Source organism: Diadema setosum, chromosome 21 (assembly GCF_964275005.1).
Source record: "Diadema setosum chromosome 21, eeDiaSeto1, whole genome shotgun sequence".
NCBI lineage: Eukaryota > Metazoa > Echinodermata > Echinoidea > Diadematoida > Diadematidae > Diadema > Diadema setosum.
In genome coordinates this window covers 14,437,659-14,509,747 of record NC_092705.1, presented here as the reverse complement: position 1 = coordinate 14,509,747, position 72,089 = coordinate 14,437,659, and the positions used below count along the sequence as shown (strand labels likewise).

Genomic DNA, 72,089 nt, shown 5'->3' with positions numbered 1-72,089 from the left:
AATTACATGCTCTTTCATATTTCATAAGAGGCTTTTCATTATCTCACTTTTATAGGAATTTCTTCAATGTTCAAAACATGAATCCCCACCTCAACCAGTACTGTACAGTCCCTTTGAGGCTATCAATATCTTTTTCCTTCCTTTTTTTTTTTTTTTTTTTTAAAGATGAGTCATTATTTGACTTTGTTTTGAACAAACATTTAAAAGCTGTTATGGATCTGACCTGACAGATGTCTGGATTTTTTCCCAATTTTCCAGGTACGAATCAACCAGCCATCTTGGTGTGACCGCGTGCTCTGGAAGTCCTATCCGGAAACACATGTGGTCAATACGACCTACGGTAAAGAGAGAAAGAGCAAAAATGTCTCTTGTTTGATAATTCACTCTTTGTTCCACCACTTGCATCTAATCTGACCACTTCCTGGCAGTCTCTGTGATTGTCCCTTTTTTTTTTCCCCCAGCGAAACAAAGTCGAACATGGCATTGTCGGACCATTTGTAGCTGTTTCATTTCCTGAAAAATGCAGCTGTGAACGGGCAAGTCCATGCTTGTCTTCTTGTGGAATATATCTTTAACCCCTTGTGTGCTTTCAGTGCTGATTGGCACAGAAAACCCTATAGTGTTGTACACACTGTTCAAAGTCCCTGGCACTGAAAGTGTTATGTAATGAAGAGCAAACATGGAAGGTCACTTTGTCGTAGGGAGTCTCATTCTCGCAGCACGGTTATACTATCAGTATGTGGCGCATTGAGAAAAAGCTAAGAAATGCACTGCACAAGTGCAGTGGGCAACTTTTAGTATTCACAGATTATTTTCACAATCGCCTTATATCTGAAAGGAAAATGAAACCCAAATCTGTGTGTGAATTGAGGGAAGACAGCATTGTAAGAAAGCATTTAAAGCAAATTTGAGGAAAATTGGACCATACGTTCAAAGGTTATGAGTTTTGAAAGTTTCAATGCAGCCACGGCTGGATGAGGAGACTATAATACTTTGTGTTGTCATTTATGGACAATGATATATAAAAGAAAATACAAGAAAAATTCAACATATATTCACTTTTCCAGCATATTGAAAGAGCATTTGACTTAGCTCTTTCAGAAAACAAGGGGAATAATATTACCCTTAAATATGTCAGTGATAAGCCAAGGGAATGTGTTCTTCCCCCCCCCCCCAAAAAAAAAGAGAAATTTTGTAGGATTCTCTAATCTTCTCTGATATGTTCTACTGATATTGCTGCATTCACTTTAATCCTTATATGTAATTGGGTTTCATTCCTCTTCCAGAGTGAAAATTCTACAAAGAATTTAGAAGAAACCCCCTGAACAGCAGTGGGAAATAACAATGTGTGTTCAGTCTCGTTTTACTTGCTGCTAGTTATTGAATCAATAAGCCGATCGCCTGAAATTCCTTCATCTTCTTTTCGCAGGTTGCACCACGGACATTGTAACCAGCGACCACTCACCAGTCTTTGCCACCTTTGATGTTGGAATCTCCTGTTCAACTGCAATGCCAAAGGGTACAATATCTTTAATCCTTCATGTGCTTTGAGAGCTGATTGGCAAAGAAAACCCCATAGCATTGTACACACTGTCCAAAGTTCCTGGTACAGAAAGGGTTAAAGGGATCATACAGTTTTGGTTGAGACCTAATTTCAGGTTTCTGACATTTTTTGGTGAAATAATGAGAAACCTCTCATGAAATATGAAAGAGCACGTAATTCTATGAGGAATTCAACATTTATTTGATGAAAGTTGGTTTTGAAATGGCTGAGATATCCAAAAAAGAGCGATTCTGATAAAGTGTGGGACCCACACTTTATTACGATTGCTTTGTTTTACTTTGTTTTTGGATGTTTCAGTCATTCCAAACCCGATTTTCATCAAATAAACTTTGAATTCCTCTTAAAATGGTATCCTATGTACTATGTCATAAGTGTTTTCTTGGTATCTTGCAAAAAGTTTGAAGTCCAATTCTCATCTCTACCAATACTGTACCATCCCTTTAAACTCTAATAGACAGCCATGAATGATGATGTTGATAATAATAATGAACGAAATGATAATGGCATTCATGATAATGAAGGGATGTTATGTTAATACAAGTACGGTGACTCCTATTAACAAAGTCATTTGGACAGACACTTTTCTTTTGTCATATCAAACTTTCATCGTAGCCAAACAATTCGGTGAATAAAGATATATACGTGATGATTTTTGGACCTGAATTTTTACTTCGTTGTAATGAGAATTTTGTTGTAACTGTGTTCGTTTGTACAGGAGTGCACTGTATTATGTTTGTAGGTATACATGTGTTTAAATGGAACAGAATAATGAGTATCATTTCCTCAGTATGGATTGTGCTATTCCAGCATACTCTTCCAGAGGGCCCTTCCATTATAACTACCCCTGCTTTGCTAGGTACTCTCTTTAACAACTGGATATGACAGGATATTCTGACTATGAAGATTGTTTACTCCAGGCAGACTTAGCTTGTTTGGGAAAGAAGGTGCTTATTTTTTGATAATTTCAGACATTTTAGGAGTACAGGATTTTCATTCTGTGACAATTGCCAGTTCTGGGAATGTTTTAACATAACTATACAGCATCAGGATGGAAAAATCATCTCACAATTAAGATTAAATTCACAATTCTGAAGTTGGAGGCCATGTCAGTGTATGTCATATGCAATCTGCAAGTGCAACATGCATGTATGTGGTGTATGTTTTAAATGAAGTTGAAGTTGATGATTTTTTTCACCAACTTTTTTTTTACAATGAGCAGAGCAGTCGGAGGGGGAAACGCCCGGTGTGAAAATCGCTTTCACAGCAGTGGACGCCACTATCATCACCAGTGCGTGCAGCAGCAAGTTTTATCTGGAGTTCTTCTCAACCTGCCTAGAGGGTAAGCCAATAAAGACTTGTTCTGCAAGAAAGCAGATTAAAGGGGCATTCCAGACGATTTTCATAATTTCACATCATGTAGTACATAAATTGACAGCTACATGAATAGATATGTAGAATTTATTGTGGTCCTTAAAAAGAGAAACTAATACTCTTAGATATATTACGCTGAACATTACTGATGACATAGAAGCCTCACATATTTCAGAAATGTAAGAGTGTAATTCTATTATAATACTGCTTGCTTAACAAGTTCACCTGTAAAGAATCTATGCATGCCTTCTTCTTTTGTTCTGCTTCCTTGAGCCCCAACTCATGCATTCTTATGGTAAGTCTGCCATGTCATCATCCATGTTAATTGCAATTTGTTATGAATTTTGAAAACATTCTTATTCCTCATCCCAATCACTATAAATATATAGTTGTTCAGTGTATTGTGTAAAAAGTCTGAAAATCATCCGGAGGTCTCTTTTTAAGGATAGCAGGCAAGGTGGACAATAGATGGCGCCCTCCGCATTTTACCAGTAATGAGTCTCCCTTCATACCAACAAAGTTAAATTTGAAATCTATACCATTAAACTTGAAATCTCTTTTGTTCTTTCAGTTGATTTCAAACTTTGAGACTTATTTTCTGGTTGTTTTGGATAAATCGGAAGACAAAAACGATTGTTTCCAACAATTTTTATGTAACACAATCATTTGATACCAAAGTGTCATGCATTAGAATTCAAGACAAACTCCACCCTAAATCCACTAACTCCTAAGGTCTCAAATAGCGGGAAATGAACATATCTATGGATCTGATCATGCCCTGTAATCACATCTAGCACCTTTGAGGATTGTGATGAAAAAAAAAAAGTCCCATCTCACAGGTAGATGTCAATGTTAGAGAAATTTGATGCGACTGATTGACAAATTGTCGTACATCAATGTAAATAAGCACTGAATTGATCAGTGTTTTATTAGTAGCCATGATAAAAGAAATCATGTATGTACTTGAGCAGGATTCGAATCTACGACCTCCTGATCTCTGAACAAGCGTCATCTCCACTAGACCACCGAGCTTCTGCCCGACAGCAAGTGTTGCTTCTAATCCTTATTGCATGCAGTGGGTACTGCGTAATTAATCAAATTCGTGAAATTTTTCTGTTGAGACATTTTTCATTGGAACTGATTGACAAATTGCCCTACACTGACGTAAATCAGTTGCAATGATAAACGTCTCGATGGAAGGATTTCATGAATTTGAAAAATTTGATGCGGTTGTCATTTCTTTACAGTGAAGTCGGTGAAGAGTGGTCATAACTACCTCTGTAATCAGAATAACACATACAAAGAGACCAAACCGTCGTGGAGCAAGGAGCAACTACCCAAGGTGAGCTACAAACCTTCTACATGGATTTTAGTCTGTGGAAAGACAAACTATGATTCATACAGTCAACCTTGCCTAAGTCAAAGCTATTTAGAGTGCAGAAATAGCTTTTTGGCTTAGAAAAAATTTGACTTCTGAGGGATTAAGATAAATAGAATATAAAGAGAAGAGGACTTGAAAAAACCTTCGACTTAGGCAATTATTCAATTGAAGCAAGGTCGACTTAATCAAGGTTGATTGTATTTATAGCAGACATGTATTTTTCACGCACACACAACCAAGCATGCACATGCAGATTCTGTATAGATGCTGAATTGACAGCACACATTAGAGTGAAGTCAATGTTTCTTCCTCAAATTGGCAACATAAAGAGAAATTCTGACTCTGTGCAGATTTGATAAATTCAACCACTTCAATCTAGTCTGTTTCCAATGTGGGATACACAGAAAGATTCAGAGTTGCCAATTTAACGATGATCACCAAGGTTGTGATTTTTTTCCTGCCAATAAATTTCCCTAGGACATACAATTGTAATAGGTAAAATTTAACTTCGACAATATTTATGAGCCGTTTGTGTGCTACAATCTGATGAAGTAAAAAAACAAATAAGGAGTATTCATTAGCTTCTCAAATTTCGTTTGGGCCTTTTTCTTCAACTTCATTTCTGCCTTTGATGTCGCTAACAGCTGAGCCCGATTGTGTCCGACATGGAATACCTGGAAGAACAGTTTGTGCTCGTGGCAATCAAGTCAGAAGACAGTGATGAGTCGTATGGTGAGCATTAGCACGTTAGCTTTAAATCCCCCGAAAAAGGGGAAAAATGGACATTGTGATTCACATTCACTTTTCATTGTTTAATGTTTGCAGGTTTGTATTTAGCAACTACAGTAAAATTAATCAGAATTATATGACAGATTGACTTACAGGGTATTTGATTTTATATCACAATGCTTCACTTTCACTTTTGAAATGTCACAGTACCACTTTCTTTGCAGACTTTCACTTTACATGCATTTTCTTACATGCTTTATGAGGTAGTGCTCCACTGTGAAACACTACTGTGCTTTCTGCTTATCAAACTGATGTATATAATTGAGTGTCGATCAAAGTCTTCTGTGCAACTGTTTGTGTGTACTGCATGTCATGTAAATGGCCCCTTTAACCCGCTCCTTTATCGTCACTAACTGAGACTAAAAGTGATTACATGACTCTGGATTTCCTGCAAGATGTAGATATGTATCACTGAAAGATATTATTGTAATGAAATTCATCACTAGGGAAGGGACTTTGGGGTACTATGGCTACATTTTAAACCATGTTTCAGACTCTGTCAGAATACTTGGAAAACTGACAATGTTAGAACCAGCAATTGCTTGATGTGTCGGTGATCTTTTAGCAAAAATATTGTCGGGTGTAAATTTCTTCAATTTGTCTATATATGAATATAAATATGTATTTCTTTCATTTAAAAATATTGTCATTTCATTCTCTTTCTGCTTCACCAGGTGAGTTTGTTATATCATTGAGGAACCGTTTTGCAGCAACACCTGTTCCCTTCAAGAGTATCCTGACACACCAAGGCCAAAGGACAGGAAAAGTGGAGTGAGTGATAAAAAGTTCTTAAACAGTTTTGGTGTTACGGTCATCAGGAGTACTGTACAAGTGTATAGTTCCAAAAAATGTATTGAAAAAAAAAGTAGTTTTGTATAATTACATGTATGTTTTGGTGTTACAGACCTCAGAAGTAATGAGTAGTTTCAAAAATGTAAATGTATAAAAAAAAAATCATATGGTAGTTGCTCTTATGTTTTAAATCTTATTGTTGCGAAGTTTAAGAATGATTTCATGAAAATATTTTGTTAAATGAGTAATGATTTTTTTTTTTCTTTAAGTTTACCACTGATAAAAAATACTAGGATTTTTTTCTTCTTTTTTTAATAGTTTGAATGTAGACTGCTTTGCTCAGTTTTGTCTCCTGAAATGGGATGAATGAAATGTGAGACATTCAAAAAACAGAAATGAAATTATCACAATTATGAAAGTCATGGTCAAGGCCAAGGATGAAATATTACGTAGGGATTCAAGAGACAAATTTCAGTATGTACATGTATGAATAAGTATGCTCATACCACAGAGACTAAGGACCTGATGTCAACCACCAATGACGATTTCCGAGTTTCCAGTGAGCTTTGATACAAAATCACATTGCCTTTATTCCCTGCAGGGGTATGGTGCATGTCAAGGCACGCGACGAGAGTTTGTATGGTGGCTTCCGAAAGATCAAGACTTACGGTAAGATATTCATTCTCTGTGTCTGTCGGGTGATTCATTCATGTATGCCTAAACAGAAGCTCCCAATGGTGTGTCTATTACGAAGTGACTAATAATCCTTCATCACATCAACAGAAGAAATTCTATGACATCAGTGCGGCATTTCTTTGAGTTTGTTCTCTTAGAAATTTACATTTTATATTCTGTCACAAATGGCGTAGTATTGGTTGAGATGAGGATTCAGCTTCTCATTGTTTGTGAGATACATATAAACCACTTTGTGAAATGCTAACGAGCATACAATTCTAAGAGGAATTCAAAGTCTGATTTATATAAGTCAGTGTTGCAATGGCTGAGATACCTAAAAACAAAATAAAACAAAGTGGTCCTAATAAAGGCTGGGTCCCACCTTTTATTAAGACCGTCTTATTTTGGATATCTCAGCCGTTTGAGAACCACTTTTCATCAAATAAACTCTGAATTCCTCTTAGAATCAAATGCATTATCAAATTTCGTAAGCGGTTTCTCATATCTAAAAAAAAAGAAAAATCATCATCAAAAAATGTTGGAAACCTCAAGCCGTATCTCAGCCGAAATTGTACCATCCCTTTAAGCATAGATATTTATTGGTACTCCCTCCTTATCCTTTATCTCCTAAGATGAAAGTCTTCTGAATGCTTCTTTCTTTGTTCTTGACAGAGTTGGTGCAATTTGAGGATAAGACGGACAGCTTGTCTTCAGGTGATGCAAGTGATGAAACGACATCGGCCAAAATCCACGCAAAAACTAAAGGTGAGGTGAACGTGGGCTTACCTTTTAAGTGCCTGCAATAGGAAAGTCTTTAATTCTTTCATAATTCTTGTAAGCTGCAATATTTTCACGGACGTAAAATGTTTGAAGCTACATTTGTAGTGAAACAAATTTATTATCTGTTTAATATATTTCGTGTTACAATGAACAAGTCTTGTCAAGTCAACTGTAAATATTTTGATTTGCATTGGGAAAGAGAAAATGCAATATGTTCATATTTTCAAGAAAAAGTTCTAATCTCAGTAAGTTGTATATTTCATATTTCTAGAGGAACAACTGCACTTTGAAGATGCCATTTTCATGCATCCATGTTATCATCGATTGATATAACTTGTATTTGTTGCTGTAATGTTTTGACTGTTTGTCTTTTTGTTGATCCAGCCTGTATTGAGAACACCAAGGCGAAGGTGAGACAATGGGTCAATAAAACATGCAATGAAGAAGCAGCCAGAAAGTCTCAAGAGGGAGCCCCGCCCGTACCGACAGCCCCCCGCCCGCGAGATTTGACCATTCCCGCCGCCTCGCTCTCCCCTCCGGTGGGAGACCCTGCCCCCATCCCACCCAGCCGCAGAAAAAACGGGGGCAAGCCGGCAGCCGCCAAGGCAAGTGGCAGTAATGGTGTGGAGGAAGACTTGAACACCCCTCCCCCACTCCCTCCGCCCAGAGTGGGGGCCAGCCCCATGGAAACGGGGGAGTACATGGGGTTGTGTCTGGACGCCCCGCCCAACTCGAGTCGTACCATACCAGGGAAGCAGAGCGCGATGACCATGGATTCAGATGGAAGTTACCAAGTCACCAAGCCCAAACTGCGCACCTGCAGATCTGTCCCCTCCGAGTCCAACGCTGGGGACATGCCCCCTCCCTTGCCCTCGAGGCAGTTGCCTCCTCCGCGTGTCTTTAGCTCGGACAGTAATTCCCCGCCCCCTCTCCCAGCGAGGCCAATGGCAATGCAGAGGGTCGTTGAGAGACCTGACTCCGACACGTCGGACGAAGGCTGGACAGGCGATCACTCCCCGCCCCGCAGGACCCCGCCGCCCCTCCCCCTGGGTCAGAGCAAGTCAAATGTCACCAGGCTGCGAGACCACTGGGAGAACCGGTCCAGCCGAGAATCCTCGCCGGACAGCTCCAACTCCAGCATCGACATGAAGCCCGCCCTCCCAGTCAGACTGGCTCCGGAGGGCCGCGCCTCCTCCTCCTCCAACGACGACAGCTCTCTTCTCCACGTGGATGGGATGCCGCCCCCTCTCCCGGCCAAATCCAAGATGAACACGCCCCCACGAAGGACCACTGATACAGACCTTGAAGTGCGTAGAGTTAAAGTCATCTTTACCTAAAGTCATTGCCATTCAAACCATGATATTACCATCCTTGTTACCGCATTCATCTAGATATCAAAAGCTCAACTGCTTGTGCAATAGGAAGATTATACTCCGACTTGTATCCATCATGCTTGTTTTTTTTTTAAGGTTCCATATAAACATGCCCATTAGTTTCTACTTTCAAATGGGTTTCTTTGCTGTGCAACAGCATATGTTGCATGCTGGGGCAGCATATGTGACGCAATAAGAATATCATTGAAGTCCACAGAAGTTATATGATTATCTCCAAGCTAGATGAACCATACACTGAACTTATTTAGATATCATTGCTGATGAATTCATGTCACAAAGATTATTCAATTTTTCTTTAGCATAAATGAAAAGAAAATATGTCTTTTCTCAAAGTGCCTGAATTTCTGCTGAAATTTTGTGACTAGTTGATTTTTTTATTTTTTTATTTTTTACTGTTGTTGCTGAAATCATTCTTATTAGAGCTTCTAGCCACTTTTTTTTTTCATTCTGTACATATGCATTAAGAGTTAGGAGTACCCATACAAACCCATCATCTATATGTATCTAAAGAATGGACTGACAATTACCTAACTTAGTGTCTAATGCCAGGAGTCCAGATCCAAAACCTCTGTACTTTCACTCATCATAGTCTTTCATCCAGGCTTTGTAGCAATTTGGAATTGCAAGAGGTTTAACGATAATGTTGCAAAAGATGTGATTGACTAAAATGATTTTTGGTTCAACCACCTGAACCAATTGAGCAAGAACATGCGAAAGCCGCATTTTTTTTTTTCAAATTCCACAAAAGGCTCACATGTAACAGTTCTTTAACCTGTATGCCTCTGTACATGTGGACTGTTGCAATGTGAATCTTTTTTGAGCTTTTTGCCATGCTTTCACAAAAATTCAAAAGCATTTTAATAAACATTGTTGCTATGCTTATGAATAGTCCTCATGAGCAGAATGCACCCTTGGATTACAGTGCACTTTAAGTTTGCACAATTTTATATTTTGCCATGCCACAACTTGTGATCCAGAAGGTGCCAATAATATGAAATGAACAAATCAATTTTTCAAATTTCATTTGCCTAATCTTTGCTGTAACCGCTTGCTGTGGCAGTTAAAATGCAGGGGGGGGGGGGGAAGAGGGAGAAAAGTATGAAATCCTTTTTTTTTCTTTGTAGAATGAGAAAAGCCTAATTGAGATTTTAAAGTATAATCCGAATGCATGAACAAGAAAATGTGTAAAAGTTTGTGTGGCATAAGTTGAATGTAGGGTTAGACAGCTCCCCTATGGGAACCCTTACTCTAGTCTGACTCTAACTGTGGTTAATAGTGCTCTGGTTGAATACGGCCAGGAGGAAAGCACCTTTCGTTTCCGGCACGGGTAGAATTTCCAGTTTATTTGTCAATTTTTCACCAGAGACAAAGACACAGGTTTTTTATTTTGTCTGTGCATCAGAATTTATTTCAGACAATCCAAGACAATTCTTCAACGTATTTATGCAAATATGTTTTTATGTGGAGACTGCAGTGTGTTTTCTGGAATGCATTGTCTTCCAGTCAGTAGATTAGAAGTATTGATGAGGGAGGTATTTCATCTACAGGGACTTTAATCTCCCATGTTTTTTTTGTTTGTTTGTTTGTTTGTTTGTTTGTTTTTTTTTTTGGGAGGGGGGGGGGGGGAATCACATGTTAAGTGCAAATGTCTTTCATAGTCAGGTTGACTTTAGTAAAGAGAGTCAAATCCAAATCAGAATGATTGAAGTTTGATTAGAACTGGACTTTGAATTCAAAAAGATAACAAACTGTTATTTTCACAGATTTTCAGAAACAGTGACAGTTGGCAGAAGCACTGATGCAAATTACTGAGATGATGATGTTATTTCTTCCTTTCCTTTCATGTTGCATTACAAAGAGCTTCTCTCAATTTCCTCTCTTTTAATAAAAAAATAAAGGAATTGTAGTCTTTGCATGAAATTGTTGTAGAGTTGCTACAACGTACAAAATGAATGCAAACAAAGGGGAACTGACCAAAAGTGTATGTAATTCATAAGTGAAAATTTGAGCAAAGAAAATGTGATTCCATTTTCCTTTTTAATTGCTGAATTTTTCACTTTTGAATAACATATAAATGATGATTTTGAGGGAAAAGTAGTTGTAGATGCAATTCTTTTTTTTTTTTTTACAAAAACATTAATTACGTTTTCTTCGCAAATCAATGGGAAAGTTGTTAGGTGTTGACATCATCTTGCTCATTTGCATAATTCGATTGATATAAGTGTATTATGAAAATATGTGAACCTTCCAAGTTCTTATTAATATCTGATGGAAGGAAACTTCTTCCACTCTTTGTGTTTGCTTTCACTTTATTTATCAAAATCCGTTCGAATAGAGGTGCCATTGCACCTCAAGCATATAGTTACAAGTAAATTTTAGGTCTCATTTTGAAAACTGTAAATTTGCCCATGGATAGAAATCAAATTTCTAGTGATGTCTGGTTTGCATTACAAGACTTTAGGGATAACCAAGCGATTTAGTATCCAAGAAATTTCAACTTTTGGTTATGTTGTAAAAAAACTTTTGTTTGTGAGGCACATATTACTGACTCTTATGGAGTGATGTTAAACAAGAGAGTTTCAGTCAGTTTTGTAACTCCCTTCAACATATTTGATAGCATATTTTTCAGTAGTCGAAATGAGGCAAGCTCACATCTAGTTTTAGAATCGAGTTTGATTTTATTTTGTATTGCACCAAGCCTGAGTAGTATGGCTAATGACTTCACTGTAGTTTTCCACTCTTCTACAAGCCCAGTTATGACACCTGCAATTATTTATTAAGTTTCACCAAAGAAGTTGCGTAGCGGCACCACACACAAAACTTGCATGCTTGTTTATATCATTTCTGTTTCAGATGGACTAAAGAGCTTGATTAATTGCATGTCTTAGACGTCTCTAACCCCGGCTTTCTACCTGTGTCTCTGGTTCTCGTTTTCCCCAACCCTCCCCGGCTCTGGCCGCCTGATTACCCATCACACCCACCTACCCCCCACCCCCTCAACCCCTTTTACACCTGCACGGCATGTGGCACCCCCACGAGCAGGACTATGACAGCCTGCGGCAGCCGATCACGATCACGGAGTGGCTGGGCAACCTGGGACTGATGCAGTACAAGCAGCAGCTCTACGACAACGGCTGGGACAACGTGGCCTTCCTCGACACCATCTCCGACGTCGACCTCATCAACGCCAAGGTGGAGGATCCCAAGCATCGACGACGGATGCTCGAGAGCATTGGCTGCATCATGGCCATGCAACGATGAGGAAAATGGCAGGGGGGAGGGAAGGGGAGGAGTTTTGTTGCTATGGGAACACACAGCAAGGGATAACTTAGTAGATGATTTCTGATACTGTATAAGCTGATATTTTTGTGAGGGTTCAATTTTCGCGAATTTTGCGAATCACAGTTGGACCGCGAATTCAACAATATGCGAAAATTTCACCATGCACCAAGGTTATGGTATGCTTATGAAGGCCTCTTTGTGAATTTGCGAAAACAATATCTCGCAAAAATGTCCGTGACCTCCTCATTCGCGAAAAATATCTGTACACGAAAATAACAGCTTATACAGTATTCTGTTTTATTTGATGTCTCTGTGGCATAGCAATAGATGATGCTCCGTGCAAAGCACTGTCGGTAAGCAGCACCATAACTCAAGCACCTAGAATAGTGGTGTGGCTGGAAAAGAAAATGGTGACACTAATTCTGATTCCAGAGCCTGTCTTGGTCATAGGAGCTGCTATATCTGGCAGCAGAATGCTTGAAGAGCTCACGTTTTGATGGAAGGTACTAACATTTGTGTGTTTTCTAACTGCTCCTTGAAATTTCCATGTGAGTGCAAATTCTTCAGGACCGGCAGAAAAGACATACTACAGACCTAGGACCACATTTCTCTCATAAAACACAACATGCTATGGTTAAGGAGGAGACCAAAACATTCCCCTCAAAGCTCACACTGAAGACAATTAACAGTACATGACCACAGTTCAATGTTTTCTTCAAAATCTTCCGTTTGAACATCAGAGAAACTTTGAAACTTTTCTGCAATATGATAAGGGTGGTAGAAAATGTTTACAATTATTATTTTGTTTCATCCTTTACCAGGAGCACTATCTTGAACGGACATCTTCAAAGATTTTATCTTATGTATGCTGATTGTATGTATCAAGTGAGAAAGACAAGGAAATATGCAATCCTTAGTCACAAGGATTACCGTTTTTGATAGTTTTGTATGTTATCAATCTTCCATATCTTCATTTTATTTTATTTTATTTATTTAGTTTTTTGCTTTGGAAACTGCAGTATGCGGAAATGTGTGTAGAATATATTTGCTGAATCATTTGTATATAGGATATGATATAAGATGAAATATGTACTTCCTGTCTCGTGCAGAAGGATTTGATTTATATACCAAAACTTCCACATTCTGCATTTACTCAGAACCTATTGTTTCAGCTTTATTTTCATACGGACAGTGGAATATTGTGTTTGTTTTTTTCGCATACATGAGTTACGTGTTGTAAAATATTACTTGTGTATGAAGTGCGTCCTAGGCTTGGACTTACCTGGGTCCATTCAGCAGTTTGCAGTAAGACGGCAGAATTAATTGGGGAAACTTTTGTGCTCTAATATTCGTTCATCTCTGGTTATAAATGAAATGCGTGAGAAAGCAAATGTGTGAAAAAAGCAAATGATGCATTTCTTGCAATGTTCAATCAGGTGGCAACTATTCTTTTCATATGTTTGCTGTGCAAATTATTAGGAAACATGAGGGTGTATAAATGCTGAAGTATCATTCCATTGTATAAACATGAGTGGATGTTGTTGTTTTTTTTCTTCTTTACCAGTTAATGCCTGGTACCTGCAGATTATGTTGTGTAATTGGAAATCTATGTGTATGTTCATCTGTTTAAAACTTCATCTTGATATTAAAATATCTTTGAAAATTGTGAAGTATTGATTAAAAAGCTGTAACCGTCATACATCTGTAAGGTGGTGGAATTTGTTTGAAATTGTGATATGACAATGATATTTCTAATTAAGATCGGTGTCGAAAACCACATCTGTATTTCAGTGTCTCCTTTGCATTTATGATGAAATCGTTTATTCAAAGTTCATGAAAATACATTTAGTCAGCAATACAGGCACACAGAATTTTACATGAATGTGTTTCTGCTGTAATACATACAAATCATCTGATCAATTCACAGCATTTTAGTAAAACTACTTTAAGCAAATTAAAAAGATATATGTGTTCATCTTATGTTTATGTTTTAATACCACTTGGTAAAATTCACTCAAGAGCCATGTCAGATAATTTGTTGGCATGTGAAGGATAACATCAACTCAGTACTGTTTACGCTATAATATTTCTGTATTGTAGTATATCATGAATTGGGACTAGTAAGATAATATGCAAGTGTTTGAATTTGCTGTTGCAAAGCACAGTGTCTAAATGAGTAATGAGCCAATATCACTTTTCAAGAACCACAGTTAGCAATATCTCATCTTGGAGATGATATCCAGGGCATCTATGAAGTGAAGAATTTTAATGTTTTGTTTTGTTTTGTTTGTTTGTTTGTTTGTTGTTGTTGTTGTTGCTGTTGTTGTTGTTGTTTTTTTTTTTTTTTGGGGGGGGGGATTCAATCTTGTGTGTGTCAGTCCATTCACCAAATGTGCAAACATGAAAATGCAGCAAAATTTATGAACTATACAGGCTATTCTTTGTTAGATCAAGGAGACTGCACTCTATTAAAGCTTGTCTCATGGGTTCTTCATGCACTCGGTGCTCATAAAATGGAAATTTTGGGGGTTGTCAAAAATCAATCAAAAAATATGTAATGTTTATCCATGACACACATTTGCGTCAAGCATGTGGTAACATTGAAAAGAAAATGTACCGTTTCGAACTAGTCATATTCCAATAAATCCAGCGACTTTCTGAAATACCTTCTGGTGACATACAGTGAAGGGCCCAAATCTTAAAGGTAGGGAATCCCATTTGCATGCCTTAAATGAAGAGTTGTATAAATACAGTGGTAAGGTCGAGAGTGACACAAGGAATAGATGATTCAATTTTGGTAGTGATCCAGAAATTGTTATGGATTGTATGAAGGATTTTTGATATTTTGGCAGGTAGGGTCAATGAACTTGGGAGTTAAAGCTGCGCATTTTTAAGGTTTTTATACGCGCGCGCACTAAAGTGCTTGCTCTAGTTTCTGTTAGGGCAAGGCGTGCCAATTCTGTTTTGCTCTGGTGAAAGAGTAAGAGTATACTGTCAACCCAGGGAGATGAGAGACCCCCCGAGGCCCGTCTTCGTCAGACTGAAGTTTCAAAATTGTGCGCTATTTTGTGGATAGGAAATTAGCCCAATGTCAAATTAACCTGCTGTTTGTGCAGTGAAGGCGCAAATAGCACGCTATTTGATTGGAAAAATTTCCAAAAAAAATCTTGGTCTAGTTTGTGAAATTGTGCACTAATTTGTGAAATAGCACGCCATTTGGGCTGCATCTCCATCAGCCTGAAATTTTCTCAATGTGGCTCCATGATCTCATCAAACCGTACTGCACGCCGAGACCACAGAACTCTACAGCAGAGTGAGCTGCCGAGTAATGATGCAAAGTACAATGTACGCATGCATCCACTTTGCGCTGATTTCCCAAGTGGGTTGTTTTCGAGCTGATGAAGACGCACATTTGTAATATGAGGCTGTTTTCCTAAACTGCAAAATAGCCTGATAGTTTAACCCTAACTAGGCCGGGCTATTTAGGTAGATGATAGAGCCCGGGGGGGGGGGCCTTTCAGGCCCCCCCTCCAGATCTCGGCCGTCGACCGCGTCATCACGACGAAAATTGGCACACACATTGCCTATGATATAATCTAAAGTACGGTGAAGTTCATTTTTCAAAAAATTATCATTTATGCTAAATTATGCTAATTTATGCATAATGATGCATGAAATCAGACAATTTGGTATAAATCACTAAATAAAACTCAAAACAGGCACATTTTTTGTGTAAATATTCTTTTTAGTGTCCTTAGCAAATGTAAGAGCAAAAAATTGTGCCATCAGAAAAAATTTCTTAAGTATTTTATTGTTTTTTGAATTTCTTATGTATTTCCTTGTTTTTTTGACTTTATGTTTTTCATTGTTTTTTCGATGAAATTTGTCCGCGACATTGTTCCGAACAAGAAAATATGTTATGAATTGATTTTAATCAATAAAACCCCAAAATAATCGTGCTTTTATGAAATTTGCCTGTAAGCACAGTTTGCATTGAAATTGTACACGAATTCACGTTTTTGAGCAATTTTTGGTCTGACATGCACGTACATATTTATGCGCAACTTCGGAACCGCGTGCCCGGGCATCGCAAATTTGGTGTCAAAAGATGCGGGAGACTCGAAAGAAAAAAGTCATGAAACGTCGCGGCGATAGCTTTTCGCGATAGCGATACATCGCGCGGAATGTCGAGGGGGGGCCTCGGAGGCCCCCCCCCCCCCCCCCGGCCTAGTTAGGGTTAAACTTCATGCTGATGAAGACACATCTCCTGTCTCAGTGGTCACCCATTGGTTGTGGCCTGGGGGATTGGATTGGCAGAAGAGGACTCATAAATAAATCGTAGCATGAAGTCATGAAAGTAAATTTCATATGTCAGGAACAAGGCTTCTATGATAGAGTTCCCACTGGCATCCTTGAAGGGGACAAGGGGAGTTTTATATAGCGAATGCAATAGAGATCTTGGTGTTGGAGACTCTGTCTTTCTGCATGTGTGTCTTTCGTGTATCAAAAGACTTAACTTTATCATTACACACACTTTCTTGCAATGCAAGCGATGAAGTTCCGTCGGACAGGTGCATTCATCTTTTTTCTCTCTCTCTATTGAGCTCTCTCTCTCAAGCAATGTGTGCAATTCCTGATCGATATGGGCCAGGTTGGATAGTTTTATCTGCTTCTTCTCTCCGAAATAAATATCTTTCCATAATGTGTGTCCCCATGGCAAGCTGTCATGCAGCAACACCATTAGATTTTGTCTCTCCGTTATCATGTCTGTGTATCGAGCACTATTCAAAATAAATGTTTATACATTTTTGTGTAATGGAGTGTAATGTTTCTTTTTGAAATGAAATAGATAAATAGATGTATGAGAAGTTCTTGTTACACATGCATGCTAGATCATACATCTATGTATGGTAAGGATGATGATAATACAATATACATGGGGCAGTTGGTTTTCATGTATCATCTTTCTACCATATTGTGGTGCTCATAGAGCACTATATACATTTTATGTGATTGGACCTGCCGTATTACCTGGTGAACAGTAAATATTGCATTGTTACTGGCCTCCCCAGCATCTCAAAATGAGGTTGACCTCGCTCAAGTTGGCAGTGTTCCCCCAACTAGTGGATTTTTCATGCGAATTTAGGCTCACCAATTTGGCTTTAATTTTATTATCCTCAATATTTCTGGACATAAAGTCATCATAATGCACTATGGGCAATACAACAAGAGATACAAATTTACTAACGCAGTAATTGCATCGGCAGTTCAGCAGTTATGTCTGAAAAATAAACCTAAAATGAAACAGAATTTTAGAGTAGAAGCACATCTAGAAAAAAAGAATTGTGGCTTCATTTGTTTATCACAGATACCATCGAGATGAACTGAAGTCATACAAGTAGAACAAAAAAATGGACATAATTCTGTCTTAACTTCATTAAATTTGCTTAAAATGGTTGAAGCAATGTTACCAACTTATTCCAGCAAATTACAACTATTGCTTAATAATCCCTTGCATGCTACCACAATATGGTATAATTGCCATGTAAAAGAAACATTTATTTTCCATATGAACATTCGATGTCAAATTTTGATACAAGGTTTTGGCTTCATGAATGCATTGAGAATTGGAGTGAATCCCCTATACAATGGTGTTAGTATCTAGGATTTGTAGAAAGTTGTATATTTGAACAACTTGCTTGAAACCATGCTAACCTCTGCAATCTTTCCAATGTTTATGTGGCAGCCACTGTAAATGGATTTAATATTGCGGTCAACTTGACTACATGTGGCAATATTGATATGTACAGTTTTATGTAAAACGGACTTTTGTATTTTGTGTCTTGTGCGTGTAGAACAATGCATTTCTGTATGATGGATTGTATACATACTAAGTAGTCTGTAAATTTTTGTAATGGGCATGTAAAAATTCCTCAAGATAGTTATTTGTATATCACAGTTTGCTACTACTCAACTTGACTAAAAAAAAAGAGGGAGAAATAAGAAAAATATTTTTGTTACTTCTATTCCAGCTGTATGCTCAGTGGTAATATAAATATTGACATTGTGATCCAAATGAAACATTGTTACTGTCCTGTGCCTTTCTTGCCTATATTTTCCCTTGCATGTCATACATATGTGTGCATCCATGTGGTGTGTGTGTGTGTGTGTATTTGTGTGTTTTCACAAATGGCTTCAATCGAGGATATCGTAGTCTTTCACTCCAGGCAACTGGGGATACATTTCACTCCAGGCATATGCCCGTTTGTTCAGAGTATTTAAAACAAGTTTAAAAAAGCCCTCTTAAAGGGATAGTACAGTATTTGTGGAGATGAGAATTGGGCTTTCAATTTTTTGCAAGATACAAAGATAACACTTATGATATAGTACAGAGCATAACATTTTAAGAGGAAACGTCCAAAAACAAAGTAAATCAACGCGATCGTAATAAAGTGTGGGTCCCACACTTTATTACGATCGCTCTTTTTGGATATTTGGCCATTTTAAATCCAATTTTCATCAAATAAATGTTGAATTCCTCATAGAATTACATGCTCTTTATTTAAGAAGAGGTTTCTCATTATCTCACCAAAAAATGTTAGAAACCTGAAATTAGGTCTCAACCAAAACTATATGATCCCTTTAAGGCTCTAGGGGGTACCTCAGGGGTATATAATGCACCTGCCCATTCTGCATATCTAGTACCTGTATGTAGGTGAATCGTTTTCACACTATTCAAATGGGGAAATTTGACTATTTTTACACGTACCCTCCATTGTTGTGTTTGGACCTCTACACTACATGAAACCTGATTTTTCACCTACTAAACTGAATTAAGTATTATTCTTTATGTTTTTCAATTTTAATAAGTCAATTTATCTGAAAAAAAAATCCAGAAACAAATGATGGAATATGCCCAGTTACCATTAGCAAACTGTCACATCCCCAGTTGAAGCAGCTAGCAGGAATGTGTGTGGTGTAGAATTAATGGTCAATATTGTATTGGCAAATTCAGATGTGGAGCAAAGGAGGAGAGATGGAGAGAGATGGGAGACAGAAAGATAGATTGGTAGATAGAAATAGAGATAGAAAGGTAGATAGTTTGGCAGACAGACAAGTAGATAGAAAGACGGGTAAATACATTGTAGATTGGTAGATAAGAGTACTGTATGTACAAAAGTAGATAGGATGGGTGGATAGATAAGATGGGTACACCTGAAGATGGATAGATAATAGATAGGATGATGGAATAGCCAAGATGGGTAGAAGGACCGGTATATAGGATAGGTGGATAAATAAGATAGGTATATGGATAGGTAGATAGGATTGTGGATAGATAAGATAAGTAGATGGATACTGTAAAACATACGTTCGCGAATTGCCACTGGCATTTAATGTATATAGTGTAGATAAGAACTTTGGCATGCATCTTTGTTTCACGAAAATTAGCTCTCGTGAAATATGCGAAATTACAATGCACACGAATATTCCTTGTTTTACAATAGGTAGATAGGATGGGTGGATAAATATGAAGATAAAGTAGGTAGATGGATAGATGAGATAGGTAGAAACAATGGGTAGATTATAAAGTTTAGGTAAGTACATAGGTAGATAGGGTGGGTGGATAAGATAGGCAGATGGATAGGAAGATAGGATGGATGGATGGATAGATAAAACGCTGGGCAAATTGGTTCAAACAGTTAAAGTGTTAGGAATATATTTTTCTTTAGATATTAATGTTAAAGAAGAAATGAATTATAAAGAAATTTTGAGTAAAATAAAAAGATTGTTGGGATGGTGGAAGCAAAGGGATTTGAGTAGGCAGATGGATAGGTAGATATGATTAGTGGATAGATACGTAGATGGAAAGGTAGATAGGATGGGAGGATAGATATTTAGTTGGATAGGTAGATAGGATGGGAGGATAGGTATTTAGATGGATAGGTAGATAGGATGGGAGGATAGATATTTAGATGGATAGGTAGATAGGATGGGAGGATAGATATTTAGATGGATAGGTAGATGGGATGGGAGGATAGATATTTAGATGGATAGGTAGATAGGATGGGAGGATAGATATTTAGATGGATAGGTAGATAGGATGGGAGGATAGATATTTAGATGGATAGGTAGATAGGATGGGAGGATAGATATTTAGATGGATAGGTAGATAGGATGGGAGGATAGATATGTAGATGGATAGGTAGATAGGATGGGAGGATAGGTATTTAGATGGATAGGTAGATAGGATGGGAGGATAGATATTTAGATGGATAGGTAGATAGGATGGGAGGATAGATATTTAGATGGATAGGTAGATGGGATGGGAGGATAGATATTTAGATGGATAGGTAGATAGGATGGGAGGATAGATATTTAGATGGATAGGTAGATAGGATGGGAGGATAGATATTTAGATGGATAGGTAGATAGGATGGGAGGATAGATATTTAGATGGATAGGTAGATAGGATGGGAGGATAGATATTTAGATGGATAGGTAGATGGGATGGGAGGATAGATATTTAGATGGATAGGTAGATAGGATGGGAGGATAGATATTTAGATGGATAGGTAGATAGGATGGGAGGATAGATATTTAGATGGATAGGTAGATAGGATGGGAGGATAGATATGTAGATGGATAGGTAGATAGGATGGGAGGATAGATATTTAGATGGATAGGTAGATAGGATGGGAGGATAGATATTTAGATGGATAGGTAGATAGGATGGGAGGATAGATATGTAGATGGATAGGTAGATAGGATGGGAGGATAGATATTTAGATGGATAGGTAGATAGGATGGGAGGATAGATATTTAGATGGATAGGTAGATAGGATGGGAGGATAGATATTTAGATGGATAGGTAGATAGGATGGGAGGATAGATATTTAGATGGATAGGTAGATAGGATGGGAGGATAGATATGTAGATGGATAGGTAGATAGGATGGGAGGATAGATATTTAGATGGATAGGTAGATAGGATGGGAGGATAGATATTTAGATGGATAGGTAGATAGGATGGGAGGATAGATATGTAGATGGATAGGTAGATAGGATGGGAGGATAGATATTTAGATGGATAGGTAGATAGGATGGGAGGATAGATATGTAGATGGATAGGTAGATAGGATGGGAGGATAGATATTTAGATGGATAGGTAGATAGGATGGGAGGATAGATATTTAGATGGATAGGTAGATAGGATGGGAGGATAGATATGTAGATGGATAGGTAGATAGGATGGGAGGATAGATATTTAGATGGATAAGTAGATAGGATGGGAGGATAGATATGTAGATGGATAGGTAGATAGGATGGAGGATAGATATTTAGATGGGTAGGTAGATAGGATGGGAGGATAGATATTTAGATGGATAGGTAGATAGGATGGGAGGATAGATATGTAGATGGATGGGTAGATAGGACAGAAAGAGCGGTGGATGGACTTATAGGCAGTTAGATGGATATATAAACCAGTAGATAAGTAGATTTGTGGATAATAGCTAGGCCGGTACATAATCATATAAATACATGTAGATCTGTAAAAGAGACTTGTTTGCCATCGGATGACACTTAATTTTGTGAAATACCAAACATCTACATTCATATAATGCATACATTAGAAAATCCTATTAAATTTAAGTGTGAACATGATTTGACAGAAATCACACACTATGTATCTTCAGTCCACCTAAAACAAATCATCGTTTGCCCAGCAGAAGGGGCCTAAGGCTTGCAGGCTCAAAAAAAAATCACACACACACACACACACACACACACACACACGCACACACACACACACACACACAAAATGGTCACATCATATGAAAGAGCTATCAAAACTCTATGTCACAAGCCAAACTTCAATTTTGGGGTGAAATTTCATACTAGGCCCCTTTTCTGCCAGGCAGGCAACAAAAAGTATCTTTATCATTGAACCTGTCAAACAATATCTCTGTGCTGAGACTCGGCTGTGATCACACTCTGACAGATGCCATACCCATACCAGTTGAATCCTTTGAGGGGAAATGTATGGAGAATTGAGAAGGGGATTGGACAAAAACCACTCCCTCTATTATGGGCCTATCCGCACTCTGACACAATCTCACTTAAGCCTCGCAAATCATCAACCAAAGGATTATGAGATGCACAAAAGATCTGGAAGATAGCGCATTTGACAATCTAGTTACGATCCATTTTATTTGTACATGTGTGAAATACATAACTAAAATCATGGCTCAATTACTGTGTGCAAAAGACAAAATTCTTCATGACAGAACATAAACACAACACAGACATGATGGTAGGGGCTACAAGGGAATGAAAGTGGTTTTCTGAAATGCAATCATATATTTGTGTGTTATGGATGAAAGCCCTTTCATTTTGGTTTAATGGCTTTTTCATTCACAATTCACTTCACAATAAATCCTGATTTGGCATTGATGGCACTGTCCTGAAACAAAAACAAAACAAAATAACTCTCATACAGACAGCATGGTAATTTCTTCCTCTACCATCTGTTTGAGAGTGCAAAAGCATTTATTCATTGAAACATATGGCTGCTGGGGCGACAAGACCTCGTATCTGAAATTTTGATGAAAATTACTTGTTTGGATTAATGGTCAGATTATCAGTTAAGTGATGTCCTGTCCAAATCCTGACTGTCTTGCCCCCAAATAAAGCCACTATGACATGTCAAAGGAAAGGTTCTCCCATTTGATATAGTGCTTTGGCTGCCATGTTTTTTGGCTCTCCTGAACATTTGACGTTTTGTAGATACGAGGTCTTGTCGCCCCAGTGACTTGATGAGCATATTGAGCATTCTGTGCTTGAGCAAATACCCAAGATAAAGTTGTCGTGATTTTATTTTCTACAGTATATCCTTCTTTTTTGTTTTCTTTGGGGGGGGGGGGGGGAGGGGCATGTCCATGATTCATTGTACTCCAATTCATACAGTATCATTCTCATTTCTAGATACCTTGGAAATGGCATAGACGGGATTCTGTATTGATGATACAAGTCACTTGCTACCAATACTTGCAATACTGAGGGGTTTTTGATGTTTAAGAAAAGAATCACAGAATATCTATCCCAAATGAATATAGAACATTTCAACCGTAACATCTGATGATGAGATTGGGGCAAGCATCCTTCCTATTAAAACTAATGCCTCAGGGGTAAAGGCATAAAACAAAAGGGGAAAAAAAAAGATGAGCACTATCAAACGTCGTAGTGAGACTGACCAATGGAATGTCATACAAATTGAGAGAATCATTAACCCACTGAAGACTGGTACCAAGAATACTCGGGCAGGTGTCTATTGGAAACGTGCTGAAGCAAAATCAGCTCATCCTCAATGGGTTAATGATGGTAACATAATTGCATTCCAGGTAATGTAAGGTGCCATCATGGCAAGAAAGAATCTCAGAAGACTTTATAACCCTAGCTATATCTCGTAATAACAGTGAGTGTGGGAAACATACCCACTGGTGTCTTCCAGCAATGTCTGAAAATGCAAAGGGTGTAAATATTACACCAGCTGCAGAGCTTAACCCAGGTGTTAAGGTTAAGCTTGGTGTACATGGAAATCAAGGTGTAGTTGTCAACCAAGTGTAAAGAAATACCTTGGTGTATGGGTCAACACAGTTGGGGAAGTAATAGTTAACCCAAGTGTACAGCATAACCCTTGTGTAAAGGTCAACACATGAATACAGGTTAACCAAAGTGTACCTGGTTAGGGTAATGCTGGTGAAAATGTTAACACAAATATACAGATAACACAGGTGTAAAGGTATGAACCCAGAATCAGGTTTCCCTGTGCGGGTGTCCTCAGTTCCTGCATGCCTCAAAGCACAGAGTTGTTGAAGAGATGGCATTTACAATCACCCCGGACTCTTGGGCAGTGCAGTGTGCCAATGCACGACATGGAGTGCTAGCAATGGGACCAAGCTCCTTCCTCAACTTTATCTGCCCACAACACGACATTTTACGGGCCTATGTGACTTCCAAGGAAGGCAATACCAGGAGGTTGCCCCTGGTAACCGCATCTTCGCTCTGTGCTGCATATCTCCGCTGCTACATGGACAGGGTACCCTTTATCTCCATCAGCTTGGTCTTGGCATTCTCCAGCCTGTGGATGGCCATCTGGGCCTCTTTCTGGGCTGGGTAGCTTGACCCTTCGTGCGGCTGCCCTGTTGAAACCTGTCAGGGAGAGGTTGGAAAAGGCAAAGAGGTCTAGAAGATACAGAGCTTACCAAAACTGTCACTTGTTCAGCTCAATTCATCAAACATACAATTCCACAATTTCACACACCATATTCAGGCTTCAATAGAGCATAATCAAATGGCCAGTATGGTAGAAGTCTCATCAAAATCAGACATAAAGAAATAAAGTTATGTAATTTCAAAGTTTCAAGATTTTCAATAATGAAATCATTATCAACCATACAAATATGCAATGGAGATTGTGGTACCTCACATGTGACCTACACGCAAATCCTCGCTTCATGTTCCTTTACTTCTGGATGTGAAAGAAAAGCTTGCAGCCTCTGCATCAATTTGTTGCATTGGTTAACTTAGCAATGACTTTTAGAGGATAATGAGTTGTACTTGCTAAGAAAATTAGAGAGCACAAACATGACGCTTGTGATACTTTTCTACTTTTCGATACAAACCACTGGAGCTCTTGAACTGATGACTTCATCACCTCTACTATTTTGCACTTGTCTGTGAAAACATGTGAAACTTATGAACCTCCTTGAAATTGTCAGTCTAATATTGATGAAAATCCTGGTTTATCACTACTTATACTCTAGTTCATAAAGCTAATTAGATCTTAGGTATGGAATTGCAATTTGAGGACCACACATATTGTATCATCTGTGCTTTCATGATCCTCCAGCAGGAGCATTTTTATCCCCCCCCCCCATGGCATATAAAGCATTCACCTGCGACAGATAGTTAATCTGCTCCGTCAACCTTTTCTCCACCGACTCGAGCGTCTTGACGAAGGTCTTTGTGTTGGTCTCGATCTGCTTTTCCACGGGTCTGTCCTTGGACAGTTCCAGGACCACTTTACCTGACGACAGAAAAGAGAGACGAGAGGGACGTTCTTATCATAGAAATGTAGAAATATGGATCGTGATCAAGGTCACATCTTTTTGATTCATTGTTTTCACTATAAAAATTTCGAAACTTGACTCATGATCATTTGCAAAGAGCTGACCTGTGCAATGCGCGTGATTAATGGTGTGCTTACTATAACGTCACGATGCCAACATACCGCACTGTGCCACAACTCGTAAAAATAGCAAGGAGCAACACGCATGGTGCACTGTACAAATTCATGTCTTTTTGCGAAAAATTGCACAAACTATTGAGATTTGGCTGGTGACCCAAATCTCCCAAATTAACACATTATTTCTGTTCACACTGTACAATATGGGTTGCGATCCTAATCGCAACCTGAAATGATGCGCTATTTTGAATGCAATTAGAATGGGACAAATGCAATTAGAAAGGGACAAAGGTGACACGGAAAAGACTTGCTGTGTACACTTGGATGCAACTTTGGTGGAAATATTATGACTGATATGAAGAGTTTGTTTGCAAAAACCGATAAGTCCATTTTTGAAGATTTTGAAGTACAGTCTCTCTCATAAAGTACAAAATAATACCTTTTAAATGATATATTGGTCACTACATATAAAGGTATATTTTTGAAGTTATGGTCAAAAGAAGCAAATATCTCCATTTGACAAATATGGACTTATCGGTTTTTGCAAACAAACTCTTCGTATACTTATCTAGACTGCAGAGTCAATAAGTTCTAAATCATACTTTGAGTAGTTTCAGCATCAATCACACTACTATGCAGCTGCAGCTTACATCAAAAAGCCAAGAAAAATGCAATTTCTGAGAAGAAATACTGCCTAATATAGTCATGTTTACACTGAATATCTATATACCCGTACAGTGGACTCCCGTTATAACGAAGTCCTCCAGCTCAGGACCGGCAGTTTTCTTTCATTAAATCGAAATTTCCTTATAACACAGAACAAATAAACTATAAAAATACAAAAGAGCGGATAATGTTGCAGTCTGAATCTTTACTTCGTTGTTGTTAATATAACGGGAGTGCACTGTACTCATACATTCTTATGCTTATTATCAGAATATAGGTCAGATATAAAATTCATTAACAAGGAAAAGTAGAAATTACGCGGTGCGTAATATATGTCCCCGCCGGAAGTAGCATTTTGTAGCAAAATGTGCAATATAGGTAAAAAATCAAGGTCAAAGGTCAAAGAAGTCAAAGGTCAAAATTCTGTGTAAAAGTTTTGAAGCCCTCACCTAGTGCCATCACATAAAGTAAACGGAATCGAAATCGGGTTAGAAATGGCAAAGGAGTAGCATTTTATAGCCAATGTACAATACAGGTCAAAAATCAAGGTCAAAGGTCAAAGAAGGCAAAGGTCAAAATTCTGTGTAACATTTTGAAGCCCTCACGTAGTGCCATCACATAAAGCAAACGGAATCGAAATCAGGTTAGAAATGGCGAAGGAGTAGCATTTTGTAGCCAACGTACAATACAGGTCAAAAATCAAGGTCAAAGGTCAAAGAAGGCAAAGGTCAAAATTCTGTGTAGAAGTTTTGAAGCCCTCACCTAGTGCCATCACATAAAGCAAACGGAATCGAAATCGGGTTAGAAATGGCGAAGGAGTAGCATTTTGTAGCAAAATGTAGGTCAAAAATCAAGGTCAAAGGTCAAAGAAGGCAAAGGTCAAAATTCTGTGTAACGTTTTGAAGCCCTCACCTAGTGCCATCACATAAAGCAAACGGAATCGAAATCGGGTTAGAAATGGCGAAGGAGTAGCATTTTGCAGCAAAATGTACAATATAGGTCAAAAATCAAGGTCAAAGGTCAAAGAAGTCAAAGGTCAAAATTCTATGTAGAAGGTTTGAAGCCCTCACCTAGTGCCACCACATAAAGCAAACGGAATCGAAATCGGGTTAGAAATGGCAAAGGAGTAGCATATTGTAGCAAAATGTACAATATAGGTCAAAAATCAAGGTCAAAGGTCAAAGAAGTCAAAGGTCAAAATTCTGTGTAGAAGTTTTGAAGCCCTCACCTAGTGCCATCATATAAAGCAAACGGAATCGAAATCGGGTTAGAAATGGCGAAGGAGTAGCATTTTGTAGCAAAATGTACAATATAGGTCAAAGGTCAAGGTCAAAGGTCACGACTGAAATTCTGTGTAGAAGTTTCAAAGCTCCCATGTAGTGCTATCATATAAAGCAAACAGAATCAAAATTGGCTCATAAATGACAGAGAAGTAGCAAATTGAAGATTTTGATCACACACGGACGCACACACGGACACACGGACGCACGGACGGACGCACGGACGGACGGACGGACACACACACGTACGGAGCCCGTTTCATAGTCCCCTGCTCGAACTCGTTCGGCGGGGACAAAAAGTCAAATTAGGAAAAAAAAGATAATTAAATGAGTCATATTAAAGAACTCAAAGTTCTAGATCCTATATATTTGTAGACTTGCAATTACACTGAAAGAAAAACATTCTTAGGATATCACAGAAATTTTGATCATAGTAATTAGAAATGGGCCAAGAAGAAATGATTTCACATTTTATAGGCTTTAACAGTCATGCTTGCCCATTATTTATCCAATGTTATGAATCATGAACTAAGGGGAAAAATGATAAAAAAAAATCTCTTACCACAGGGAGTATTTTGAAATAATACAAAAACAAAAACCCAAAACAAAACGATTTTTTTTTTTTTCACCATGACTATGCAGTATTATTAGTCTATGAGAGAGACTTTGTCTACAAATTCTAGAATGTTTCCCATTGGATAAATTGGATGTGTTCCGTTACCTTACAATGCTTTTAACAAAAAGTCTTTAAAATACATACACATGTATGCTTAAAACTGACTCACAGACCTTATCCTTTTCTGCATATAGAATATGCTATATAAATGGCACCCTTGGTGACTACTCTGGTGCTGGTACATGGTGCTACATCAGTACAACGGTTAGCCATGGCTAGTTGATAGCCAGTAGGCGGTCATGAGGAATGGCTAGTAGTAATGTAAGGAAGGTTCGATTGACATCATTGACATTGCATTACGAGGTAGGTATAGTCTTTGTCTCAAAAATACAACCAAGATCGATTAAAAAACACCACCATCAAATCAGTTATCATATGGCATGTTATATACAATGAGAATTTGAACTCCACCTGCATTTTGGACAACACAGGCGATATCAGTCTCGATGTTTTCGAGTTGCTTCAGTCGATCTTCGAAACTAGACGACATTGTGCAAGCTCGTTACCACGCCACAGCTACTAGCTGTACGCATACGACCAGCGCTCTCCTTCAGTAATTTTGTATGCGGCTCACTGCGGGAAGTAGTGGGCCCGACCCGGCGACGCGACCCGGTGAATAGAGCAGTCACTGAGAGGGTGGCTTGCTGCTATATTCGAGAGCGCCACTACACAGAGAATGATGATAATTGATGTCACAAAATAAATATTCATAAGTGGTACATCGATTTTAGAAGCGTCCATTTCTAAGAGGGTAGATACAAACGTAAATATACGATGGGTAACTGATAGTGTATTGAGAAACCACTGGCCTTGATGTAATTGTAAACCTATTTTTGATGCAATTTAGAATTAGCATCAAAACATTTCATTATTTCAAGGTTTATCATACAACGGTATTGACTCTGAGGTACATGAGTATTACCCACTTGTTTGTATGTGGGGAACCGTATGTGCACCATCAGACGTAGACATAGTATCTATTTCATGTATATCTCTGCTTGAAATTTCACCTAAGCAGTTTTGATAGGCTGCATGGTCTTGCTCATTCAAAACAACATCATTGTGCTTTTATTAAGTACTTGAAAGAACTTCTTATGACTGAATCTGTTCATTTTTTGATGTCGTATTCCGACTCTGGTAAAAGAAAAAAAAAGAAGAAGAAAATTAAGTCATGGTACATTATTATGTATCTACTACAGTACCTCGTTGCTGTAGGTAGTATGTACTGCGGGAGTGGAAACTCCCCCATCAATGAATCAACGAAGCCATGTTAAGGTCACCATCCAACCAATCCAATCTGTTGTTTTAGAATGCTTGACCCAGCAGTGTTTAGTGATAGCCGTAGCCAATCAAGCGGGGGATAACAAACATCATTCCTGGCGTGGTACACGGTTCAAACATCGGAAGTACGGGAAACGAAGTCACCAAAATCTGTGTGTCGTACGAACGATTTTGTGGATTTTTCGCTGATCAGCGGAAGGAAAACGAAAATTTTGTAAGTATTCACAATCTTCATACTTCACTCAATCATGTCACCGATAGATGATTTCTGAGAACCATTGGAATAGACTAGATTAGGGTGTTAACATGCACCTGCTTTCAGAAATATGTCAGACTGCGAGTAGCTGACAGAATTACCGAATCTCCATACATCACTACACGCAAATACTGCTTGTTTTGTGCCAACAACGCAACGTTATCTGCGAAATGCAGTTTGGTCGTTTAGCAGATTTTACCCCTACTTGGCGGATGACTAATGACAAAACATGTCTTTTCGTTGTGTGGTGATTCACTAGTGCTATCATTCCACCTTTGCAAATGTTACTTAGATTTTAAAGTTATTGAGTTGACACAAAATGTTATTGTAACTACGGTTTGGTGAGTTGGGTGTGAGGGAAATGAGCTGTGCTGTGTGAGCAAATCCGTGAGCAAGTCCCAACTCTTCTCTGGCTAGCTCAGCTCTCAGCTCAGCTAGCTTCGCTCTCTGTACGAAATCCAATAGGAAAATTCTAACCACACGCAAGTAGGCCTAGAGTTTCTACATGTAATATAATTCTGGGTTTCTCTTAATCTTGTGCAGGACTACTATTGACATTGCCCCTTGGCCCTTATAGCCTTACAAACAGTTCAGAGATTACCAAAAATGAGGAATGAGCCTGAGGGTTCAAGTGATTTGGTGACTCACTCACTCGGACAGTAAATGTGATTCCCCCTGCCTGGCCCTGCCCTGGTCATTTGTTGTATGGTCCCTGCTCCTGTATACTGTAAAACAAGGAATATTTATGGCATGAAATGTTCATGAATTGGAGCCAGCAGCCTTTGTGGCAAAATGCCACCGGCATTCAAAGAATCAACACATTTATACATAGAATGTTCAGACAAGAACTGTTGAGTGTTGTGTGCATTTTAATTTCATGAATCTTGGCTCATGAAATTTACAAAAAATTTCATTCATGCACAAAAATTCTGGTTTTGCACTAACAGGATGTGACTTATTCAGTGCTATGTGGAATGCTTCTTGAGATTGACTTGGCCATCAGCCAGTTGGGGATCTATTGTGCAATTGTGCTGCTCAAATGATAATGTAGGGGATATGTTTGCAAGAAAATATTTAACCTCACAGATAGCATGAAATGTGCCAGCTCTTAAAGTTGAAGAGTATGTACAGCGCTATACCCTTCCAGAGTCTTAAAGTCTTTGCTAGTTGCTTGATACTAATGATATAGATAATACTTATACTGGGTCAGCAGATGTCTAAAGAGTTGGTTGGGTGAATGACATTAATTTGCTTGCGGAAAAATGTGGAAAAAAAAAGTATACATGTACATGTACCTGTATGCCTTCATAAAATCGCCAGTGCAAAGAAAAAATAAATTATGCAACATACACATGTAGGCCTATATCCAAGTGTGTTGAAACTTGCACTTAATTCGATTGTTTATTTAGTCCATACTGTAATGAGATGGAAGTTGTCACATGCAGTATGACTGGCACATGTTGCAAAAAAAAAAAAAAAAATAGTACTTGATAGTATCATTACAAAAATAAATTCCAGGCAAAGTAATGGGTAAATTATGTAATGGACATGAGTCTCTTGTTGTTTATAACCCTCTTTGATTACATTTTCTTGTAATAAACTTCATGGTATATAGATATTAGAATTTTACTTTAAGTGCATAATTCCTGCCAATGAATTTGTTAGTGTCTCTCATTGGGTTAGGATGGCATGAAAAATGATTTGAGGTAGTTTGATGATCATGTCATTCAGACTTAGTCACATATTCAAATGTAAAATTTACAAATAGTTCTGATTTTATTCTGTCTGATGTTTAGACCAGTCTGAAACAGGGAAAAAAATGAAAAGTGTAAATGGTGGGTATTGTCTAATACATTGTATATTTCAGTTTGTAGACCTTAACACCCTTCTCATAGATAGTTGTACGCAAGTTCGTAGTATAGCTTGCAATCAAAGATTGTGTGTGTATGTGTGTGTGTGTGTGTGTGTGTTTGTAGTTTTGGCAAGTTGCCAAGTATTGCCATCTAGAGAAGATCGGGGAGATTTGACAAGAGCATCCAATCACAAAATGCCATGATTTGTGGAGCATGCAGTAATTGACACATGATGTGGATAAAATACATCGTACATGTACGTAATGGCTTCAGAGCCGTGTTACTAGTACCATGAATGTTTCAATGTTCTCAATCTGCACTGTAAGCTGTGTTTAAAAGAACGGAATAATGTTATTTATTTGCTTTATAGTGTTGTGTTTTGTTTGATAGTTACTTTGTTGGCTGTTTATATTCTGTCAGTTTTTTTTTCTCTTGAAAATGGTAACTAATGGTGTATTCAGTTAGAAATTACGTCTTTCCACACATTGCAGTCAGGGTACATTTTGTGGTTAAAGAAATTAAGATGTAGTATTGCAGGCACGATATTCTGGAGATTTAAATCTGATTTCCTGGTATATTTTAAGTGTACATGTTTTGCATAAGTATCCACATTTATGAACATTTCGATAAATTTCCATTTTTAAAAAGAGAAAACTCAAAATCATCCTTGAGTATTGATTCAAAGCAGAAAATATATAATTCTATCACATTGTTGCTAGTGATGCATATTGAGTTAGGCATACTGATAACATACAATGTATGCCCGAATTTGAAATAGAACAAGTTGAAAATTCCTCATTGTGAGTGAAAGTGAAGAAATTTTGATGCCATCTTATCAGCATTCAGTACCTCCAGTAGTATAACCCATATGGGCTTTGTTGATGAAGTGTACTAACGCTTGTCATTACAATGTACATTGTAAGTACACCATGTACGCGTATGTGGTATAACCAAGGAGCTATGCTCTGTGATAGTATTTGAACATGATAAGATGAGTTACACACTTTGTTATGCTCTTTTGGAATTTGCCTTATGTTATCATGGAATTGTTGCATCTGTGCATTCAGCTTTGCACTTTCTTATGTACATGTATACAATGCTTGTCAATGAGAGATGCAGGTAGTTCATGAATCATGGGAGAAAAACAAGAACATCAATGCTGGTTTCAGTGGAAGTACACATGTACAAGTATATGTGTGGGAGTTAGAATATGGAGGTCAGTCCCAGTGGTTGTCTTTAAATTGTCTTTCTGCCAGAGTAATTCTCACCAAAATGGTCAAGTAAAAAATAGAAAGTACATTCTCATCTGGGTTGTCAGAGAAAGGTGATGCCGGAGGTCCTTACTATCTAGATTTTCTTCTGATCTAGAGACAGTGCGTACCTGTGCAAGCTAGTGCGATAGCGGGCACAAGTACAAACTGTACATACTGTAACCTTTGAACCCAAGCCGGGCTCCACGTGTACAATGGTGTGCATACGAGGGTGGTAAGATAACATATCTATTCATAATGTACATTATAGTATGTGCTAATGCTTTCTCAATTGCACACTGCATGCCCAGACCCACAGTACAGCTGGTTACTTGAAGATTCTTGCCTAGTGGTATGATCATGCATACATGCTATAGTATGGTATTAATATACATTTGTAGAGGATGTATTCTAACTCTGTGCGTGCATGACATCACAATGGTAGGTAAATTTTTAATGTGATTTTTCTGTTGCCCCATTAATCATTACTCCAAATCATAAAGTATGTTAAATATAAAAAGGAAGATTGATGTGATTACTCAAAAAGGGTGCGGATGGGAACGAGATTAAATTGCACTAAATGTCACGAGTCTACATGTTTTCAATACATACTTGTATTTCTTTATAACTGTGTATTCCAATGAATTATCAAAAGTTTTCACCTCATTACTCATCCACAATGGGAAATATTGCTGTAGCATTCAATTCCTTTTTTCCTCTCTCTCTTTCACATACACAAATACTGTTACATTTAGAAAAAAAAAAAAGTCAGTAAACAGGATGTGTGTGTCATTCTCAAATGACTGGAGAAACTCTGTCCAGGCCTTCACAAAAAAACACAGGTTGTGGATGACCTACCATTGTTCAAACTCTTTGGAATTATGTGTGATGAACTGCATGGTCTATTGTTTGGGATCGCTTTGTACAGACATGCATGAAACGTTTGTCTATTGCGATTGTACAGTGGTATGACAGACATACATTGTATCACTGTGTACAGTGGGTAAATGTGATCCCACATTCATACTACATGGCGAAGCTTTCAAATTCCCCATGAGTAATGATACATTGTCCTATGAACTACTGCTGACCTACCAATGCTAAACCTGTGAGAAAAAAAACCCCAACAAAAAACATGCGGAGAATGCATTCCTGGTAAAGTATTTTTCATAGACTGAAGGGTGTAGGCACTTACGTACAGCACACACATTTCACAAAGCCATGCCACATGATGTACAAAATTTGTACTACTGCTGACCTACATTGTACATGCTAAACCTGTGAGAAAAAAAAGATGTGAATGTATTCCTGATGAAGTATTTTCCATAGACTGAAGGGTGTAGGCACATACATTGTACGTACAGCACACACACTTCACAAAACCATGCCACATGATCTACAAAATTTGTACATGTAGGTACACTGTACGTGTAGTATCAGTATCCTTGACTGCTGTTATGAGGGATTTACCTTTTTGTGTGGGTGGTTTCTTGCAAACCTCAGGGGCAGTCGCTGCTCCCCGATGTATGTTGGCAACCTGCCAGCTCTGACTGTCATTGGTTGGCCCTGAGCTGTTTGTAGTCTAAGCAGACAGCCCCGCTTTGTTGGAGGTGTGGATGTGCGAAAGTGGAGCATTCATTCAAGAGCAGTATGTGTGAAAGGCAGGCTACAGTCACAGCACCTACTCTGTGTAGAGTCCTAGCACACTTAGTTCCTATTTAATGGATTCTGATACACCAAGGAGATGAAGATTGATTTTTCATGAAATAGCAAAATCATCATGCAAAAGTCTGTATGAAGTAGACTATGCAGAATACCAGCCAGTAATGAATCATAGCAGGGGAAGTACCTATTGTGTGAGCAGCTCCTGCTAGGGTCATACCACAAACACTGTGCTACATGTACAATGTACTACATGCCTGCCTGTTCATTTCTTGAGCAAGTTGCTACACAGGGAGACGTTCAATGGGTTTGTAATTCTCTCTAAATGACACAATGGAAGGAACTTGTACAATGTACATTGTACTATGAACCATATTCCGTTGCCTGTGCATTATACATCCAGAGTGTATGCATGGGCAAGTGGTACACTGTCTTTTATGCCAGGGATATTTGTATCATGACTTGCTTTCTGTAAGCTGATCATGTAAATGTCTACAAAAGTCATGCTTTGCAGGAATTGTTTTCTGTGAGTTTATTTTACCAAACAGTAGTCTTCATGTTCTGCTTTTGAAAAGACAAAGAATATAATGAGTTATTTGAAGTTATGATTGTTTTAAAATGCAATCAGTCTGTACAGTTTACTGATATTTTGGTGCACAGATACATGTACATGCATGTTGTCAATTCTTACTTTTTAACTCCATATCCAAATCTACCACCAAATTTCATTTTGGTTTGAAATTCCCATAGTTTAGTTCTCCCTCGTCTCCTGCCCTGTCAAAAGAACTGGCTGGAATATCAGAGCATCAGTAGGCAAAGACTTACGAATCAAAAGGCTTATTGTAACAGATTATCACTGGTCATAAACTCATAATATGAGAAGCCATCTTTGGTACAACATGTGATAATAACATACAGCTGTAATTTGCACATCAAGCACTTTTATGTTCCAACCATGATTTTCATGTGCTGTACTAGGCCCTATAAAAGTGTAATTTAGCAGGAATAGCATTCCTCTATCATGTATAGTGTGTGAACTTAAGATATCTGCGATCCCTTGCAGTGTAATTTTCATGTCTAGAAAATGTTCATTATTTTGACATTGATCGGTGCAAAATGCAAAGTAACATCTCGCGATGACATGTGCATATAGTGAGATGTCCACATTATGATACTGTGGATTATTTGATGAATTACCAATATTTCTAATTCTGATAGCATGATTACAATTCTACACACATGGGAGAAATTGTACAACTTTGCTTTCTCAATATTTTAGATTTGACTCTAATGCAATGAATAAAGCATATTGGATAGTATCTCCTGTGACTGTCACTTTTGATCGACAGTTTGTACCAGAAGAGTGGGACAGTGGTTCCTTTGAAAATAACTACAGTTGACTCACTGTCAACCTCATTAATGTGACCTTTATCTTCTGTTCTGTCATGCACAGGCCAAAATTGGCAACATGAACAGCCAGGCGTTGCCCTCCCAGGGAGGGGGAGGAGGAAACGGGGGTGGGGCAGCAAACTCTGGCCAGGCCCCGCCCCAGCAGCAAGGGACAGCCCCGAAGGCGGGGCCAGAGAAGAAGCAGGAGATGGCCAAAGTGATAGTGCAGCCGGTGCACCCGCCCCTTGCCACACTGCCCTTCTTCACCAGACAGACCGAGTCCCCCCAGCCGCCCACGACCACAATTGAGTCGGTCATCCCAGTAAGTGTGGATTTGACATTGCTGGCCATAGAAACTATTATTAAAGGACAAGTTCACCCAGATGTGTGTGTGGATTGAGTGAATGCAGCAGCATTAGTAGAGCACATCAATGAAGTTTGAGGAAAATTGGACAGTCCGTTCAAAAGTTATTAATTTTTGATGACATCACTGTGCACAGGACAACAATATTAAGAAAATGATGAAGAGAATGTCACAACATTTAATTTTTTATGAAAAGTACATATTCTCTCATTTTGTTACTGAGCATGTTAAAAGTATTGTTCCCCCTGCTTTGTGAAAGAGGTACTTGTAAGACAAGTGCTCTTTAATTTTGCTAGAAATATGGAAATATGTTGACTTCTGTTTATATTTTCTTTATATCCTTGTCGTGCAGTGACGTACAAAACTGTTGTAGTCTTCTAATCCAGCCATGGCAACACTGAAACTTTAAGAATTCATGACTATTAGAACAGACTTGAACAGATTTTCCTCAAACTTTCTCTGATATGTTCTACTAACATTGCTGCATTCACGCAATCCACTATATGGGTGAGCTTGTCCTTTTAAGATGAATTGTTTCTTTATTTTGTATTCAAGGCTTTGATTCTAGTTACGCCTTGACTTTGAGAGAGATGCCACAAAGTTACGTAAATTAGATTTTTTCTTGTGGGCAAATTTCTTGAAGCCACATGCAAATTACCATTAATTACAAGTATTCTTTCAATATCTGTCATCTTTCCGTTGTCATAGAAACTGGCTCACAATCACATTTTGCAGCTGCCCATCACCTGACACTATAAGCTAGGAAAAGCGTTTTGACACCTTGATATACATATTTGGTCTGTGCTTCATTTTATTGGTGTCAACACGGTAATTGTCTAATAGTTTAATATTATATCCCGTAAGACCAAATTATTGACAAATAGTGTGTGTTCAGACTAGTGAAAATTAAGATACAATGTACTCCTGTGCATCAAGATGTGTTCTTCAACTTACAATTTGTATAGTAGATGAATTGTTTTGCTTTTATTGACTTTGTATAAAGTGTTGTTTCTGTTGTTGTCTTTCTAAGACTGTAATCAAATCCAGCATTCCAAGCTTCAAGCATCAAACAGTGCCAGCCCTGGCCAGCTCTGCACCAAGCAAAGCGGCCACCCCACCTTCAGCCACCATCCCAGCCACCAGCACGGTGGTTCCAGCAGCAGCCCTTGTTACCAAAGCACCGCCGATGGTGCCGTCGTCTCATCCGCAGAGCACCGCCCCGGTAGTCAGTCGCATCCAGACCCCAGTCATCATGCAGACGCTGCCATCAACCACCAGCAGTCAGATATCCACCACCACAGTCTCCTCAGTGGCACCGACCAGGGCGCCAGCACCGGTGACGGGCACCTCCGGTGTGCCTGGCGGGGTGCCAGCGGGGGTACCCACCCACTACACATGTATACCGTCGGTGCAGAAGCTGCCCCCCAATTCCCTCTCGGGAGAAGCGGTGCACACCAAGGCAGTCACGATGCCGACACCGCATCTGCCGTCGGGTACGGTAACCCACAGCATCGTCCCTGGATCGATGCCGTACCTTAGTGGGCTGCAGTTTACACCTGGCTCCCATCAGTTTTCAACCCAGCAACTGAGGGGTTAGTGCTCTGTTGTTTCATTCCATGAAAAGACTGAATGTGTTCCAAATAATATTTTTTAGACACATATAACTTTATGATAGATTCAGTATGTAAGAATGTGAGATGTGCTGTAGCGAGACAACAAGTCATCATACCCAGGATCTTTTGTATTTTAGTTGTTGGTGTGAGCTTATAAAAAGTAATGACATTGTAAGTTTTTTCCAACATCTTTGTTAAAAATGTAGATCAGCAGTTGTGATCCTACACAAACTGAAGAAACCTCATACCTCACTGTGAAATATTCTAACAAAAAATCAGAGTCATTTATTTAGTAAATATCAACAGAGTAAATTTGATACTGGATGTAGTCTTCAAATGTGTATGAGATAAATGGGTACAAAAATAGTAAAATAGCTTGAGATGATACGGTATCTGTTTTTATTCTTGTCTCCATTTAGTTCTAACTTATTTTTCCATGTGCGACATTTTCTGTTTCTTTGTGTGAAGGTGCAGCCACAGCTACAGTGGGTTTGACCAGCACCAAACCAGGCATCACCACCGCCTTGCTGACCAGGGCAGGGGTACCACAGGGTGCTGTGGCTACGACCACCTCCTTCCCCCCGCAGCCTGTTTATGGCTACCCAGTAAGCCTTTCTGTCTCTTACTCTATTCAATTAGTATCTTTTTTTCCTGTTAATGGGGGATGGGCATGAATGCTACATATTGATTTCTTTGTATGCTCTGTCTTTCATGTTTTAAGGGTTACAGGTTTCCTTCCTATAGGGAAAAAACAACATTATATCAGTGAAAACAAATCATCTGTAAAGTGTGTAAAGTGCTGCCTTCATAATAGAACAAAAAAGTCCAAAGGTATATTCTGTGTTCACACAATACTATTGATGAATTTGTTATTTCCTGCTGATCTTTATGACCATTCACTCATCAAGAAGGAGTTGATGGAGGTAAGTAATAATACTTTCTTCATCCCTTTGCATTTCTGTGATTAATGAGCTTGACAACACCTTTTTTGAGTGTAATTTAGTATGATATATTATGTTTTTCTCTGAAACAGCGCCATCATGGGCCAGGGCAGGTTCATCTTTTGACGCAGCGTGCCAGTTCACCGGGAGTATTGGCCTCCGGGGCTGTAGCAAGGGCGCCCTCACCTGCCGCCATTCTCCCCACATCCCAACCCCAGCCTCAGGCAGTGCCAGAGACTCTCAGGTAAGTGGTCAAACAATTTTCTGGACTCTCTGTGCCAAAATGCAATCTGCTAGAGCTGAGGAGATATTGATTACCGTGTATGCCATATATTTAGTGAGGTTTTTATTTTTGTGAATTTTGAAAGTCGCATGCTAACTGCAAAGTTAACAACACACTTAACATTATTAACTCTAAACCCAACATGAATGCGACCTGCACACATACACATCTCTGTTCATTACAGTTCTCCAATAATTGTGAATTTAACCACCCGCGAAATTGTCGGATAGTCCTGATTTGCGACAAATCAGACTTGCTAAATGTATGGCATATACAGTTCTCCTGCGAGAGAATATTCCTTCCTTTTCTTGCCATCTTATTTTGAGACCATTCATTTGATGAACAGGTAGTGGCGCATTTATAAAGACTCCTCCCTCACTGCAGTGCATAGAGCACTTTGGAATGTATGAATTATCAAATTCTACTGCAACTCAGTGCTTCAATATCTTCTCTGACAATTTCCCAATTTTGTTTCTCTATCAGCTTTAGACCTGAAATACATAGTGCTATGTATCTCAATCAGCTCTCGTGGATAAGACCATGGACTATCAATCTGAAGTCTGTGGTTTGAGTCCTTTGACTGCAGCGGTTGGCCGCTAGACAAGACACTCTATCCTCATTGCCTGGTCCTTCAGAAGGGCCTTGCAGCCATCCCTCCCATGGTCTGCTTGCATACAAGCATATCCATCACTTCCTCAGCGGCCACGCAAGATAAAATTATGATACATGATATAGATTCAGTGGAAGATAATGCTCAATACTCCTCTGCCCTCTGCAGGTTGATTCCTCAGATGATTCCGTCAAGCCAGGGCACCAAGCCAGACGGCTCTGCCCAGGCCAAGGTGGAGCTCAAGATGGTCATCAAGAAGGACACCAAGACTGATGCGGTTGCCAAGGGCGACGGCAAGACGGACAGTCGGCCGTCCTCCAGGACGGAATCCTTCCTGGAGCGGTCCGGCGATGGCAGTAAGCGAGACGGCAAGGCCGGAGAGGAGCGGGTGGCGGGCGTCAAGCTTGCCGTGGCAACAGTGGGAAAAGTGGGCCATGGGATGGAGGGCAAAGGTGACCGTCTGGAAGAGGGCGGGGCCAGGCTGGCGGAGGCCAAGGTGGAGATCCGGTCCGAGGGGCGCATGGAGATGAGGGTGGATGCGAAGCCAGTGAGAACGGAGCTGACTCCGCAGCAGCTGCCCTCGTGGCAGCCGCGGCAGGCATTTATTGTTGGCAAAGAGTGGCCCGGGATTCCGCCTGCGGGTGCCGCCCACGCCGCTGGGGGTCTACCAAGTCACATGATGCCGCAGGTGGTGACGAGTGTGGGTGGGGTCCTACAGACAGCTTCCCCAACACCTGGAGTGCCTCAAAGTGAGTTCTTTTCATTTTAAAGTGTTGATATCAAGTAAAATTTGCCTACTTTTATAAGTAAAAAAAGACACATCACCTATTCTTGGAAGGAAGTAAAGTTGGTGCAAACTTTAACCCATTAGCAATATTTCATGTATCAAACTTGTCAATAAGGCCAAAAAAAAAAATTGCTGCATTGGCGTAACCCGCCCGACCCTAAAAATTCCGCCGACCCCATGTTTTTTTATTATTTTTTTTTTGCTATCGATATCAAATATCTTGTTGATTGCGATCGCGATCGCACAAACCCGGAAGTGGAAACGGCTCTGGGGATATCGGATGTACGAGGGAGACATCTAGCGCCTCGCATTAAGCCTTCCTTGATCAGTACGTCATCTGTTTCCAACACGGACACGTACTCTAACAAGATTTATTCAGTGTATACGTAGCATTCAGACTGCGATGTATTGTGCACAGTTTTGCCATAGGTTTCTTGTGTGGAGAACTTACACGAATCTGTATATGTGGGACTGTAATAGAGATCGCCGTGTGCGATGAAAAGATCGTACATATGGGTCAATTTGCATCTATCTTATCTAAGTCAAAATAGTACAATATGAAGTGAAAACATTCAGGATAGGGATTTCAACATCTTTAAATTCTGTGAAGGGGTATAATTCCAGTAATATCGGCCTCATAAATGATTTGTAGAATAGATGAACACAGCACATTCGGTGCAGCAGTTGTAACTGTTTACTGAGCTGAGCACGAGTTTTACACGTAAAATGCAGGTAGCAAAAAAAAAAAAAAAAAAAAAAAAAAATCCGCCCGACCGACCCTATTTGAAAATCTCATGTTACGCCAATGCAACAATTTTTTTTTTTTGGCCTAATAACATGATGGTGTGTGCATATTATATATACTTTGAATTAAAAACAACAAAAACATTACTTGTCTAACAGGTTCAGCCCATCCAATCGTGAGAGCTACCATTCCACCATCTTCAACAGCGACCGCCGGTCCGTCGCAGCCAATTGCTTCCTCAGCAGGAACCATCCCTGTCGGTAAGTTGCGGGTAAAGTCTGCGGATGTTTAAAAAGTACTGCGCTATGCAAGAAAATACTGTTGGTCTATAAGTAGAAGTGCCATCTTTCCTCAAACCGGGTACAGCAGAATACTGACTTCAATATATTTTTGTTTTCTGTTTGCAAATAAAAATTCTGTAGGATATATTCTCAGATGACATTTTGTCACACAGCATCTGCAAACTTATGTCATCAAGTTTCATGGCTAAAAAGGTTCGACATGCCCGAAATTTTGTGAAGCCTTCTTGGTTTGTAGAATATCGGGGTTCAAAGAGTTCATATTAGTTGTGTTCTCCTATGCATTGCTCATGCATACTGGACCAATTATTCCTGTCATTATATGGGGCCCTATCATGCAGCCAGCTATAAATTCTGTCCACAAGATGTGGTGAGCTTGATCACATGCTCCTCTGTTATCTTTCCACAGCCAAGGTATATCCCAGACAGCAGCAGATAACGACGGCCCCCCGCATCCCGGGACCGGCTGGCCTCGGCCCGGAGCACACGGCTGCCTACATCCAGATGCACAGCAGCTCACCGGGCGTGTCCAGCTCCACCGCCGTATCCAGCCTCCCCAGCACCCTGGCCTCCACCTTTGCTCCGGCCCAGCTCGCCACGGCGACTGCGAGCAGCGAGGTGAAGATGGAGAGACCGCCTCCTGGGGTGGCGCTCTCCTACTTTTATCATCATGATCAGATAGGTGAGAAACGTGTAGTTTGCCTTCTGTCTTTAATAGTAAAGTAGATGAGAGCATTTATTTTTGTCCCATCAAAACCTAAACACTGTTACAAGATCTTAGGTATTTAGTTTAGGCTGTAGTAGAGATAAGAAACATACTGACATAGGCCTAGAGATAGCCTTGAAATAAGTATGATGATATCCAGGGCTGCACACTAACCCACTTTTTCTACTGGTCCAGCCTTTCTGTCAGACCAGTAGGTACCCAGTTTGTCCATTTTTTACTGGTCCATTCCTAAAAAAAAAAAAGTTACTGCTCCGACAGTGATTTTAATGGTCAGGAACCGTCAGACCAGTGCCAGTGTGCAGTGTTGTGATATCTATGATGTCATGTTTATAGCTCTAGCTTATAATATTGACTGGAAAATGCAAAACATAAATTAATATGTTAAATTAGAAAGCAACCGATCATTTTTGGAAAGATATTAGATATTGATTGTAGCTCGGCATTCAGTTGTGTTTTGATTAGCTGTTTGTGCTTTTCCTTCACTCCCTCTTTACTGTTGGATGCCATGACAAAAGTGCTTGGCAGCGAGATACTGTTGCAAAACTATTTTTTTTTTTTTTTTTTTTTGTGCTATGGGTAGTCTTTGGAGAAGGCTAGTTTTCTGTGTCCGCATTGCCAATTTGCTGATCATCTCCACATCTCCCTGTTGTCTGCCCATTCTCAGCGTACCATCCTCACGTTGGCATGCAGCAGTTCCAGGGTCGCCATGGCTTTAATCCCATCCCAACCACCACCATCAGACCAGCGATGGGTGAGTGGAGGAGAGCGTCTCAACTTTGTTGCTAATATTCAGAGCTTGCATATAGGATTGTGCATGTTTTTCTACTTGTATGTTTGTGTCATTGTGTGTGTTGTTGAGGGGTCATTCTATTCTATGATGATAATGATAATCAGTATTTTGTATGTGATCGACAACTCTTAAAGGTAGGGGATACCTTTTACAGACCTCCCAAAATGCAGCAAAACATTAAATATGAACCTCAGGGGACTTGTTTAGGCCACTGCTGAGAAATTTGGAAGTCAACAGTTATCTACAATTTGAATAATGCACAAAACTCAACTACTCAGTAGTTCTGTGTGTCAGCCACACTTAAGCCTTTTTGTTGCAGTCTTCTGTATTTTTTTTCTATAAACACAAATCTAAAAGTATAAGAGCTGATGTAATAACATATAGAGTGTGTGGCAAGAATGTATGTAGAAATGTTTGTAAGTTTTGATGAACTTTCTTCACAAAATATACATGATGGACACACATGGAGTGCATGGGTCTGCAAAGGTAGCCTAGTAATGTACTGGAATTTACGGTGAGCCCCCCCCCCCCAAAAATTCAATTCAAAATCATACGGTCAATAAAAATGTACTAAATGTTACCTTCCACTTCCAATACTTTATGGGAGTTTCTAAAATGATACTCTCTTCAACATACCACTGTATTTATACAACTCTTCATTTGAGGCATGCAAATGGGATTCCCTACCTTTAAGAATGCACGGAAATCCCCTGCATTTTGTGTACCTGTAAACTATTCCCCTCTTGTTTTCTTAAAATCTGTTGATGGTAAGGTGTGTGAAATGTATTTGCAAATTTCCCTTTGGTTATAGTTTACTGTGTTTTGAGGTTGGCAGGTATGATATCACTGGACATTATGTACAGTAACCAGACATTCTCACTTTTTGAAAGAGTTTGGTGTTCTGATCTGTAAAAGGAGCATACTGACATTCTACTTGGCAATTTCAAAGTGTGCCTCAGTTTTACCAAAATTCAAATCTTAGTGCCTGAAATGAATTTCAAGCCAAGAGATAGAATTGTGAGAAGTGGATGAAATGACTATTTGTCATGTAACATTTGTATTTTTTTTCTCTGTAACAAGAATGGAACCCTGAGGTGTCGGTGTATTCAGATTTATATCAATGAAGAGTAAGTTGGTGAAAGGAAATTAGTAAATGTGACATAGGATTTTTTTGTTTCATTCTTTATCAAGGCCCAACATTAATCTCCAATTATTACAAGGATGAAGAAGTGTTGTAATATGGCTGTTACCACTGACTGTAGAGTATTTTTAGGGGAGGAAATGTCTCATAGAGGTATTAATTTGCTTCTTTCTCTAGATGGTCAGCACAGAATGCCTATCCATGCCGGACCCTCCCTCGGCCAGAACAGCTCTATGGCAGCCGCCGTGGCCGCCGCTGCCCATGCAACCAATATCGGTGGCGCCCCCGGGCGGCAGGGCCAGCTGACCATGATGGTGGGCACGGATCCCCGGCGGCCCATCGGATTGCAGGGTAATGCCGCAGGAGGGGTGCCCAGCACTAGCTTGGGTGAAGGTCGGTCCAAAGCCAGGAGTGGGTGGCATGTGTTTGGAGTCCTTTTGGTTTGCTAGATTTAGCTAGTTTGGTATTAATGACCATTTTTCTTTTCTCTCTTTTTTTTTTTTTAATTTCTAAATTGTGTTTTGTAAATGCACCACACCTCTCCTCCTTTGCCTGACGTGCCCAACACACTGTACATACCATGTATTTTGCAGTGGTTTTGTTTTCACAGATTTCAGGAGTCAACCAATGTTCGCAAAATTACCATTAAGCCAGAACATAATCCTCTTCCAGCAAAGATGCAATGCACGTTGTCTCCGAGCTGAGGTATTGCTAAATTTACTCTTTGAAAAGGGAAAATACTTCATCTCATTCCATCCCATAGTTGTTGACATGATTTAAACCACTGGTGACATTGTTGTACAAGTCCTGATTCACTAAATCACTAAATAAAAATTGCTTGTGAAATATGTGGTATGTACAGTACAGTACAGTACAGTATGTGCTTGCTTAGATGTGACTCTCTATCATGTTTCAGAGCTGTGTCAAACATGTCTTCTCTTGATTTGCTTGATTTGATAGAGGGAAGTGGTAGTAGTGTTGAATTTTTAATTCAACTAACGTGTAATTAAGTTTTCATTAACCTAGGTGTAGAAACCAACTCATTTGAATCAAATTCTAGCATGGTCTGATTGGAAAAAAAAATATATATACAAAAAAGCTCTGAAACTTACTTTTTTTTTTTTTGCTTCGCTAGATGAGTTCCCCAATGTCAGTGTGCAAATTTCCCACACAGCAAAAGACACAGTATTGTATTGCATGTCTCTTTGGCTATGAGTTCTATGTTACTGGACACGCACACTGCATGTTTGCCTAACGATGTGCTCTGTAGTTCCATGTCACAGTGAGCATACCTGTTTTATATTCAAATAGTTTCTTTCTTTTTTTTTTTGTTCAAGTGACAACAGCTGGCCGCACCTTTTGGTTGAAAGACATTTACATTTCAGATATTCAACAACTTGTGTGGACCAAAAATGATGAAAAAGAATATCAAGTTGACATGATGTGACATAGCATGCAGTATTACACACTGTGATGTGTTATCCCTACTTCAGATATAAAGTATTTACATTTTCTGTTGATTTATTGTATTAACATTGTGTGTGTGTGTGTGTGTGTGTGGATGTGTGTGTGTGTTAACCAGTTTTGAATCTTGTAGTATAGCAACAGATCATTCTTGTGCTGTGTTCACTTTCAATTTTGTGGTTTGTGAGGTTTTGATTTAGTGCATGTGAGTGATATAGGTAGTGGTATGACTTTAGACAGTGTGTTGATATCTTGTCACTATGCTACATCCAAAGACAAAATGAAAAGAAGCCTGTATGATAATCGTTTTAAGGCATTATTCACCATTTGCAGATGAAACCAAAACCCAGATTTAGTGCTTAAAAATAGTTCTAAAATGTGAGTTAGGCATAAAAACAACCACTGTAAAAATTTTAATCAGGATAATCATTGTTAGGTATTGTTAAATATACAAAATGTGAACAATAGTTATAATGAAATTGTTTCTAGACTAAACCGTCTACAGTTATGGTTTAATAAGAAACACAGTGATATCTCCCTATATTTTAGGTTTTATTGCAAAATGTTTATATGATAGGATGTTTTGTGATACGGCACATGTGCATCAAATGTGATAACGCAAAAATTTTAAAAATCACTGCTCCCAAAGGTAAACTGTACTTTTAAGCCTGTATGAGAATGTTTTTTGTACATTATCTCACACATCAACCCAAATTTCTCAACTATGCTTCTCTCATTACATAAGGTACACAGTAAATTGCTGATTTACTTTGCTGTCTCTCAAATGTGTATTACACAAGAGAAGCTGGTTTATAGGTGTTACAAGTGGCTATGTTTTTCTACCATTATTTTGAAGTTACAGGATATTTCTCCTCTTGATCTGTTTGAGGTACAAAAACTTCTTGTTGAAATCACATGAATGGAAATGCAGCAAAGAGTATATTTTGTATCTGTTGTCTTATCAATGTAATTGTTCTTTTCTCCTACTCTTAGGCACTGCTGATGGTAGCATCCCTGCCTTTTCAATGGCCCAAGTCCCGCCTACTGCCATGGGCCTGGCGACGGGCCAGGCCACGCCCCCCTCGGTAACCAATGCCAGTGCTTCCCCAAGGCCGAGTATCCTCAGAAAACGGAATAACGAAGTGTGAGTCCAACTGAAGCCATCTGTTGTCATTTTTTTCCTTCTTTCTGGTAGATGTCGGCCAGTCCAATGAGAATGCACACGTTTATAGAGAGAGGAAAAACAGAAGATTTTCAACATAATTATATTGCTTCACACCTAAAGTAAATTTGTTTCAAATGTTGTTTCTGTGTTGTTTGTTTGTTCCTGAATATTAGTGAAAAGACTATCTACACCAATTCCATACCAAAGTTACCCCCTTTAAAAAAAAACCAAACTAAACAAAAACAAAACAAAAACAAAGAAAAGAAAAAAAATTACAAGAGTGGTATTATTTGTAATTGCTTGATTTTCTCCCTGGCTGAACTGATGGGAGTGAATAATAATCACACACACATAAAGAGATAGTGATCATCAATGAAGATTTTGTCAGAACATTCTGTACATCTCAGAAAACTTCCTGTGAAAATTTTGATTCAAGATAAAGCCCGCACAAAGAATGGAAAGACGTTCTTTTTCTGCCGATAGAAATAATTGAGTGTTTTCTCTTGTCTAGTTTTCTCTCCTCTCCTCGTGTCTCAAAATGCTCTGACGTTTTCCTCTCTGATAGAGCTGGGGTGAGAAAGCCGGTCATGGCCAGCGCAGTGACCTCTCGACCGGGCAGCCCTGGGATCAAAGTTGAAATCACGAGGATACCAGTCACGACAAACTCACCCAAGCCAAGGTAGGAGGTTTGAAATGGCTACCTACCAGCACAAAGGGCAAACAAAGTTTAACATGTACATTGTAGAGTAGTTTGCTGTCTGTTGTGCTATCTCCGTTAGCTGTTTCCAAGTACAGTCCAACCTCCCCTATCCGGACAAGTCATGGTCGGCGCTAATCCAGATAAGGGATTTGGCCGGATGTGGGAGAGTCATGGTTTCATTCAGCTGCCGAAGAAAGATCACCTGTACTGTGCCCTAATAATGAAAAGTTTTCTGTCCATGTTAGATGTGATAGAAATAAATAAAGAAAACCTTAGCAATCAAGTATATTCCTATGGTACTGAATTCTGATTGGTCAATTTTCAATTGTGATCTATTACATAATTGAGTGATAGTTGGTCGTAAATGAATGAATGATAAACAATCAAAGCATAAACTAGATTGTGGTGGTGGTGGGGGTTGATCTAGGTCAGATTTGGGATGAAATACCTTCCTTCATGTAGGTATAGACAGAAGATGTACCTGCTAGAGAGAAAAGAGTTGATGTGACCAAGAAAGATTAGGAAGGAGGAAGGTACAAGTTTTACTCCATCCGAGTTCCTCATCCAGGGTGCATAGAATTTTCAAGTTTACCAAATAATGTGTGGTTTGCTCTGTAGAGTTTAGAGCTAGCTATTCATGCTGGAGGTTGGCTTGAGAAGTCGGTATTTAAAATTGAAATGTCATGTGACTTTGATTAGTTTCCCACAGTTTCGCCTGTTTAGTTTATGAATTGCATCAGGAGTTTGCAGTGAGAAATTATAATAATTTGAAGCGTCCTACTTCGACTGTCAATATTCTCATTTTATTTGTTTGTTTTGCAGACTGCATAGATTTCATGATAATAGATTTTGCAGTTGTTTAAAAAAGCGTTTGTGATTGCAATGTGATTGCCTCTATTTTCCATTTAACACAGACACACTGTGTGCAATTACAGACGACTCCTGTTGTAACGAAGTCCTTTAGACCTGCGGTTCTCTTTCATTAAGTTGAAATTTCATTATAGCTGAACAACAAACTATATAAAGATATATCTATGATAATTTTTAGACATGAATTTTTACTTCATCATAACAAAAATTTTGATATAACAGTTTTTGTTATTTAAACGGGACTGTACTGCACCTGGTTTGATTGCTGGGAATAATTACGAGATGTACTTAAACTGGTAAATGTTTTCCCTCCTTTTTTGTTTTGTCTGCCACCAGTGATTGTCTGCCGAGCAGTCAGAATTCAGAGAATTCGAATGCCTCGGAGACGAGTACGGACACCGCACCCCTCTCCACTGGTAGTGGCTCCATGCGCATCAAGCTGGAATCAGACACCAATGGCCTGGACCTCTCCACGTCACTAGCCACCTCCGTCCTGGGCCTGGCGCACGAAAACAGCGTGGGTAGTCTGGCGCCCTCTGTGGGGAGCACGGAGGAGGTCGGGCCGTCGCCGCGCAAGAAGCCAAGGAAACAGCAACATATGTAAGACTTGCTTGCACTTATCTTTTAAAGAGGAGGTTTTCTGCTTTTGGACATAAAATTGCATGCACTGTCAGCAGACAGCAAAGTCAGTAAAGTTTACAGTGAAAGTGTCTTACATGTTACTTGTTTCATTGCAACTGTTAATTACGTCGATGTAGGGCAATTTGTCAATCAGTTGCAATGAAATCATCTCAACGAAAGAATTTCATGAATTTGAATGTTACCTGTTTCCTGTCAAAAATTGTGGAATTATTGATAAATTTACCCTGACCTGTACTTCTCATCAAGCCTTATGGGATCAACATTCAGTTGGTGTACCACCGTACTTGGATCACTCTCACTGAAACTAACTCAAGATTACACATGCCCCTACCAAGAGGAAAGAAAACTACACCAATCATTTGTCCTTCTCAACCTTTTATAATCTGAGGCTTACTTGTGCTCCTACGATTTTTTTCAAGGCCCAGTTAGATCGAATAAGAATCTTTTTTATCTTAATTTTGGTTGACGTTGCGGCCCACTGGTTGAGAAACACAGCTTTAGATTGTGAGCAGTCATTGTATCGACCTGTCCTGAAGTATGTGTGTGTCTGTGGACTTGATCGATGTGTCTAAAAGTTGCTGTTACACCCGTGCTCTCTGAATTCCTCCCATTTCATCTCAGCATCGCCTCGGAGCATCCCATGATGCTGGAGGACCAGTCGACGGACGACGAGAAGGAAACCAAGCAGAAGGTTCCCTTCAAAGTCCACAAGAAGGAGAAGAAGGAGAAGAAGAATGCTGCCAAGGGTGAGTTGTCGGCTCTCATCAAACCGTCCCACTTATGGTTGGGCATCCTTTGCAATCTTGCAATACTCACAATATTTACCTCCGCCAAATGAGGACGTTATCTTTTCATTACCGTTGGTTTGTTTGTTTTTGTGCGCAATAACTCAAAAAGTTGGGAACGGATTTGGATGAAACTTTCAGGAAAGACTGAGAATGACACAAGGAACAGATGATTAAATTTTGGTAGTGATCCGGGAATATTTTATGGATTTTATGAAGGATTTTCGATATTTTGGCTGGTAGGGTCAATGAGAAATTGGGAGTTCAAGCTGTTCATTTTTGTCCCCGCCGAACGAGTTCGAGCAGGGGACTATGAAACGGGCTCCGTACGTGTGTGTGTCCGTGCGTCCGTCCGTCCGTCCGTGCGTCCGTCCGTGCGTCCGTCCGTGCGTCCGTCCGTGCGTCCGTGTGTGCGTCCGTGTGTGATCAAAATGTTCAATTTGCTACTTCTCTGTCATTTATGAGCCAATTTTGATTCTGTTTGCTTTATATGATAGCACTACATGGGAGCTTTAAAACTTGTACACAGAATTTCAGTTGTGACCTTTGACCTTGACCTTTGACCTATATTGTACATTTTGCTACAAAATGCTACTCCTTCGCCATTTCTAACCCGATTTCGATTCCGTTTGCTTTATGTGATGGCACTAGGTGAGGGCTTCAAAACTTTTACACAGAATTTTGACCTTTGACTTCTTTGACCTTTGACCTTGATTTTTGACCTATATTGTACATTTTGCTACAAAATGCTGCTCCTTCGCCATTTCTAACCCGATTTCGATTCCGTTTGCTTTATATGATGGCACTAGTTGAGGGCTTCAAAACTCCTACACAGAATTTTGACCTTTGACTTCTTTGACCTTTGACCTTGATTTTTGACCTATATTGTACATTGGCTACAAAATGCTACTCCTTCGCCATTTCTAACCCAATTTCGATTCCATTTGCTTTATGTGATGGCGCTAGGTGAGGGCTTCAAAACTTCTACACAGAATTTTGACCTTTGACTTCTTTGACCTTTGACCTTGATTTTTTACCTATATTGCACATTTTGTTACAAAATGCTACTTCCGGCGGGGACATATATTACGCACCGCGTAATTTCTACTTTTCCTTGTTTGAGGTTTGCAAGCGCGCACTAAAATGCGTGCCCTAGTTTCTGCTAGGGTAAGGTGCGCCACGCAGCTGGAAGTTGATGATGTAACAAAAGGCTTCTATATTGGGAAATCGGGAGATTTTCAGCATGCATACGTATGGATGGAAATCGCTGATCTCTATGGTAGAACAAGATCAGTGGTGGAAATGAGCTGCTTGGCAGAGGTCTGCGTTGTCAGAGTGCTTCTCTAGTTTGGAAATGGATTTCACTGGAGAATATTAGATAAACTCAAATGTCCCATTCTTTGTTGTGGTGTTTTATTCTAGTTTGAAATTTCGGTTTGAGGTAATTAACTCTTAACGTGCCATGGTCGCCGAACGGCGACCTTAGTCCTGACGTGCCATGGTCGCCGATCGGCGACTAAGAAGAGCAAGAAAAGCATTGATCATTTAAGTTCTTATGGTACCATAATGTGTTACACCAAGCAACTGCCAATGATATGTACTGGTAGCTGATTAGTATAGCCATCGTTTCCACTAAAAATATTAGCATGCTTACATTGGAAAGTTTTGAGTAAATACACGATTTTTCAGCTAGATGTATTTTTTTCGCGTCGGGAAAATCCGCAGCGGGCGCACCCTCTGCGAGATGTGTATGGGTCAAAAGTCTCATAGGCAAACCACGCGTGTGTATGCTACTAAATCTGCGTGTATTGTCTATGCGGTTCCACTCGCATTGTTCCGCTTGGATACTGTCCTGCGGGAAGCTGCTTTGATTTTGTCCCTCAAAGAGGGTCAGCTTTCGTCCGTCGGTCAAGTCTTTCATCCTTTTGTTTTGGTGAACGTAACTAATCGTCCCCATGCTAGCATTGGAATTGCGCATGTACAAAGGCCTGCCGATTTCAATAGAGTACGCCCGCCCGCAGTCCGCTTAGACAAAAGGAGGATTAGCAGGTTCTTCCTTTTCAGGTGGACAAAAGACACTATTTCAGGGCCCGGGACAATTACTTTAGTTTCAAATACAGGATCTGGGACTAAAGGACTCAGATTTGGGAATGAATTACTGAGGCAGAAAGAGAAATTGCCAAGACAAAATAAACTGCTAGTATCTTTGGAATCATACAATTCTAGAAGACAATTTTGTTATCATTTGAAAGAGGAGATATTGCTCTAAAACTTTCTCACAGAGTCAAGGAAGCGTTCCATTGAAGAAAAAACACGACTGACTCTTTTTTTCCATACTACACAAAAACTTCTAATAATTTTTTTGATGTATCAATTATTTCTGCAATATTTCAGGTTCAGATAGATATTGTGGCAAAGTGACTGCATGACATGAAAGAACAAACATTTCTTGATATATGTTGTGTAGAACTCAATTCCAAAAAGTCAATAGTTTCAGAGATATGGCGGTTTTAAATTTCATTGTTAGTCCAGTTTCGAAACGTTCTGGCGTTAGGTAAAAACCTCTGGCACGTTAGGGGTTTTGGGCCTGGCACATTAAGAGTTAAGATACAGTGGAACATCAATATAATGAGGGTGGATAAAGCAAGATAGATAATATAATGAAATGATTTTGCTGGTACCATTCCTTTTATATTATTTTTTTTATTTTATTTCTATATTCCATTTATATCCCTGATATAACAAGGACATTTCTATAGTCCCAAAAGCTGTAATGAGGTTGTTATAACAAGCTTTGCTGGTACTGCCTGTGTTCAAACTATGTCCTATGCAGTATATATTTGAATTGATGTGATACAGTGATCTTAGATCAAGAAGGCATTGTTTGAGTGTTTCCTGTTCTGTAAAGAGGTATGTTGACCTGAAATATTGAGATCAATCCTTGATCACGGCTCCTGGATAATGGAAAGCATGATTATAACCAATTTGTGCACCCATAGATAGATAAAATCTAAAATTATTGTCGTCACCCTCTCCCGACAGCTGCTGCAGCGGCAGCGGCAGCGGCCGCATCAGCCGAGGCGGAGGCACTGAAGGTGGTCCAGTTCTTCAAGCGACCTTGCCCTCGCCTGGTGGATACCTATCGGCAGTCCTGGAAGCCCGCCCACAACCACTTTGAGAGGTACTCGGATGTCAAGCCTAAAGGTATGGGCAGCCTTGTGTTGCACAGACTTTTTTTTTCTTCTCCTAAGGTAGTTCTTGTTAACTGCCATGAAGATGAAATGAATGATCAGAGTGTGGATCTTTCATCTCACCCTTTTGGTCCCGTTGCCAACAAGTTGATGTACAATGTCAATAGAATTTAAGACAGCAGTCCTGAGAGACTTAATGTGTAATTTGCAAGAGGAGGGGAGGGAGGGGATTAGCATGAAGATGGATGATAAGATATTTAGCATCACTGGTTCCACGGTCAGATGTCAAAAACGCTGGAGTTCCATGATATCAGATTTGTACAGTATATGTGATACCTCAATCGAGTTGCACGTGTGGTACATCAACACTTCACTTTACGGTAGTCCTCCTTTGAGAAATAATTTGTAGAAATTAAAATGAGAGGACAAATACTGTGAATGCTTTCCATAGTAGCACTTCATTTTGGATGAGAGGAAGCCAAATCTGCATGTACAAATAATCAGGTTCCCAGTGTATGAGATGGAAAGATATCTCACAATTATGAAGTGTATGGGTGAGTAGGACGGGCATGCCATAAATGGGACCAGTTACTTTTGTGTTGCCAAGTGTAGCTGACTTAGTACAGCATGCTATTTTGCCAGTATGAGAGGTATATGGAAAAGCACAAGATAAATCCACACACAGTCTAGACTTCCATGGACTCTAATGCAGGGTATTTTTTTTTTTGTCTCTAGTGGCCCATTTGGGTCAATAAAATCTGTAAGTGTGAAATTCTGGTGGCTCAAAATAAAAGGAAACATAATCCATTTTGAATCTTAGTTGCCTTATCTGCACCACCAGACGGTACCTTTTTGAAAAATTTGATGGCCTGACATCAGTTTTTTTGTTTTTGCTCCTGGGCCAACAGTCACCCGCCAATGTTAAGCCCTGTTTACCGCATATGTGAGCACTGACCAATGGTGTGACGTTATCGCCTTTGTTTCCACCCATGCAGATGAGAAGAAGATTGGGATCCATGAGATCGCCAACCAGCGAGGCATCCTCAAGAAGGCAGACGGATGGAAGATCCATCACATAGTCTACCAGTTTGATGACTTGGTGAGTTTTCCTTCTCCTAGCTTAGTGAGAGCAATATATCACGTAGTGGAACATTTTCATAGTCTCCTTGTCGTTTAAACAATAATGATTTGGGAAATGTAATATACATGAGAACATCTTCAAATGTATGAATTTTTAAATTCATTTCAGTGCATAAATGTGTTTTTGTTCTGTTTTGTGTGTTTTTTTTTTGCGTAGGAAATCATCTTGAAATTTTGTTGTTGTTTGTTTTTTTACAGAGTTCTGGATTCATTTCCATCACTTTGTATAATGTGATAGTCAAATCATGAATGAAATACAATTGTTCCTCTTTCATATTACATGTACATGTATTGCTGACAAGCTTAGAGTGGCAAACTTGAGACATCTGGTTTTGAATTTCATAGCCAATGGATTTTGAACAGATTTGATTCTTGACATGAATTCTAATGTTGATGTTTCCTCTGTCAACATGTAGAATTCCTTAGAGAAGGATGTGTACGACCAGATGAAGCTGATCAAGGAGGGTCTGGTTGGGACGGCGTCCAAGCTGAAGGAGGCTGAGACAGACAAGATCTCTGAGCTGGTTCAGGTAGGTTGATCCCTCCAAGACTCTGCTTAGGGGCCTTTTGGGGTTTAGGAATCAAATCCCTCTCAGTTGCTTTAGAGCTGTTGATAAAACTGTTGTCAAGTCTATGTTTTGTTCCATCTCAATTTTTGTACAGTCATATTTTTTCTTTGCGGTGTGGATTTTGAGGTTTTATTTACTACAGGAGTAAGATGGACACTTGACTGCAACAGTTGTTATGGTTGTAGGATAGAAGTTGGAGGTAGGGTATTTTACAGTTTAAGCCACATGATATGTTATGTTTATATTGAAAGAGATTCGAAGATGTGCTGTAATAGATTTTGTCAGATGATGCCCTCTGTATTTTTAGGATCGCAAACCGCAGCTGTATAATTTTGACAAAGTTTTTTTTTTCTTTTTTTTTTCAGATCAGGAGTTTGCAATCTTCTAGATACAAGGGGTGTCATTTGAAAAAAAAAACCAACAACTGTTACAGCACAGTTTACATTTTCAAGGAAATAAGGAATTGACTGATATTCATCAAAATAAAGATTCACAAAAGCGTTGCCTTCTGTGGAGGAAATGCAGTATGTATCATGTCAGTAACTATTCTTTTGAATAAGAGTGATAAATACTGATTCACAAAATATGCTCGTGAAATATATGGTAGATTAGGTATTGAGTTGCACCTATGTTATCATGGTAACTTTACGTGTATGTTGTGGAGTGTTGGAGGATCACACAGAGTCAGGATTGATATCTCCTCTTCCTTTTGTTTCTTCTATCTCAGGGGTCATTGCAGCGGAGTCAGTACGTCATGGAGCACTTGGAGGAAGCTAAAGGTACCATCCTCAAGATGCTGGACCACAAGACCAAGGTGGCGGGCATCGTCAAGAAGCACGCCAACAAGAGGCACGTCAAGAAGAAGCACAGCCCCTAGCATATCCAGGCTGCCTTCACGGACAAACTCTTCCCCTCCCCTGCCCCCCCGTCCCCCTCGATCCCCGGCTTTTTATATTTATACCTCATGTGGACCGTGGATGCATGGGCATGTCGAGGGGGCATGTCAAGGGGCGTTCCTCATTGCAGATGATACTGGAGCATGACACTAGTGTGATAACTCTTCCTATGGAATGGACTTGATGATAAATCATGTTTCAGCTGGTGCTGGATGTGCTGGGTACGAAGTGGAGGACATTGATTAAAGGCTTAACGACGAAATGCTGGGAACAATTCTCAGATTTATGGCGTAGTAAACAATTATACATAGAGAGAAAGTTTAAGAGAGAGAGAAACCAGTTATCCCTCAATCCAAAGAGATGGGTAGCTTTGTGGGGGCAAGTTGCCATGAAGACAAGTATATGCATAGCCACCAAGAATTCATAACCTGAGAGCTGAGGCGTTCATGAGTATGATAATGCCATGTTGGTTAGAAGGACTGAAATCACTGCAAAGTAGCCCTAGATATTGGATCCTAGTTCTCCCAGTCGGCACGCAATTTCTGAAATCTTTTGACATACACCTGCGATATCAAAAGAGGTTGCCAGGACCAATGAAAACTCTGGCCTTGGGATCCATTGAGTGGTAAATACACCAGGCATCAGGGGAAATGAGTCAAATGTGCATGTGTAGGTGCAATGCAAAATGACAACAAATAATTTGATGTAAGCAATAAACATGTTCAGTTACTTTTTCCTTGGTCATTGATGCAGTCTGTGAGAGTGTTCTACAGTATTAAGACTGCACTCGCATCCTCGCACGTGAATGGCAAGACGAGTCTACAGCATACAATAATATGTCCCTGTGAGGTGTGGTCAGTCTGCCAAGTTGACCTCAAACCCTGGTCTGTACATTAAGGTCACACTATACAAGGTGGTCCACAATGCTGTGTGTAACAACAGTGTGGATGAGAGCATCATCACATCTGTAGGGATCTTGGCAAATGTGCTTGCTTTTGCCCAGAACTTAGCTTCATTATCCAGATTCTTGTCAATTATTCATATTTGAGCCTTTTAGTGTAAACCTGTGAAATTTGATGCCATTCACAGCGGTTCATTGTTATCACTAAGCTCGGTCCTGATTGGTCAATCTCTAGTCACAAGTAGCGCTGTCGTGAATTTGGTGGCCAGGTTTTTTGTTTTTGTCAGGTTTCATCGGCCAATGGGCTGGTGGGAAATTGATGGTAATATTCTTTCAAATGAAGTATTAACAGTTCAAAGTCAGCATTATCAACAAAGTGTCTAGATTTCACTTGAGGGAAGTGTAGTTGTCACACATTAGCATCAAACTACAGTCTGGTCCTTGACAGATATTCTGCCACACCAAAATGAATGTCATGGAACCTTTTGAGAACTTGTGTGTGTTTTCAATTTTATTACAGTATTGTGATTTGTTTTCTGTCGCTAAGTATGTTTTTGATTTCATTTTTTCTTTCTTACATTTGGTTTTCATCTGTCACCAAGTGGATGTCAAGTTTGTCCAATATCTCCTTGAGATTAGTGGCCCAACAAGGGTTGCCAATCTAAGTGTGAAGGTAGAACCTTTCCAGATGATAGCAAGTCCAGTTTTCCTAACAGTGAACTACTGTGTACACCGTATATTTCACGGTGTTTATATCTTCACAAATTTTGTGAGTCAGGTGCTATTCTCAAATTTAGTAACACATGAAAAGAACAGTATCTCTGATCCTGTCATGAATGTGACATGCACATATACACTTCTCTGTTCGTTAATTCATGACGTTCATTATTACTTCACGATAGCAAATTTTAACCACGTGTGAAATCGTTGGGATGTCCCAATTCACGAAAATTAAACTCGCCAAATATATGGCATATACAGTATTCTGTTGGGCAGGACTCTTGCCTTATGCTTGATACTGTATACCAATGTGAAAAGGAGTGCAGTGAAATTTTTGTGGTCTACAAAGTACTAAAACCACAAGGGTTCTGCAGTAAACATCTCATATTTAAGAGGCGCAAATAATTTGTGCATTGATCATGGGGAACTCCTTCCTTTGGAGTCTGTGTTAAGGTAAAAAAAAAGCAAACTTGCAACAGAAAATATTTAAGGCGTGGCAACGTATACTGCACAAAAATCGTCACTACCGATATGACCTAGTGGAAAGTTCACCTCAAATTTCAGCTTGAATTCATTATGGTTTTTTTATTTGCCCCTACCTTTTAAGAGAAAATGTTTAATTGGATGAAACTTGTTGTTCTTTACTGGAGAAAGGTAATTCTGTTCAAGTCCATATTCAGCTGTTAGAAATGCCTGACCATCCCCTCCACCAGAAATGAATTGAAAAAAACAAAAACAAAACAAAAACACTATGGCAAAGCAAAATAAAACTTCAGAACATGTTTTAATGGTTCCAAATTGTTTCAAAAAGGTAGTATTGAAGATGTCACAAAATGCTGAGAAGGTGTAGTTTCAGCAGAGGCAGTCTCTTGACCAAAATATCCATTGACTTAATTTTTTTTGGTTTAATGTTTTAAATGCAATGCCAGAATTCCAAAGTACTGTGTTCCACGTAACAATAATATTCACATTTATGCAATAATTCTAGAGTTCGTGGTCTGTGGCAGTTATTAATCAATGGCCGGCCCATCTCATGCCAAACTATCTGTAGTTTTATATCTACTGCGTATTGCATCATTTTGAAAACTGATTTTGGGCAGTTCTGGAGAGTATGTGCTAAGCACAAGCAACAATGAAACTTTGGTATGAAGAGATATGAGATAATGAAATGAGTGATACAAAATACTTTCCTCTTTTGAGTGGAGCAATATTTAGTATTGAATTTGGCTGCTGATATTACAAAATATTTGATATAATGAATAGAGTTTTTCCTGACCCCAAGGATGATTTTTTTTTACCCTGTACAGAGTTGCCACTGTCCTCAAAATTGGCTTTGAAGAAGACTGCCAGTATGTAAAATGTGTTTATTTGATTTTAATCAAGCCATATAGATCTCTCAGAGGGATGGTTGGATCTTGCTACAAAAGAGTGATATTACATTGTCTATCCCTCAGTTACACTTCACATTGGTGTCCTGTTTGTGAAGGGCAGTGATGACAGTTGGTTTATTGGCCTGTAGTCATCCTCATAGATCCAATGTACTCTGCCCCCTCCTCCCCTCCCCCAATTTATCCCCCACCCCTTCCCTGTACCCCCATCTCTTTACCACTCCCCCCCCCCCCCCATGGTTGTGTGTAACAAAAAAACAAACAACCAACCAACAAGCAACCTTTACCTATTATATCTTATCTCTTACCCCATCCCTGTAAGTGCATTCCTGTGCTCCAGCCCTTTACCCCCATCCTTTTACCCCATCCCCCGTACCCCTCTTATTCCCCTATACTCTTATTCCCCTTACCACCTGCTTTTTGGTTGTGTGTAATAGGAAAAAACAAAACAGAACAAAGCTATGAGCATGATATCTATTTCTTATAGATGACTGTCAGTGAGTGAAGGGAACATATATCATGTTTTATCATAAAAGAGTCTAAAAAACTATCGAGGGAGTTTAGAAGTCCCCAAGGCCAGGTTTAGGGACTCATAACTTCGATAAAACCTTCATTCAAACCTTGATCTCTAAAAGAAATCCAGTGTTCTCTGGCAGTGAAAGTCTCCATCTCTTATATCACATGGGTTAGTCACAACATGGACCTTCTGCTCCGCTTTTCAGTAATAGCTATTTTCACAGCATCACCCCCAACGCCCACAGCGTGCAGAGCACAGCTTTTTGCACCTTATGTGCATTGTGGGTACCATATCTTTATTGGGCAAACTACTTCCCAAAATCAAATTTCTTTAAACAAATTTTCAATATCAATTTCTGGTTTTATGTCAAGTATGCAACTTATTTCACTGATGGTGCCAAAGATATCGTTATACTATGGTTTGGTATCATTTGTCTACAAACTTTCCCCCCCGAGGGAGAATATCCCACAATGTTCCGCATAGGGGAGAACATACACAAATGGTTCACTGTCACATGATCATGTTTATCCAATCGCTGACTGGTATTTGACTAACCTGTTGAATCTAATGAATATTCATATGGTTGTCTGGGAGATTAGAGGCTGTGGAAAAAAGTTATCAGTGAAGTTTTTATTCATACGAGGGTTGTGTGTATCTCTGGTCTGAATTCTTGGAGTGTCTCAAGTACTGGAGTGATACAATTTGATGTACTGAAGTTTATCTGTGTGAAGAAAGAGTGAGTATTGTACGTACCTTACAAAAGGAGAGAGTTATTTCTGTGTGTAAGATACATCTGATTGTAGAATCAGATTGGTCTATATTTACAATGTACAATATGTATATAAGGATATGTCAAATAATGTGTATGATTCACTCCAATTTTTTTTTCTTTGGTTGTTGATCTTTTTTCGAACAAAAGAAAGCCAAGCGACGATGCGTCGCAACATCTCACACTCCTGTCCATGTGTGTGCCATTTAGTGGTGTGTTGCGTTTTTAGTGTGAGAATGCTTGCATATTCTGTCATTTTTGTCCCCGCCGAACGAGTTCGAGCAGGGGACTATGAAATGGGCTCCGTACGTGTGTGTGTCTGTGTGTCCGTCCGTCCGTCCGTCCGTCCGTGTGTCCGTGTGTGCGACCGTGTGTGATCAAAATGTTCAAAATGCTACTCCTTCGCCATTTCTAACCCGATTTTGATTCTGTTTGCTTTATATGATAGCACTACATGGGAGCTTTGAAACTTCTATACAGAATTTCAGTTGTGACCTTTGACCTTGACCTTTGACCTATATTGTACATTTTGCTTCAAAATGCTACTCCTTCGCCATTTCTAACCCGATTTTGATTCCGTTTGCTTTATATGATGGCACTAGGTGAGGGCTTCAAAACTTCTACACAGAATTTTGACCTTTGACTTCTTTGACCTTTGACCTTGATTTTTGACCTACATTGTACATTGCCTACAAAATGCTACTCCTTCGCCATTTGTAACCCGATTACAATTCCGTTTGCTTTAAGTGATGGCACTAGGTGAGGGCTTCAAAAATTCTACACAGAATTTTGACCTTTGACTTCTTTGACCTTTGACCTTGATTTTTGACCTGTATTGTACATTTTGCTACCAAATGCTACTCCTTCGCCATTTCTAACCCGATTTCGATTCCGTTTGCTTTATGTGATGGCACTAGGTGAGGGCTTCAAAACCTCTACACAGAATTTTGACCTTTGACTTCTTTGACCTTTGACCTTGATTTTTTTACCTATATTGTACATTGGCTACAAAATGCTACTCCTTCGCCATTTCTAACCCGATTTCGATTCCGTTTGCTTTATGTGATGGCACTAGGTGAGGGCTTCAAAACTTCTACATAGAATTTTGACCTTTGACTTCGTTGACCTTTGACCTTCATTTTTTTACCTATATTGTACATTTTGCTACTAAATGCTACTTCCGGCGGGGACATATATTACGCACCGCGTAATTTCTACTTTTCCTTGTTATAATAATAATGATGATGAGGATGATGAGGATGGTGATGATGATGATGATGATGATGGTGATGGTGGTGATGGTGGTGGTGGTGATGATGATGGTGGTTGTGGTGATGGTGGTGGTGGTGGTGATGATGGTGGTGGTGGTGGTGGTGGTGATGATGGTGATGGTGGTGGTGGTGGTGGTGGTGATGATGATTATGATGGTGGTGGTGGTGATGGTGGTGGTGGTGGTGGTGGTGGTGGTGGTGATGATGATGATGATAATAATATTTTCAAGATGCCATTAAGAGGTTAATGAAATAATCTTGCCTTTTTTCTCTCATACATATTATCTACAATTTGTAGTTCTCCCCATCGCATATGATTTAAAAAATTCAAATGGTGGCGGCACTACCCGTATCTAATTTCCATAACAATTTGTTGACATCGCTGAGCTGGTACACAGCGCGAGCTCTTTTTTTGATCATACACAAAAAACATGGAATACTATCTCTACCTGCAGACTACAATACAGTCAACCTTTCCCAAGTCAAATCTATTTGGACTTAAGGAATAGCTTCGACTTTGAGAAAATTCGACTTATGAGTGATTACAATCAATAGAATAGAAAGAGGACTTAAAAAGACCTTCGATTTAGGCGATTATTCGACTTAAGCAAGGTCGACTTACGACTTGTGCAGTTTCTCAGCAATTCAATGCTATGTGTTGGGGAAAAAAATACATTGTACAATGTACATCAAGTTATAAATTCTGAAAATACATTTCTTTCCATTGGGAAGTGACAATATTCTAGTCATGATGAAAAGGGAAAATTAGATGTGATTAATACGTACACGGTCTGCCGGTGAAGGCTGCTCAGTAACTCTACATTACCGAAAGTGAACCAGTGTAACCCCACTTGACCTCCGTGCGTAAGATCATCTTAATATTCACTTGCACATAGTGTATGGCAACCATACGGGCTTGACCGCTAGCGACAAAATATTTACACTTGTATGTGATATGGAGAATTGCCTTCAAAGGCATTTATTACATGTATTTGTTTGTGTGTATGTGTGTGTCAGCAGTCTTTATTTCAAATTAGTGAAATTCTTGCGTCATGTTGTGTGTAAAGTATTGCATTTGATTGACAAATTGCCCGACATCGACGTAAATACGCACTGACTTGATTGGTGTTTTAGCAGCAGCCACGACAGTGCTTATTTTTCTGTTGCTTGTACCTTAATATAGTGAGAAAATTGATACAGTATTACAAGGTGACAAGAATCGTACATGTACAGATCCTCATTATGAACAAGATTCCACTCAAATACACCAATGAAAATGCCGAGACTATCAGCTCACGTGTTAATATATATATTTATCATTTATTCACAATCCACTACGGATGGTACATGATTAACAGACAGACATATACAAGACATAACTTTCCATGTTCAAGATTTCTTGCGCATCTATTTGACATAGTGTACACGGCTTCCATCAAAACCGACAATGATTTCAACTGCAACATACAATGGCACAAAATTTCAAGACATTAGTGACCAATAACCATCCAAAAGGAGAGCCCACATTTTGTACAAAAATTAGAGCAAAATGTGAAATCAACTTAACTACATTACCTTAAAGAAAAAACAAATGCAAGGAAATCTGTGTTTATGCATGCACACAAACAAGGCTCCCACACTGATTAGCGTGTGATTATCGCTTATTCTTGATAAATATTGGAATAATTCACAAAAGCCGATTTACTACATTTGGTCAACTTAAATACTAATGGAACAAGAACAACAAACTCAATATTTTTCCATTTTTGTGGATACAAGAAAATCAATAATTTACTCCATTTTTCCCCTATAATGTTATGCAGCATTTCTAGCATATGCACTACAAGCATGGTAGCTCCAATGACTAAGGGATAGAGCCATTTATATGTGGCACACTCATTACAGTCCCATACATGTAATAAGTCTGTGGGGTCCCAGTCAGTGATACAAGTACAATATTCCAGTAAACCTATTGATCTCGCACTGCTGCGAGTAGATTGACAACCACTAAATAGTGGACCAAAAGTAAGGGGAATGGGATAGAATTTAGAATAAAGAGTAAACGATTACTTTCAAGTTTGTCTTAAATACAAAACAAAAAAATTCTTGATAAGCACATGATAAAGACTGAATACCACCCAGTTGTTTTGTCTGCGTAATCCAGTATTCATGTCATTTCTATATACAAGTGTACTAGTACATGGAACCTATTGGAAGTGTATGGGACACGATAGCAACTTTTCTATACCACAGCAGTATGTTCGTTATTAGGGGGGTTTGTGCCAACTGGCAACAAGAGCCAACCTCACAAAGAGATGCAACATGCACCATAAAATGTTCATTCACTCATAAAAACTGATCACCATTGCTCATCTAGAATCATCTCAGTTTTGTCATTCTGTGTATCTGTAAAGCACCAAATAGGACACACAAAAACAATTTGTGTGTGTGCGCGTGTGTTTGTATCTTCCGTGGAAACGTGGCATCAATCAATAAAAAACAAAACCAGGAAACAAGCACAGCACGACCTTTTTGCACCAAAGTGGAGATGAGTTCAGTAGACATCACAAATATGCAAAATTTACAGCTTCTCACAGGCATAAAGATCAAAGGTGAAGTTTACAGAATCTTCACTTTTTTGTCTGTCTGTCATTCTGTCTGTCTGTGGGAAAAGTAACATTGCACAAGTATGTAACAAAAAAAGTTTGTATGTACACCCTACTGATATACCACAACACTTTCTCTCAGGATAATAGTATAAAAACCACAGTTTTCAAAGGTCGCTAGAATGTCCTGAAAAGAGCTTAAGACTATCAAACATACAGCAATCAGTGAGCTTCTTACAAAAGATGAAGAGAGTGCAATTAAAGTATACCCTAGCCAAATTATTAGTAACAATACTGGGATAATATGCTGAAAAAAAATATGGATTAAATATTTCCTACTTTCTTGACGATACAGGTTTATATTTTTCTCACCATACTCCTTCCTGTACAAGCTTTTGATATCATACACACTTAAACTGCTTTTCCAACATAACACAAGGAAAGTAATTTTTTAGTCGATGTTCAAATTTAAAATGTCTCCAAATGATCCCATTGCATTGGCTGAACGATACATATATTGGCAAATGTTACCATTATCTAAAGAGAATATATAAAAAAAACAGTTATTCTCAAACAAAACTTGTGACAATAAAGTTGAAAATCAGAGAGAATCTGAGGAAAATTAGACAGCTGGCAGGTTTAAAGACTACCTGAACATCACATGACATGCTTCTGGCCAATCAGAGCAGTTTTCTCTGTTACCCCGAAGACCTACAATGTAAGTAGGACAGCAGATTTTATATAACTTTGCACATCACACAACCAAACATTAAATTTCCTTTGAATTTACTGGTTCTGGAAACATGAGTAGAAAACAAAAATTCTCAGCACGTCTAGAGCAGAATTGGAGATAAGTCATTTTTGTCAGGAAAGAGTCCCATGAAGACCACACTGTGACATCACAATCTTGTGCTGAACTCCTGAGGGGGCATTTCATCAATGATTTTCACTGACAAATTTACTCTCAGCCAATGAGATGCAAAGATTTCAGGAGCTTAAAAACAGTTGTCAGTGATTAACAAGTTTCATGAAACACTGCCCTGGCATGCAACAACTATTATCGGTCTTGATTTTGCTCACAATTTTTCCTACCCTGCTGTTTTTGTTCTGATAGTGGAATCGATTCTTAATAACTTTTCCTTCATGGTAACTTTTTCTTTTAACCCCTAACATGCCAACTAAGTTTCCAGCCAGTGCCGAGGTACTTAACTTCCCAGTAACAAGATTTGTTGAAGACTCGCGATGAATATCAGTGGGTGACTCACGGAAAGAATTAACATTCTTTGCAACATGCAAACCAGTAAAACTTGGTGGCTGTGAAATCATTGAAACAATGAAATCAGTCATGCATACAAAACAATATTTCATGAATGAAGGGTATGGACACTGAATGTTTGCTCATTGTGAGGGGAAAAAATGGACATGGTATTGTATGGCTTAAAAAATATTGTGGTGGTAATGCTTAAATAAATAGTGATACTTTAAAATGAAATGAATAGGCTTATCATTAAAACTGCTTCATAAGCCTGAAGTGTAGTACTGATGCCAGTACCTTGGGATTAAACCTTAGAATGGACTGCCAAATTAATTAGAAAAAAAAATCCAAAGGAATAAGCGAAAAATTGTAGGAGTATAAGACAAATGATAAAAACCTACTGGTTGTTTGTCATGCATGGGATGAGAAAAGTCACAGGTGTACAAGCTGCCAGAATAACTAAAATTTCTCAATAAAAGTATAATTTTGAAAGCCACAGACTACAGACATTCAATACCCACAGTAATAAGATGAAAGTAATTTCCTACACATGCAAGAAAAAAACACCCAGACCCCATTGACTCGCACCTCACCATGGTGAGAAAAACACACTGTAAGATTTGAATATAGAATTCTGTAGGAGTTCTTCAAGTAGTAAAAACGTAGTTGAACGGATGCCTCGATGATCCTAGGGGAATCATTACATGTTTGCATGTCTCGGTAACCTTGTGAATTGGGGTGAAAATTTCAGAGGGCCTTTTAGACTTTTTTTTTTTTGCTTTTTATTTTCAAAGTTTGATGGTTTGAAGTATTCTGAGAGCTTCTACCTTACAAACAAGGAGGAGCAGAGGTTTAGTGCTATTAACAAACTGAAAAAAGACAAACCAGAGGTTGTCTGGAGATTGGTAGTCTGTAATCTAGGTGGAGGATGCAGCTATTGTCTTTGCTGTTATACTAAACATCTGATGCTGCGAGACTATTGTCTTTGCTAAGCACCACCTAGACTATTAGGCTAGAAGATTGGTGGCTGCAACGTGGTAACCATCAAAAGCTAGACAGAGACATCTCTGCGCAGAAAGAATTGCACACTGCTTACACCACAAAATAATAGGATGTGTAAGAAGAAGGGCATACTTTGGGACTAAAGGAATACACACGTCATGAATAGCAGGTAAGAGTTGTATGATTCACAGCATACAACACTACCATAAAGTTGTAACAACCACATGACTGGGTGACCAGTTGCAATCTTTACACATTTCAGGCATTGAATTATATGACTCTTACTCTATAAAAGTACCAAGCATTAATAATGCCACCTAAAATCATGAACAAAAACAATATTGATTTGTATTGACCTCTGGAAATTTTCATTCTAACAACTCAACATACAGATAGGACACTGATCTTTTTTTCATGATTGTCTTTCATACGGACGAGCAGAAGACATCATATTTCACATAAATGTAGGTTGGATTGGAAAAAGAGATTATGATTTTTGGAAACGTAACGACAAAAACATAATTTCCATTGAGAAACATGCCACTTTCAGTACATGGTCCCACATACTCATAACCCTGCTGTAGCCTCTAATAGACACATTCTCCTGCAAAGCTGTGCAAACCAAGAGCTAATGTCATCAGCCTTGTTTTTTTTTACTACAATGGGATTTTTGCCTCGTCTCATGCTCAAATGCTACAAGATATTTTGGGACCGTTTTCCATCTGACCAAATCTCGGTTCTCAAAACTATGATTGGGCTCGCGAGAGTTAGTTCTTCCTGAGGAACACGACTTTGATACTGTTGCAGCCGATTTGCGATAAATATCACCACCACTGCAAATGACAAGATTCCTCAATGAACAAATACACATAAAATCCTCTGTGCTAGAACTGTACAGCAAGTATACACAAGGAGACAGCTAGACTCATAGAGATAATCAATATGTTCATATCATCACAACAATGTTTTTTTTTTTCGTAATAATTTTCTTTCACAGTTATATGAATAAAATTGTTAAGAGATGTCTGTTCATCAGACAAAGATTGGTCTGTGTATTTCTACTAGCAGTGACTATTTATAATATATACTTTCCTCTCATATTCTCTCACATTCACTCTCTCTCTCTCTCTCTCTCTCTTTCTCCACTTCAGCCACTCAGGGGAAAACCAGTTAAAATCGTTTGGCAGAGCCTTGAACATCGCAAACAGAAACGGTCTAACAGCCTGAATTAAGGCTACAACCTGCAAGTAATTGCCCTCTCTCACATTCTTTCTATCTCTCCCACTATCACACTACCAAATATCTAGTTACAGAAAGTTATGTACATCATCTTAATATCAAGCAGAGAAATACAAAATATAGTCACTGAAGCTATAATCACATTCAATTTTCTTCTTTTTTTTTTTCTTCCAATTTTTACCGCTAAGGGATAATTTCCAGAGTACAATCAAGGTACCAATATAAAAGATTATCTTTCAGCTATCAATGGGTTATGCCTTTATTTTGCAGCAAGTAGATATTCCCATAGAACCTCTGTTTTTGCTCAAGAAACTTCTGGCTCGCCAGAAATTGGTTAGATTCAACACAACTTCAACCCTTGTCAAACAAAAAAGAAAAAAAAAAATGGAGCATGCCCCGCCATGCAGTTTGAATTTTCTCCTCAAAATCCCGGAGAAAAATAAACCACAGCACTTACCGCCTTGTAAATATACGATACAATTCAACACATCTTTTGCGGACACTACCAGTGAGCGACTGTATGCATTCAATAAAACTTCACATGGAATCCTTTCACTGATAAAGGTGCAAAATTATTTCTTCGCTCTTGGCTATCGAAATTAAAAGCTGGAGAAGCACTAAATTGTGTGGCATTTTAACACACATTGCCTACTACACAGAACACCGTAAAAGACTTTAATATCCAAGGTAGATGACAAAAATTCTTCTTTTTTTGTTTTTTAAACCCTGTTCGAATCCAAAATGTAGAAGACTTTGTAGTACCAAAACAAAACGTTCCAAGGCTCTTTGGAGTGAAGACGAACAAGGTTTCTTTGTGCACATCTCTGCGAGTAAAGAAATATAGTAATAATAAATGATATTCAGAGTTTAGTATTACACAAAGTATTACACAATATGACTTTGGTACAAAAAAAGGTTAAGTGTTGGCACCTCTCATGTTGATATGATTCCGAGTATCTACAGTCGATGATCATATGTGATCCGTTTGACCTAACCTAGCACTCGACTGATTTGTTGCACCACTATTTGACTTTTAGCCAAATGGATGGAGAATTCACAGACATATGCCGGACATTTTTTCTTCCTCCGCTCTCTAATAAAAGAAAAGCCACACAAACTGGTGGCCACTATCAGCACAGATTCCTGCTGGTACCGCTAGAATTCCATAAAATGCTCCAAACCATAAACTCTCACAGTATACCATTCATTCAGTAAAGCTCCATCGTTATGTAAATTGAGAACGAAAAATAAAAACGAACAACTCTCATATCTTGTCAGACTACAGATGACATCACAATATATTCAGAAATAAAAATTGTTCGTAAATGCTGACATTATTTCTTCTTCTAGCGCATGATTATCCATCGATGACTGATTATAAGATGAATAGCCACTGATATTGGCAGCCTCTAAAGAGTTCTCAGATTAACGTCATTACAAAACACCGATAATATCTTCACAGTTTACATGAATGTCATCAACACAGGCAAGATTCTTTAATGTAAGAAGAAAAACAAAATGAGGGGGAAAAATCCAGCCTTTTGCTTAATAACAGAGAAACTGTGCAACAAACAATAGATAAGAGAGAAAAAGAGAGATAGAAACAAGAATGAATATTAAGATTATCATACAACTGTACTTTATACAACGCTTGAGTGGTGCGTAGGAACATATCTCACAGTGATCATCCAAACAAGCCCTAGTAGTAGTGGGCCCAAATTTTTCAGCCAAATCAGAGCAAGTAAATAATGGACCTCTTCTATTTGTTTTCCTCAATAGTGTGTCATGTCACTTTAAACATTCAGATCAAAGTTTCCAGAGACTAATAGAGCTGCCTGCGGGGTAGATCTGTTTTTCAGGAGCCAGAGAAAAACAAAAAACAAAAACAGAGTGTTGCCAATTTGATGAGCTGTTCAGGCCTCTGTCCCGTCGCCCTCCGTCCCCTTGAGCCGTAGCCGGGCAAAGTCTTCAAATATGAGGTCGTCGTCCTCCTCCTCCAGTTTCTGCTGAGTCTCAGTACCACTGCAATGCATGATGGGAAAGGTCAGAGGTCAAATCAGATGAGAAGTCACAGTTTATTGTCATGATGACGGGCAAGCCAGAAAACAATCTAATCCCTCACCAAAGGAATAAAAAAAAAACCAAACAAACAAAAGAACACCAAACCTCAAGTGTCGAGTTGTTGACTCACGTTTCATTCTATTTTTTTTTCTGACATGCAAAACTCTTCAAAACAGCAAAAAAAAAAAAAAAATAAATAAATATAAGTGTGATTCATTTACTATGACCAAGGAGGTTGAAGAGATGGAGTAACAACAGAGTTATTCCCTTTGATCTATGTTCGAAGCCGCCGCTCAAAAATATTTGAAGCATGTGCCAAACAGGATCTGCCGCGCCGATACGAAGACAATTGACTCATGTCTCATTGCATAATCACCAGCCACTTTCAAAGGAAGATATGTCTTGTGATGGTAATTACTTTTCGCTATCCCTTCTTATAAAAGGTAGGTAGTACAGACACGAGGATGCGCGAACAGAAATTGAGGAAAAAATGCTGAAATGAAAATGAAAATTACTCGACTGGGCATACGCGAGCACTAATCTGATATATCTATTAATAAAGAATTATACTTGAAGATTATTACATGTTAGTTTCATTTGGGTAAATTGAGTCGAAAAGTGATAAAACCAGCTTTCCACAATGGTACAGTTTTAAACATTTTCACATAATACAGCTCTGATTTACACTTTTGTGCAAATTTCTGAACGGGATTGACTGTTGTTTTACATGCTTTATTATTAAGTGAAATTTCATTTCATTTAATAAATAGATGAGCAAAATATGGTCAACATTATGATAATGTTCAAAATGAATCTTCAGATTGCTCAGCAAGACGGCGGCTTGGAACATCGATCATCAAAGGCACAAGTGCACCTGTGGAATTCTTTTGTACATCAATAGAAATCTGACAACTGTTTGAATAAATTACAGCCAGTTGGAACTCCATGTATAAAACCTCCTTGCTATGACATACATGATATGGTTCTCAGTAGCTGGGCATTACAAAAGCTTTCAGAAGTTTTGCGTGAATTCTTTAATAATACTGCCATTAGTGTCCTGGAATAAGGTTCAGAATCAGTGCCATCACTTACTGATTCAAGAGAAACTGAAAACTTTTATATTTTTGAGATGAAGAAAAGGAAAGGTTTTGGGAGAATTTGTATTTTTGAGGCCCATGCCAGGCCAGTAGTTCTGATACAGATACATTCATCAAATGCTACTCCAGCACCAGAAGTCCCCTACAAATAAAATCAAAGGTTTAAAGGTACATAACTTTCCTCTGCAAACCTTCATGCCCATAAATGTCTGTATATACACATGTACACATAAATATGAATATATACAAATATATGAATATATCTATATATTCACAGTCATTATATTCATATGACTGAAATGGTGATCATATGCAACATATTGTAGATGTGGGTCACTCATATTCACATTCAAGATCATCACATACTAATTTGCCCAATAAGAATAATGATGACTGTGTTGGTGGTGGTAGTGATTGAAAATAATAATTAAACAAACGTTATGGCAAAGTCGGAACATGATCAGGCACAAAATGCAAATATTTTTCTTATCCCTCTACCCTCTAATAGGTGAAATGGTGTAGTGAAGCACTTTGTGGTATACAATAATCTAGAATAAAGTACAGAGATTCCTTCTTTCTCTTCTTATTTCCATGGAAATATGGACCAAAATCATGACAGAAAAAACAAACAAACAAACAAACAAAATCACATCAAGAGAGAAATGTGAAAGCAAATATCATGTCTTATAACTGCCTTGTGCTATGAGACTTAACAACTTTATTACGATGCGGGCAGAATTTGGTGGTCCCTCAGTTTGAAAATTAAGAAATTAAGGGGAGCACTTATTCTTCAAAAATCACTTGTGACATCATTTGTGACATCACAAACACAAGAGCTTGATTTTCTGTGAAAAACTTTTTAAAAACTTTTTTCCTTGAGGACATTTATGGGATATAAAGTGAATGGAGGTGAGAAATAGTGCTGAAGAGCTCATCGGTTGCGTCAAACACAAATTGAATGTACAAGTTGTACTGAGAAAAAAAAAGTCTCAGATCACAGAGTTACACGGTGAGCAACATTCTTATGTAGTTACTGTGGCTACAGTGAGAGCTGAAATATATATATTTTTTCAATTTTTCATGTAGTCTTGTCCTCCAGCCCCAATAACAAGAATGAAATGCAACTACTTTGTAGTCACTAAACAAAATCAACAGCGTTCTATTCAAGTTGTGGTTTTAATCTAAGATATCATGGAAGAAAGGGTAGTTCACTGTGATATTTGAAATCAGTGTTGTAAAGGAGAAAATTTCTCATTCTACTAATTTTCACTGGACAATGTCTTCTCCACCCAGAAAAGGTCATTTTTCACAGAACTGTATCATCAACATGCACAATGTTACATCACTAACCAAATTATTTTTGATCTGTGTATGCCTTATTTCCTTCACTGTGTTATGTTCATTGATTGGTATTTATATCCATTCATGTACTTCATTTGCCAGAGGGCACAGGTATCATAATGCTGATTATTATCATGAATAGAGGTTCTATTATCCTTCTCATCCCTGATGCATTTCAATTTCTTTTGAGCACTAATTGCTACACATACGTGGGTTTGTCTGACATATATTCTAGTCCACTTTGACAGATGTGTAAGGGGGTACGGAGGAGAGAATTATGGGGAAAGTGAGTAAAAAATAGCTCTGCAAGTTGAGGCCATCACCTTCATGGACAAAAGAAGTCGTCTGCAGTGTTTGTGAAGGTGATTGCCCATTCACACAAGGAGATCAGGGTCCCATTTCATAAAGGATGTTTAGGATAGCAACTCTTGCTGGAAGGGCAACTTCCCATAGCAACAGCCAATCAGGAGGCTGGATTCTTGTCATTGCCATTCCAGCAAGAGTTGCTATCATATCAACTTTCTATGAAATAGGGCCCCAAATCATTCCTAGAATGATAGCAGCTCTGTCCACCATGACTAATCCCTATTAACCCTATCAATGCAACATCTCAT

At 38.9% G+C, this 72,089-nt stretch overlaps 4 protein-coding genes across 4 annotated transcripts in view; 2 read left to right on the top strand and 2 right to left on the bottom strand.

Moving 5' to 3' along the window:
• Positions 1–12,302, top strand: part of LOC140244550 (phosphatidylinositol 3,4,5-trisphosphate 5-phosphatase 1-like) — a 121,439-nt gene extending 109,137 nt beyond the window's left edge. Inside the window, exons 17-26 of the mRNA XM_072324176.1 lie at positions 259–340; positions 1,430–1,519; positions 2,784–2,903; positions 4,183–4,277; positions 4,961–5,048; positions 5,780–5,876; positions 6,499–6,566; positions 7,245–7,337; positions 7,737–8,659; positions 11,789–12,302. Of these exons, the coding sequence (XP_072180277.1) occupies positions 259–340; positions 1,430–1,519; positions 2,784–2,903; positions 4,183–4,277; positions 4,961–5,048; positions 5,780–5,876; positions 6,499–6,566; positions 7,245–7,337; positions 7,737–8,659; positions 11,789–12,007 (1,875 nt within the window). The 3' untranslated portion in view covers positions 12,008–12,302. The remainder of the gene's footprint in view (positions 1–258; positions 341–1,429; positions 1,520–2,783; positions 2,904–4,182; positions 4,278–4,960; positions 5,049–5,779; positions 5,877–6,498; positions 6,567–7,244; positions 7,338–7,736; positions 8,660–11,788) is intronic.
• A 9,919-nt stretch (positions 12,303–22,221) lies between these two features.
• LOC140244280 (mediator of RNA polymerase II transcription subunit 11-like) lies at positions 22,222–28,553 on the bottom strand. Its single transcript, XM_072323927.1, has 3 exons — positions 28,307–28,553; positions 24,984–25,114; positions 22,222–24,237 (listed from the first exon to the last, which is right to left on the bottom strand). The coding sequence occupies exons 1-3, from the start codon at positions 28,383–28,385 to the stop codon at positions 24,112–24,114; spliced, it is 336 nt and encodes a 111-aa protein (XP_072180028.1). The 5' UTR covers positions 28,386–28,553; the 3' UTR covers positions 22,222–24,111.
• A 757-nt stretch (positions 28,554–29,310) lies between these two features.
• On the top strand, positions 29,311–55,735 carry LOC140244343 (uncharacterized). Its single transcript, XM_072323986.1, has 18 exons — positions 29,311–29,390; positions 35,651–35,908; positions 36,981–37,542; positions 38,032–38,168; positions 38,597–38,748; positions 39,566–40,146; positions 41,088–41,189; positions 41,638–41,910; positions 42,620–42,706; positions 44,064–44,279; positions 46,344–46,494; positions 47,081–47,194; positions 48,422–48,685; positions 49,349–49,473; positions 52,555–52,716; positions 53,699–53,802; positions 54,260–54,373; positions 55,140–55,735. Exons 2-18 carry the CDS (start codon positions 35,666–35,668, stop codon positions 55,287–55,289), a joined length of 3,537 nt encoding a protein of 1,178 aa, XP_072180087.1. The 5' UTR covers positions 29,311–29,390; positions 35,651–35,665; the 3' UTR covers positions 55,290–55,735.
• A 10,455-nt stretch (positions 55,736–66,190) lies between these two features.
• The window catches only part of LOC140244664 (beta-arrestin-2-like), a 185,028-nt gene continuing 179,129 nt past the window's right edge, over positions 66,191–72,089 (bottom strand). Inside the window, exon 13 of the mRNA XM_072324284.1 lies at positions 66,191–68,998. Within this exon, the coding sequence (XP_072180385.1) occupies positions 68,890–68,998 (109 nt within the window). The 3' untranslated portion in view covers positions 66,191–68,889. The remainder of the gene's footprint in view (positions 68,999–72,089) is intronic.

Excerpts from the sequence above, each read along its gene's own strand:
- LOC140244343 (XM_072323986.1), top strand. The coding sequence starts at position 35,666 with ATGAACAGCCAGGCGTTGCCCTCCCAGGGAGGGGGAGGAGGAAACGGG. Across the intron at positions 40,147-41,087 it reads AACACCTGGAGTGCCTCAAA|GTTCAGCCCATCCAATCGTG; the intron begins GTGAGTTCTTTT and ends CTTGTCTAACAG. Across the intron at positions 54,374-55,139 it reads AGATCTCTGAGCTGGTTCAG|GGGTCATTGCAGCGGAGTCA; the intron begins GTAGGTTGATCC and ends CTTCTATCTCAG.
- LOC140244280 (XM_072323927.1), bottom strand. The coding sequence starts at position 28,385 with ATGTCGTCTAGTTTCGAAGATCGACTGAAGCAACTCGAAAACATCGAG. Across the intron at positions 25,115-28,306 it reads CTGTGTTGTCCAAAATGCAG|GTAAAGTGGTCCTGGAACTG; the intron begins GTGGAGTTCAAA and ends TTCTGTCGTCAG. Across the intron at positions 24,238-24,983 it reads AGATTAACTATCTGTCGCAG|GTTTCAACAGGGCAGCCGCA; the intron begins GTGAATGCTTTA and ends TCTCCCTGACAG.